Raw genomic sequence first — 72,089 nt, 5'->3', positions numbered from 1 at the left:
TGTCCGTTTAGGGTTTTTGCCTGTGCTCCATGCTCTTCCCTTCTATGGCTTCTCTTTGACAGGTTTCGCATGTAGGTGATCTTGGCGTCTTCAGAGTTGGCTTTCCTCAACTTCAACATGGTATCAGAGCATTCCTGCTGCAACTTCGTTGAAGAAATTTTGAAGCCGTGATTTGAAGTCACAAACCCTATTTTGTTTGTGCATTTTTTCTTCAAATCAGGGGATAAGAAAATTTTTGGAGTACTTTGGGCCCAAACAGACATCACCAATGGATCCGAAAGGCCGTTTGCAGTCAAGATTCATATAAAGTTTTTCGATTTTGGAGACAGAGCTCCGGGAGGCAATCTTTTTTGCTTGCAGGGGTCTGTCATACGGTCGTATGGACGCAGCGACGGATTTTTTTTAAAAAAATAATAGTTTGGGGCGCACCGCCGCCAAGCCATCGCGGGGCCACCGCCGCACCACCTGCACGCAGCCCGCAGCAGGCAGCGCCGCCCGCGCTCCGTCGTGGCCCGGCCGCCGCCCAACTATGGATCTCTACCGACGGCGCATCCTAGTCCGTCGCCCCTGCAGCCACCTCCTCCCGGTTTTGCTGCCTTTGCTCTGCCCAGTCCTTCGCTAGATAGCTGTGCAGCACCGTCAGCCGAATCAGCCACTGCGGGGGTGACACGTGGCATGGGCGCCACATGGCACCTTGCCACGTGGACCTGCCATGTCACCCCTGCCACGTCAGTTTTGCCATGTGGCACACTTTTTTGCAACGACAGGTGACGGGCCGTCAAATTTTTTCCTGTCAAATGCTGACGTCAACATGCATCATCCATCCTTGCATGCACCTCTCCCGATTGCTTTTGGACCTACCTTTGGTTTTTTGGCCATAACTCTTGCATACAGAGGTATTTTTTTGATCCGAAAGAACCGCCAAAAAGTTGGTTCCAAGACGGAGATTTTGGTGTAGGTATTTTTTGGTTTTGATGCTTTTTTATTGCTCATTTTTTCTGTTGAAGTCTGAAGTCCTATTTTTGACTCCGGCATGCATATCTTTTACATCCCATGTCTGTTTTTTGAAAACTTTATATTTCTGGAAAGCTGGTGCTGTGTTCTTTTCAGAAATATAGTTTTTTTTCTTCTTTTTTGGCCTCTACTCTTTCTATCATAGTTTTGGCATTTTAGCTATATGGTGGATATTTTGACTGTTTTAGGCCTGAGGATCGTTTTCCTGGCATGGTTTGCTTTCTTTTCGGCTGTACTTTCTTTTGGTTCAGCTCTTTTTTAGTTTTGATCATTGTAGCTATCATTTTGAAGCACTTATTTGTATCGCACTGAGATAAAGTGTCACTTTTGCATTCTGGGGATCATGAACGTTGTTTTGAGTCAGTTGTACTTGCACTATTTCATAAAGCACCATGGGGGGGATTATTTGTTTGCTGTTTTAGGAATTCTCCCTTTGTCAAGTGAGTGTCCCTTCCACGACATTAGCCCCATGTAGAGTCTGTTAGACCGTGTCTTTATCGGTGTCTGTACCTCTTTCCCTCTCTCCTCGTTCTTGGTTCGTTTGCAGGAGACTTTGGCCCACCTTCTCAGTTGCCTATCATCACACCCCGTCTACATTAAGGGGGGGTTATGCTATGTTCTAATGCATCCTTGGTTTGATGGTTCGATAGTGTGAACTATGTATTCAGTGGTTGATCCTATGTACAAGGCGATTGCAGTGGCTGGCTACCTATGCATTTCGGTGAGATGGATCATCTACCATATAGACATGCTCGGTTCGTGCCTTCTTCTTCCATGGAGGTTCTTCAGATCAGCAGTTTGGTAGATTTTGTGGCTTCTTCCTACTTCAGTGATGCTGCTTCTTCATGATCACTCTTTGTTCCTATTTTAGGGAACAATTTCCCTAGTTGGAGACTTCTTCAGCTCTTCACTAGGTTCTTACCTCTTTTTGGGGGAGGGTTTTTCCCACGTGGTTTTCTCTCTTTCCCCGTTTACAGAGGTTTCATCTTCTTGCATTGTACTTGGGTACCTAACATGGCCTCGTTGCCGGGACCCATTATGCATTCATCTTAGCTTTGTGAGCTTAAGGCATTTCCCTAAGTTGCACTTAAGGGGGGGTGTTAGAGTAAATAATTAATATTTAATTATTTATTCTATTGCTTAAGCTTACTTAGGTCATGCATTTATTTAATATTTTATATTTAATGCATGTAGTGGTTAGTTGTTGACAACACAGGAGTTTGTTCCCTTCTTGTTGTCATCCTTATCTTCTACCTCCTTCCAGCTTGTTCTACAAGCTTCCTGGAGCTCTCTATATTCGGGCTCTCTCTCATTGTAATACAACAACATCACATCATTTCTTATTGTAAATACATTTCTTCTTGTGTTTGCATTATGATGGCTCTCATGTCCGTTTAGGGTTTTTGCCCGTGCTCCATGCTCTTCCCTTCTATGGCTTCTCTTTGACAGGTTTCGCATGCAGGTGATCTTGGCATCTTCGGAGTTGGCTTTCCTCAACTTCAACATTTAAAACATGTAATTGCACCTAAAAGGTGTGATTTGTCTTCAGAAGCATGTTTATGTCTTCAAGAAACCTGATTTTGAAGATTGAAGCGAAATTTTCATGCACTTACCCTCCAAGAACATGTTTTTACTTGAGATCTCCAAATTTATTCATTCCAAATGAAATAAATCTTCTAACTAGGGTCATTTTTGCATTTTAGTTTATTCCCATGCATTTGGCATCCAAATCCATGAAGACATTTTTGTATTTCATGAAGATTTGAAGCCAAATTTTTGGCAAAAATATCTATTCTTGGATGATTTTGATCACATTTTTAGCTAAGGAAGGGACATTTTGGAGTTTCCATGCATGATCTAGCTATTGGAAAACATGTTTTTGCCCTTCATTTACAAAAATGATTCACTTTGGGGTAGATTGGAAAAGTATTTTTTATGAAAAATATCCCAAGAGTTTGCATTTATTAAAAACATTGGTGTCTTAAGGGATTGTAGGGCACATTTTAGGCATTCTTATCCAAAAATGCCTCATTGGATGCTCTTTTTGAATTAATTATTTGAAAGGTTGAAGAGGTCCAAGTTTGTTTGAGAATTTTTTTAAGTTGGAACTTCTTCCCCTTCATTGTTGTTATATTAATCTTTAGGTAAGTATACATTTTCCATTTTGCTAATTAATTCATGTTTATCTTGTTGTTTTGATGGATGTTTCAACTTGATGCACTTGTTGATGTACATGCCATGAAAAGTACATTTTCTCTTTTCAAATGATGAAAAGTCTCATTTTCATGCTTTTGGTTTTTTCCCAAATTCTAAATTTGAGTTTGCATGTTGAAGCATTTTGCTTTTTGACATGTTTGAGTCTAATATTAAAGGTATGTATTTCTTTGATGCTTATTTTCATTGTTTTTTTCCTTTTCTTTTTGTTTTTCTTCATTTAGAAGAACTTGCAAGTTCTTTCCCAAGAAATTGAGTATGTTTCACTTCACTCCACTTTCCATTATCCCTTGCAAGTGAATCATTTCATTTAATTCCAAGGCACATTGCATCCATTCCTTTCATTTGCAATTACACTTCATGATCAATTACATATAATTCCTCTTTTCATGTCATAACACATTGCATCTCATTCTCTACATGCAATTACAAGTAAACTCACCTTCCATCAACATTTACATCAATCTCTCTTTTTGTTCTCAATCCCATGTCACATATACATGTAATTCACTTTCCGTGCATTGACATCTTAAAAACCCTTTTTTGACTTAAAGTCACTCTTTAAAAGTCAAAAAAATTTATTTGCATGCATTCAACTTTCATGCCTTAAAGCATATCCATAAACGCTCACTTTTACCTCATGTTTCCATCTTCTCAAGCCATAATTTAGACCTTACATAAGCATATTATCTCCTTTCAATATCATCACACTAGATCTTTGAAGTGTTTACTCCATACTCCAAAACTTTATTGCTGATTAAGAATCAACGTTTTTATGGAAGCAATATCCTCTAATGATGTGTTCACATTTTGGAATTTTTTCATGTTGCAACACAAGCACAAGAAATGCCCTCACCCACAAAATTGAAAGGGAAAATGAGATATCAATATGATAAAGAATTGGCTCATACAACTCCATCTCAAGTCACATATATTCTTGATAGTGTGTCAGATATAAAGATCGAGCGTGTGGATATAATTGATTTCTTGCAAAGAATAGAAGCTCCTACTAATTATGAAATGAAATACATCAAAATGAGTAAAATATTAATTTGGTGTCTACATTTCCTATCTTCTAGAATCATTGAATCTCATTCTCTACATGCAATTACAAGTAAACTCACCTTCCATTAACATTTACATCAATCTCTCTTTTTGTTCTCAATCCCATGTCACATATACATGTAATTCACTTTTTGTGCATTGACATCTTAAAAACCCTTTTTTGACTTAAAGTCACTCTTTAAAAGTCAAAAAAAATCATTTGCATGCATTCAATTTTCATGCCTTAAAGCATATCCATAAATGCTCACTTTTACCTCATGTTTCCATCTTCTCAAGCCATAATTTAGACCTTACATAAGCATATTATCTCCTTTCAATATCATCACACTAGATCTTTGAAGTGTTTAATCCATACTCCAAAACTTTATTGCTGATTAAGAATCAATGTTTTTATGGAAGCAATATCCTCTAATGATGTGTTCACATTTTGGAATTTTTTCATGTTGCAACACAAGCACAAGAAATGCCCTCATCCATAAAATTGAAAGGAAAAATGAGATATCAATATGATAAAGAAATTGCTCATACAACTCCATCTCACGTCACATATATTCTTGATAGTGTGTCAGATATAAAGATCGAGCGTGTGGATATAATTGATTTCTTGCAAAGAATAGAAGCTCCTACTAATTATGAAATGAAATGCATCAAAATGAGTAAAATATTAATTTGGTGTCTACATTTCTTATCTTCTATAATTGAAACTTGTTCTAGGATGTGCAAAGTGTTTCAATCTAAAGTCTAAAATGATCAAGGATGAAGATGATAATAACATTATTAGTCTTGATCCTAAGGTTATTGAACAAATTATCAAAATATCATAGAGTGTAGAATGTGTGGATTTGAAAAAAGAAGCATCTTTGGAAATATGGAATGAAAACAAGGGAAATTATCAAAAATATAATAATTTATATTAGTTGGATTCCAAGAGAAATAATTTCTCAAGATGGCCTAAAACCATTCATAAATCCAGTTTCAAGCCAGGATACAAATACTTGATTACTCTTCTCAATAGAATATGAGGTCTCAAGAATTCTAGTGATTTTGTACCTTAGATGTACAAGTTCATTTATCAAATCATTTGTAATAAGGAACATATCTTCTTTGGAGAGCTTATCAGTACTACACTTTGTGAGCGGCTACTCAATATAGGAACATCAATACCATTCTACATGAATTCTTATCTTGTTTATATTGCTACTAGTATGGGAACTTTTTTAGGACTTTCAACCAAAGAAGATCATCTTCAAGTTCCATTTTTGGAGTATTATGATCAGATTACTTTGACAAATAGTATCACTATAGGAGAGTTCAAGATGTATTCTTTGGACATTTTTGGTCCTTGTTTGATAAGATTTTTTCTATTAAAAGAGTGTCTAATGAGTATTAAGTTAAGGTTAATCAATATGGTTGCATCTTTATTTAGTTTCCAAATTTTTCCTATTTGAGAGAAGGGTATTTCAAAGGAGAACCATATACCTTACTTAGGTATGCTATTGATTGGATCATTCTAATGGAATTGTTTGAACAACTAATGGAGGTTCAATTTGATCAACATACTATGCATAGACCAGTTTTTGGTATTTCTTCTACAAAACCATTAGTGATTGGTCATTATATGATCATTTTGTGCACAAAGAAAAAGCCATGCAAGAAAAACTTTAGTTGATTACATTGAAGAATTTTAAAGCTCGATATGATTTTGATTACAAAGAGAAAATTTTAAAAATTAAGAGAGCATTTACTCATGTTCATCGAATAGAAGACATTTGGATTGATGTGCAAAAAAAGTTGGATGTTATGAAAATTGACTATTGTAGGTTAACATTACAGCAATTTTTTTATCTTAATATGCTTGAAATTCCATCTTATTTCAAATTGAAGATGATGGTAATATTCTTGATCCAGAATATCATTAGGTTAGTTTTGAAAAATGATGCCCTTTTTCCATTCAATGACAAAAAAATGCAAGTACTTCTATCCTTGATTGATTTCATTCCATTTTGGAAAATACTAATAAATGGTTGAAAATAAAAGGTCTCAAAAGGGTCAATCCAAAGTTAGGTTTGGATTGTGGAAGTTGTGCTCAACCTGGAAGGAAGTTACAATTAGAACTACAGGAAAAGATGGTGCATCTTCCACTAATGTAAATAAATGTCTTAAATTCAAATTGAAATGTGGAAAGGGATTTAAATTATCTCATACACTTAAAAAAATTCAAGAGTCGGAAGGAGAATCAAGTGAAGGACTTGATGAAGAAGATAAGGAGGAAGAAGGAGAATTCGTGATAATAGCTCATCCTTTTTTGGGTACAATAGATGATGATATGGATTCATTCTCCACTATGTTCACACCTTCTATCTCAACTTTAGAAGTAAATACATTGGCTCTTCTAATATCTTTAGCAACTCCTACCATTTTAATAGTTGAACAATGTGAACACTTAGGGAATGTATTTAAGGATTTTCCAATGCTTACAGAAGGTCAAGTTTCTCATCTTGATACATCCTTGAATGGTTTTGAGTTTATCATGATAGAATCTTCATATAATGCACCTATGAATATAGTTTTACAAAAAAATTCATGCTAAGTCACGACATAAATACAATCAAAGATCAATTCCAATGGTCTCCACTATACCTATTTTTGCAAATGAAAGTTTCAATTTTCCTACATAGTTGAGCCAGATTACAATCAAGAGAAGAAAGGTTGTCATACCCCTAGATGACCTTCCTATTAAGAAAACTAAGTCAAAAGCTTTGAAAGATAAGATTGTTTTGAGGATCTTAGTTTATTTTGAAAAGACTAAGTTTGTAGAAATTGTTGAGCCATTGGTAGACAAGCCAGTTGAAGAAACTTATTTTGATTACAAGTTCACTACAATAAAAATTGAAAAGTAGTCATGACTAGATTTCTTACAAGATTCTCAAGATGCATTGGCCAATGTTTCAAAGAGTAATCATGAATTATGGGAGAAGAAAAATATGTTCAAGCATGAGGTTGCTCAAGTAAATGAGGTTATTAGAAAACAATCCTTATAACATGTAGTCGTTACATTTCACACATCGAAAGAGAAAAGGATAATAGAAGCTACAAAGCCTTGGATGGGAGAAGTCATTTCTAAAGGAGTAAAGGCCATTGCAAATATAGCCAAAGTCCTTAGATGTATCAAAAATATAGAAGAAATGGTACATATTTTGATTGCATCTTTGATTCAAGAACCTAATACTTTGAAAGAAATTTTGAATGACTAGGATGAGATCACTAAATCTGATCTAGATGCCATGGTCATGTGTGATGTTCTTCCATCTTGTGAAATGTTCTATAGATATCATGGACTCATGGTTTATAATGAAGATACACTAAGAAAGCTTGTAACAAAGTTACAGGAAAACTTAGAAGATTTTCAAACAATAGAAAATGGAATCATGAGAGACTTGGAACAAATGGGATGTCAAATTATTGATAAACATGGTAACTCGATTATAGTTGAAGGGGTGAGTTAAGAATATACAATTAGGATCAATATTGATTTGGATTCTCAAGATTTTGGTTCCCGTATAATGAATAGGTTTTCTTTCTAAAAATCTTTAGCAAAACACTTATAGGATCCTCTATCGGCAAATTCTAAGATTGTAAAATCAACATATGTTAATGCAGTGAGGATAGAAGCCATTTCAAAGATAATGGAGATTGTGGATCTTCCTATAGTGTGTGATGTCATTGTCAAATTCAAGACACTAAAGAACAATATTTAAGATCATTGTTTTGTTTTCATGTTTGTAGATTGAAGAGGATGTATTGAACGAAATTTCATAATTACATGTAATACGATTTGCATGTGTAGTGACATGAAATCCAATAATTTCTCTTGTTAGTTACACCAAGTCAAAGTTGGTTGAGTTGCTCCCACATTTTCGTCCTCTTCTCAAGTCCTTTGCCTATATAAAGGAGTTCTCTCTCATTGTAAAATTTTCTTTTATTTTTGTATGCAAGAGAGTTCTAGAGAAATTGTGCAATCATAACTTTGATTGTGTAATGTCATTTTGAAAGAAAAGTGAATACAAAGAATCAAATGAAACTAAACTTTGATTAAGTGAAATTGTTACTTGTGCAAGTTAGAAGCTTTAACTATGATTTTCATTTTTTATCTTTGATTTATGTGTTTTTTTATTCTTGATAATTGAGTATAAAAATAATTAGGAAGCAATAAAAAATGAAGCTTTGACTGGGAGTGATTGTAGAGATATATAGACTAAAAGCTTTAATTATAGCTTATATCTCTTTCTTGATTCACAAAATAGTTAGAATCCTTTAATTTTGGAAGTCTTTGCACCCCAATAATAAAGATTATTCTTATAAAATAGATTAAGACCGGACTTAGAGCCAAATTGGTACACTTTTAGCTAGCCTTTGAGTTAGTGTTAATTTATTGATATCACAGTTTAAAAATCTTGGTAGAAGTGGAGTTCAAGGTTTCATCTTGTCCATTACTCACTTCGTAAGTGGATTATTTCTGTTGATATATGATTGAAAAGATCATTTGAGTAGAAAGATTGCTGAAGAAGACTATGTGTTTCAATCATTGTTTTGTCAATGATGTCAAACCTGCTACATACTTGTAAGACAATTGCTTATATGTTTCAAGCACTATCACTTAGTTGATTGATGAGGAAAATTTGATCAACAAGATTTAACAAAAGTACCTAGAGGAAAGGTTGGGTTATGATTATGTATTCAAGTGCAAGAATTAGTTAAGATAGTGATAAAATAATGTATTGATGATCTACTTGAGGTTACAAAATGAATGGCTACACTTAGAAAGTTTAGAAGAATAAAGTTGAACAAAGTTGATTTGCCAAGCTTGACCAAATTTATAGTAGGTGCCAAGAAAAGTTAGTGCAAGCTGAGCAAAAAGTCAATTGGAGCCAAGTGAAAGCAATTTCTAGTGGATGCCGAGTAAGTTAGTAGATGTTGAGCAAGAGTTGATGTCAAGTAATTTTCAATTGATTTTGAGCACCAATAAAATCTAGTTGATGTCGAGTGATTTTATCGTAGATTCTAAGTAACATAGTATGTGCCAAGCATCAGAAGATTTATAATGTCGAGTTGCTACATTATGAAAAAGATCAAAGATTCGCCAAATAAAAGCTGACAAGTTTGTTTTCTTGGAACTTTTGAATCAGAAGGAAGATAATATTGATGATTTGGTGGCTCAAAATCTTATGTAAACTATTTTGAAGGTGAATTCAAATGGATCCTAAGAGAATTTTCTAGAGAAGACAAGATATAGGGTAGATACCTTGTATCCTACCTGTAAGAATTTTTCTAAGGGAAAAATTCACCCAGGAACTAAGAACTCAAACACAAGCACACAGTAGACCAAGGAGAGAGAGAGAGTATGATCAGAATAACAATGTATTCAATAACTAGTTGAGAGTACACTAGGAGTGCCTGAATATAAAAGCCTCTGAGATACATCTAGAATGCCTTGTAATCAGCACAATTATGTGTCATAGAACCAAGCACATGTCCACCAAATATGGGTTATCCTCCATTAAGCATGGAAGTAAGTGCAGTGATGAGAGGATAAGCCTACAAGGGTGTGACATGCAAAATAGTGTTGTAGACACCATGTACTTAAATAGAATTGCGTACTCTTGTGTTGTCAACATGACAACTCAAAAGGTGCGCAAACTCCTAAGTGTCTCACAAATAAAAATAATAAAATAATGCAAACTAATTAAATAATGCATTAACCTAAGTAAACTTAAGTAAGTGTAACAAGTAAATACTTATTTACACCAACACCCCCCCCCCCTTAAGTGCAACTTAGGGGAATGCCCTTAATCTTATGAAACTAGGATGAAGATGCATAATGGGTCCTAGCTACTAGGCCATTTTACGTACCCATGTACATAATGAAGATGCAAATCTCTCATAAAGTGGGGAAAGAGGGAAAACCTCATGGGAAAAACCCTCCCCCAAAAAGAGAGATAAGTGAGGATGCATCAATGGATGGAGTAATCAAGACCCCCCCATTACGACATACATCCAGTATATACATAAGAGAATGAGAGAAGGAAGAGAGATGGAATAGGCTCCCCCCCCAAAAAAGAAGAATGCCAACAAGTGAAAGTCGCTCTGATGAAGAAGTTGGTCCATGAATGCAAAATATTGTTCCTCCCCTTAGGAAGAAAAAATGGCAAAAGTACACTCTTGAAGATGTGTGCTAGCCCTGAAACTTGCTCAAGTATCCTTGTACTGATGTTGAAGTTCACCCCTTCCAACTGTGCTAAAAAGAATAAATGTAGATCTACAAGGATGTCTGTTAAACCTATTCCACTGAACCATTTGTCTCCTCAACTAAAAAAGAGACCTCCACTAATTGTTGTTCATAATGATCCACAATCACACCAACCTCAAAAGATTGATCATGTAGAGAATGGACATGAGGGTCAGAGTGAGCCCTTGCAAAAATTGTAGAAGAATCATCATCAATGAGAAGATGTAAGTCCTCAAGTCTATCTCCCAAGTCATGTGAAGGTAGATCTGGAAGACGAGATGTACCATGCTATGATGGACCTTTCACTGTGGCAATATAAGCATGTGGACTAGACTAATGTGACCTCTCACTGCAACTGTCAATAGAACCCCACGTGTCTGAACCTATTGAAGCACTATCGCTTGTGTCACTATCAATTTCCACTATGTATTATGTGCGGAGAGGAGTAGAGGATAAGCTCGGTGAAATTTCCTCAAAGTGAACATCCTTCTCCATAAAGATCGCATGTGTCTCTAGATCCATTAGTCTGTAAGCCTTCACATTGTCTTCATAACCAATAAAGGTACAAGGCCTAGGTGTCAGTACCTTGCAACTCTTCAAAGATAGGTTAGCCCATGCTAGACAACCAAAGACTCTAAGGTGACTCACAACCAATTTTTTACTGCACCATGCCTGAAAAGGAGTCTTTCCATCTAAGGCTAGATGAGGAGACCTATTAAGTATGTGAGTAGCACTACTAATGGCTTAAACTTCAAGTGTAGGATCATGAGACTTGGCCTTTATCATGCAACTTGGTCTTGAGAGTTCTAATCCTCATTTCCTCAACATATGTCTTGTGCAGATTAAATGCTAGTGAGTTTTGAAGATCAATCCCCTCAATTGTGCAAAAGTTCTTAAGTCTTCTGTCAACATATCTGTTCTCATTGTCCACCCTTAGTACTTTGATGGCTTTCCTTGACTTTTTTTCAACATGAGTCTTGAAGTCCTGAAGCTTATGAACCAATTCATTCTTATGATGAAGGAAGAAGACCCAAGTGAATCTTGAAAAGTCATCAAAAAATAAGAGTATGTAGCGGCCTTGGCTGACTGAAGTCACTGCAAAGGGTCTTGCTAATACCATGTAAACTTGCTGAAGAACAACTGGAGCTCAAGAAGACTTCCTTTTATCATACTTATCCTTGAGATTCATATCCATAGAACAAGATAAACACTCTCCCTTAGAAAAGTTGATATTAGGTAGACCTTTGACCATACATTTTGAGCAAAGTTGCTAAAGAGAGTGGAAGTGAAGGTGACCAAACTGTTCATGCCATAAGTTGATTTATGAAGTAGAGTGAGTTAACAAGGCCTGGGAAGGACTCTTAGGCACAAAATAGGAGAATGAGTAAAGCCTCTTGTCATCGTTGACTTTCCCCACTACTACCAATGAATCATCTTTGAGACTTCGCACCATCACTAAATCTAGAAGGAACTCAACCTTATGACCATCTCCTAGGTGAGTGATTTGGTAAACTAATAGGAGATTGGAGCTTAGATTTAGAATGTAAAGAACATCTTTTAATTCCCCATCTTCCATTTCCACATGTCCTTTCTCTTCAACTTCCATCTTAGCATCATCTCCCACAAAGATGTGTGGCACCTTTGACTGCTTCAATGAAGAAAAGTCTTCCCTTGAAGAACCCATGTGGTAAGAGGCACCTAAGTCAAGTATCCATTTTGAAGAACAATTTGTGTTTGCCATAAGTTCTTGACCTATACCTTTCAAAGAGGTAGGAGTAGAATCCTTGGAAGTACCTAGCACATCAATCTTGTTCTTCTTGAGTAGATTTTCTAACTCATCGATTCTTTTTGTCTTGCAATGGTCTTTGATGACTTGAGAAGTCCAAAATCCACCAAGTGAGATTGTTCAACAATCAACATGTCTACAAATCCATCAAAGGAAGGCTTCTGGTAAGCAAATCCCATGGTTAACCTATGAGTTTAAAACTCGAAACAAATTTGGCATACTCAGAAGGTAGCCACTTTAGGATGTGATGAATCAACATGTCATCCTTCATGGGATTTCCACAATCTTTAAGAGGTGCCCTATACTTATTGACTTTGATGATGTAATCCTGAATTATGTCATAATTTTTAGGATCTAAGAGAAGTAGATCATCTTCAATTTGAAATCCCTTTTCTTCATCCACTTTACCATACAACTGTTCAAGTTTATCCCAAGCTTCCTTATATTCTAAACAATTTTTAATGTGAAAGAGAAGATCCCCATGTACACAACTCCTAATAACACCTAAAGCCTATCGGTCTTGTCTTTGCCAATCAATGAGTTCTTTAGCATGAGTAGGTTTTGTAATTATACCATCAACATAAAGACTATATCCTTTTTCCATTAATCTACTCCATGCAATATCTTTCCATGTAGAATAGTTGTGTGAAGTTAGAGGAGGACATTTAAAACCCATGATGTAGAAAATAAAAAGAGCACAATAGAGAGACACAAAAAACACAGTACACACCCCCCCTTTTCACTCAATCAAAAGACCCCCCCCCCCCCCAAAAAAGATGCTTTTGGCACTTTATAAGTAGTGCATTTACAATAGGCCACTTGTCAAAATGAACAAAGTGGACTTTCTGATTTTGCTTTTACAACTGCCTTATAAGGCTAAAATCTGTCACTTAAGCACTGTAGCTTAGATTTACAATAATTTTTAAAAAGAATCAATGCTTTACAATGCCAAAGTAGGCCTAATTTTGAAAGTGAGAAATTGGTCCACACAACCTTAGAATCTAACTTCAGATCTAGAAAGTAGACTAAAAAATACACACTTTCAAAAAAAAATGGAACTTGAAAAAGTGACCAAATGTGCCCGTACGAAGCTTCTGAAGTTGCAAAACGTAGGATTATTCAGGTATAGTTGCCAAAAAATGGAATTTCAGCAAAATCGGTGCACCAAAATTAGAAAAAAACACCACCACTAGAAAATTCAATAAATTCTACCTGATTTCAAAAAAAAATTACACTTGAATCAGAGTTCGGATGTTCGAGTTATGAGCTCGCAAAGTCAAGCTGCCAAACTGAAAAGCAATCTAGAGAGGGGTCTGGAGGAGAAACTAGGAGTGTAAATTTGATGGTCAAATGGCCATCAATGTAGTTATAAAATTCTTGGAATGATGTCCAGACGACCATCAATTTTAAGACAGCCTCAGGCTGACGTGGCAGATGACGTGTCTGATCTGTACTGTACGAAAATGTTGACATGGAAAAAAATATAGTTTCCACGTGGCAACATGGTAGTACCATGTCTATCTTGCATGTGCTAAGGTGATAGGGCAATGCTGAAGTGGCTTTGGCCAAGTGTAGGGGTTTGCAGTCTTGCGTGGCTGCCCTATCGATGCGGCTTAAGCTATCGTGGGCAAGAACACCACTGTCACCACCGAGAAAAGAAAACTGTTGCTAGGGAACCTTCCCAGGCCATGAAATTCTTTAAGCGGTGCTAGGTTTTCAATTTAAAATCCCTAATTGGTGGGTTCAGTAAACTCTATGCATTTTATATAGCAGAGTCCACAAAACATAAAACAACAAAGAGCTGCCCGCCGGTGGGAGTTTATTCTACGGTCGTCAGAGTTGAAGGTTGGCCACAGAGCGACTGCTGACGTTTATTTGAGTGGTTGCCAAAAATGTTCCTCCGGTCACTATGAATATGAACACAGATTTTCCCATCGATTAATGTGGTCACTAGGAAATTTGTGATGAAGGGCGTCGGGTTATGTAGTACAGCCCTCTTCACCAAATAAATAAAATAACTCCCTGCGATCAAATAAAATACCTTCTAAAAATGGCAGATCCAGGGTGTCACTGCCCAGGTCTGCTAAAAAAATTTCTCTACTATGCATCCGAAGGGCAAAAAAAATTCAAAAAATATGATGAAAATTACAGAGAAATAAAGATTCAAAAAATTGAATTACAGATCTGAAAATAAGATCATACCCATACTGCAAATCGAACCTCCAGGTTCCGATTTGCAAAAAAAATTTGCCTAACAGTCAACCTTGGGCCAAGGTATCCATGTTTATAGTCAATTTTCACCGGTTCAGCATTTTGGATGCAATGGAGAGGTCAAATCTGATGTTGGATGCTCCTAATTTTTGTAGCACTCCAGATTCGGGCTGAGGTGATAAAGAAAGAGAGGTCTCGAATGGCTTGTGATGAGAAAATCTCCAAGTTGCTCTGATACCATGTAAGAATTTTCCTAAGAGAAAAATTCACCCAGGAACTAAGAACTCAAACACAAGCACATAGTAGACCAAGGAGAGAGAGAGTATGATTAGAATAACAATGTATTCAATAACTGGTTCAGAGTACACTAGGAGTGCCTGAATATAAAGGCCTCTGAGATACATCTAGAATGCCTCGTAATTAGAACCATGATGTGTCATAGAACCAAGCACATGTCCACCAGATATGGGTTATCCTCCATTAAGCATGGAAGTAAGTGTGGTGATGAGAGGATAAGCCTACAAGGGTGTGACATGCAAAATAGTGTTGTAGACACCATGTGCTTAAATAGAGTTGCCTACTCCTGTGTTGTCAACATGACAACTCAAAAGGTGTGCAAACTCTTGATTGTCTCACAAATAAAAATAATAAAATAATGCAAAATAATTAAATAATGCATTAACCTAAGTAAGCTTAAGTAAGTGTAATAAGTAAATACTTATTTACACCAACACTACCTAATCCATCAAAAACCTTAATTTTGGTGATGGATAATGAGTAGGAAAATTATACTAATTTTCTATATGTAGGGATGTTTGGTCATGAAGCAGAGAGGTTAGAGAGTTTTGATGAGAAAATATGATAAGGAGAAGGAAAAGGGTTTGCTTCATCAAGTGACCTAAGAGAAGAAGTCTACAATGGCATACTAAGAAAGAAGGTTTAAGAGGATAAATGCTTGAAGGGTGAACAAACTGTCAGAGCTACAAGGATTAAAAGCCTAGCAGAGGTGGGGACTGAATAGTGATCTCTAATCAGCAAGTAAGGTTGTAAGTTGTATCAGATCAAAGCTCTATTGTTACTTTCTAACAATTGTATCAGCCTAGGGTAAATCCTTTGGAGTAAGGTTGACTTAACAATCATTGGAAAATCCTTTAACAGGGTGGCATTCCAAATGAATGGCCTAAAGTCCTCTCATAAGGCTCACTTTTAATAGACTGATTGAAATCCCTTAATCGGATCATATTTAATAGTGTGTATTGTAACCTTTAATAGGGTTGGCCTTTAACAAGGCATCACTTCAAAAGAGTGAAAAGGAGTAGCATGTTATTGGTGGTTTTTCCTAAATTGGGTTTTCATGTTAAATAATTGTGTCAAATGTGTTGATGGATATGTTTTTTTTTATGCTTTACATTTTTGCATGTTGATTTGATAGTAACATATCAGTTTTAGTTAACACACAATTAATGCATGCATAGTTAAGAATGTTTTATGGGTTCACTGAATTGTGAAAAGTTTTATTTGTACATCTAGACAATTGGTATCAAAGCCTTTTTCTTAAGAGGGTTAGTTTTAAGGTACTAGAAGCACAAAGATTAAGATGTCAAAAAGAGAGGTACCCAAGTTCAACAGAGATTACTTTCCTGGATGGAAAAGTTTGATGAAGCTACACCTTAGAGGACTTTGAGATTATGCACAATCTTGCATTTCAGTAGAGCATGTTGATCTAGTAAGAGCCCTAACTATTGAATATTTGAAGAAAAATAAAGAAAATAATTAGGCAATTTTGGAGATTACATCTACCCTAAGCTATGTTGAATTTGATGATATCAAAGGCCTTAAGAATGCAAAGTAGATGTGGGATACCCTAGACACCATCTATGGAGGAGACAAAAATGTTCAAAGAGCCAAGTCAAAGAGCCTCAGAGGTAAGTTTGATGACATGAAAATGGAAGAAGGTGAGAATATTGCTCAATATGTTGCTAGAATAAAAGAAGTGGTTAGTGCAATAAAAGGTGTTACTAGTAAAATAGATGATGATATTGTGCTAAGTAAAGTCTTGAGAACATTATTTCATGTATATGCTATTAGAGTATCTAAAATCCAAGAGTTAAGATGTATACCAGGAAATGATCTAACCCTTGAAGGTCTAGTAGGAAGACTTACTGCTTTTGAGCTATCTAATTTTGACAACTATAGACCAGAGAGTATTGAATCAACTTTCAAAGAAAAGTTGTCACTGAAAGATTCTAAGGAGGTAAAGTAGAAGAAGAAGAAGAAAAGAAAGATAAAGTATGCATCTAGTGACAATAACATAGATGAGGAAGAAATTGAAAAATTGGAAGCATTGTTGGCAACTAGATTTTACAGAGGAAAAGGTAAGTTGCCTATCATTTGTTTCAATTGCAATGAAGTTGGTCATATTGCACCAAGATGTACCCAAAAGAAGAACTTTAGAGAAGGGAACAAGCACAAAAATAGAAGAGAAGATGACTAAAGAGACTACAGAGACAAAGGCAAGAAGTCATGCTACATTGCTGATGAACATGACTTTGATGAAAATTATGATGAAGTGGTATATGTTGCAATGAAGGATGAATCTGATGAGGATGAGGCAACTGCACTTATGACTTGTGTGAGCAAGAAAGAAAAATGGATCATTGATAGTGGATGCTCACATCACATGATTGGAGACAAAATTAAGTTCATTACCTTAACCTGTTATGATGGAAATAGTGTAAGATTTGGTAATGATGCACCATGTTTAATAAAAGGAAAAGGGTCTATCAAACTCATAGACGAGATTTCATGTGATAATGATTATTTTGTTGAAGGATTAAATTATAACTTGTTAAGTGTGTCACAATTGAATAACTTGGGATGCAAAGTTGAGTTTGAAAATAAATCAGCCAAGATATATGATACAAATGGAAACTTGATTGGAAAAGGTGATCAAACTAGGAGTAATCTGTTCTATTTGGATATAGAAGATGCCACTTGTCTTATTACAAAATTTGATGATGTATGGCTTTGGCACAAGAAATTGTGTCATGTCAATTTTGATAATCTAATTAGTATCAGCAACATGAAAAGAGTTAGAGGTTTTCCTAAGTTAATGAAACCAGAAAATATAATGTGCAAACAATGTTAGCTAGGCAAGATAACAAAGTCGAGCTTTAAAAGTAAAGTCTATACCTCTAAGGAAATACTTGAAATTGTTCATACTAACTTGTGTGAACCTATTGAAGTGCAGAACTACAAAGGAGATAAGTATATAATGCTATTTTTTGATGATTACACTAGAATCATGACAGCCATGTTTCTAAAACAAAAATCAAATACTTTTCAAATGTTTAAATGGTACTTAGCAAGAGTGAAAAAAGAAATAGGTAAGAGTAGCAAGAGTGAAAAAAGAAATAGGTAAGAGTCTGAAATGCTTGAGATCAAATAGAGGAGGAGAATTCACTTCAAATGAGTTTGAGATGTTCTTCAATGATAAAGGAATCAAGAGATAGACAACTACACCTAGGACTCCAAAAAAAAAAAAAAAAATTGATGAAAGAAGAAATAGGTCTATAATGGGTTGTGCTAGAACACTCATGATGGAGAAGAATATTGCTCTAAAAGACTGGAGAAAAGTTGTAAGTACTATTGTATACACCTTGAACCATTTGCAAGGCACTCATTCAACACCTTTTGAACTATGGTATGGCCACTCACCCAATGTGAAACATTTCAAAGTATTTGGAAGCAAATGCTATATTCTTAAAGATGTTAGGAGTGGAAAGTTTGATGAAAAAAGTGAAGAAGGTATATTCTTTGGTTACTCCAAAAGTAGTAAAGCTTATAAGTGTTTAAATACTAACACTAAAAAAATTGTGGAAAGTGCAAGTGTGAATTTTGATGAGTTTGCAGAAGCACAAGAGGCTGAACCTACAAAAGAACAAGAAGCATACAAATCATTTGTATACTATTTTGAAGGAATGCCTACTGAAGAATATGCTAAAAATCATGTAGCAAGCCAACAACAAGTTTCAAAAACTATCGAGTCACAGCATTTGAATGCCAAGTTACATTTAGATGCCAAGTTGCAAAATGAGAAAAATGCACAATATAACTTTGAGATTATCACACATGAAAGAGATGTTGAAACACCTGATAGAGATGCACAATGATACTAAAGTTGAGAGATAGAATGCAACCACAAGAACTAAACCTAGATTGTCCAAATATGTCAAAAGACACCACCCTACAAATCAAATCATTGGAGACAAAGATGCAAGGCCAATGACAAGAAATAGGTTGAGAAGTGAATCATATTTGTTAAGCATGAAGGAACCTAAGACAATGAGAGATGCATTGGAAGATGATGACTAGTACAAGGCTATGGAAGAAGAAATTTAGCAGATAGAAAAGAACAAAACTTGGAGTCTAGTTCCTAGACTAAAAGATAAGAATATGATTGGCACAAAATGGGTATTCAGAAACAAGTTAGATGAGAATGGTGAAATAACAAGAAACAAAGAAAGACTAGTTTGCAAAGGGTATGCACAAGAAGGAGGAATTGACTATGGTGAAACATTTTCCCCTATTGCAAGAATGGAAGGAGTAAGAATTCTACTTGCTTATGCTACATATAAAGGTTTCAAAATTTATTAGATGGATGTTAAGTCTACATTTCTGAATGGCATATTAGAAGAAGTCTACATAGAACAACTAGAAGGTTTTGTTGATAAAAATAATAAGAACATGGTATGTCGACTACACAAAGCCCTATATGGATTGAGACAAGCACCAAGAGCATGGTATGAGTGATTTCATACTTATCTTGTTAAGATTGGATTTGAAAGGATAGATGAAAACAACAGTTTGTACATGAAGACAGATAAGGAAAAAGGTATAGTGTTATCTGAAATATTTTTTGATGACATAATATTTGGAGGACAATATGCTTTGTGTAAAGATTTTGTAAACCAGATGAAGCAAGAGTTTGAAATTTCAATGTTTGGTGAGATCAAATTTTTTGTGGGATTACAAGTCCATCAAATGAATTATGGTGTATATATTACTCAGTCAAAATATGTCAAGGAGATATTGAAGACATTTGGACTAGAGGATTCAAAACCAATAAGTACACCTATGGTGACAACACTCAGGCTATCAAAGAATGATGACTCAGACAAGGTAAATCAAATATTATACAAATCCATGATTGAAAAATTGCAATATGTAGTACACAATAGGCCTGATATTGCATTAGCTATGGGGATAGTTGCAAGATTCTCTGCTAACCCTAGAGGGAATCACTTGATGGATGTGAAAAGAATAATGAGATACTTGAAAGGAACATAAGAGTATGGTTTATACTATAAGAAGAATGAAAATTTTGAACTAAAATCCTACACCGATGCTGATTGGGCTAGAAATATTGATGACAAAAAGAGCACCAGTGGAGGAGCATTCTTCTTAGATAGAAGACTTGTTACATGGACTAGCAAGAAGCAAAGTTGTACTTTCCAATCTACTACAAAAGTAGAGTATGTTGTTGCTCCCATTAATTGCACAAACATTCTATGGATCAAACAGCTACTTAAGGGAATGAAGGAAGAAATCAAAGAACTAGTGACACTTTATTGTGACAATACAAGTGCTATAAATATATCAAAGAATCCTATAATGCATAAAAAGACAAAGCACATTGAAATAAAGTATCATTATGTAAGGGAATTGGTTCAAGATAAAGAGGTGAAGATGAAATAAATTAATGCAAAGCAGAAAATTGCTAATATCTTTACAAAAGTATTACCTAAGGATGCTTATGAGTATCTAAGAGCTAAATTATGGGTGATACCCCTATCAAAGGCTATGTAAAAGATAGAGGGAGTACCTTACATCAAACAAGCTAACATTCATTTCATAAAAATTGATGCAATGGATCTTACTTTAGGAACTACCTAAAGTAATCACAGAACTAGAATTACAAATTAGTCATAAGCAAGGTGGCAGAGAGAGGAAATTAAATAGCCTGCAAAAGCCTATGTCTTTATATATCAAAGATGCCAAGTGTTGAGTAAATGTCTTTGGCATTGTTGTCAAAGAGGGAAATATTCATTAAACTGATCAAGTGCAAGAAGCAAGAGGAACAGTGGAGACTACATCATCAGATGATCAGTTTAGTAAGAAAGAAATAGGGAGAAGGTAGAAAGCAATCAAAGAAAGGATCAGAATGAAAATAGGGAGATATTATGATATTTTTCTTATCCATAAAAGAAGAGAATCAAAAGGAACTCAAAGGGAATTATATTTTGTAACCTAATTAGAAGAGGGAATTTATGATAGAGGTAGAAGTTTCAATCACAAGTTTTCTTTTTGGTATTTCCTTACTGTTTTACCTAGTTAGGTTGATGGAACAAGATGTTCATCATTTGTTTGACTGGTTGATCAATTTGGTTTTCCGTCAATGGAAAAGAGGGAGATTGTTGAAGAAGATTGTGTGTTTCAATTATTGTTTTGTCACTAATGTCAAACCTGCTACATATTGGTAAGACAATTTCTTATATGTTTCAAGAACTATCACTTAGTTGATTGATGAGGAGGATTTGATCAACAAGATGTAACAAAGTACCTAGAGTAAAGGTTGAGTTATGATTATGTATTGAAGTGCAAGAAGTTAGGACAGTGATTACATAATGTATTGATGATCTACTTGAGGTTACAAAATGACTGGCTACACTTAGAAAGTTCAGAAGAATAAAGTTGAACAAAGTTCATTTACCAAGCTTGACCAAATTGATAGTAGGTGTCAAGTAAAGTTAGTGCAAGCTGAGAAAAAAGTTAGTTTGAGCTGAGTGAAAGAAATTTCTAGTGGATGTTGAGTAAGTTAGTAGATGTCAAGCAAGATAGTTGATGCCAAGTAATTTTTAGTTGATGCCAAGCATCAGTAAAATCCAATTGATGTTGAGTGATTTTATAGTAGATGTCGAGTAACACAGTATGTGCCAAGCATCAAAAGATTGATAATGTCAAGATGTTGCATTACAAAAAATATCAAAGATTCATCAAATAAAAGCCAACAAGTTTGTTTTCTTGGAACTTGTGAATCAAGAGGAAGATAAGTTGATGAGTTGGTGGCTTAGAATCTTATGTAAACTATTTTCAAGGTGAATTCAAATGGATTCTAAGAGAATTTTCTAGAGAAGACAAGATATGGGGTAGATACATTGTATCTTACCTAATCCATCAAAAACCCTAACTTTGGTGATGGATAATGAGTAGGAAAAGTGTTCTGGTTTCCTATATGTAGGGATTTTTGGTCATGAAGTAGAGAGGTTAGAGAGTTTTGATGCAAAAATCTAATAAGGAGAAGGAAAAGGGTTTGCTTCATCAAGTGATCCAAGAGAAGAAGTTTGCAATGGTGTACTAAGCAAGACGATTTAAGAGGATGAATTCTTGGAGGGTGAACAAGCTGTCAAAGCTACAAAGATTGGAAGCATAGCAGAGGTGAGTACTAAATAGTGATCTGTAATCAGCAAGTAAGGTTGCAAGTTGTATCAAATCAAAGCTCTACTGTTACTTTCTAACAATTTTATTAGCTTAGGGTAAATCCTTTGGAGTAAGGTTGACTTAATAGTCATTGGAAAATCTTTTAACAGGGTGGCATTCCAAGTGAATGGCCTAAAGTCCTCTAACAAGGCTCACTTTTAATAGGGTGATAGAAATCCCTTAACCAGGTCACATTTAACAGTGTGTATTGTAACCTTTAACAAGGTTGGCCTTTAGAGGGGCATTACTTCAGAAGAGTGAAAAAGGAGTAGCATGTTACTCGTAGTTATTCCCAAATTGGGTTTCCACATTAAATCATTATTTTAAATGTGCTAATGGATATGTTGTGTTTTATGCTTTACATTTTTGCATGTTGATTTCATAATAACATATCAATTTTAGTTAACACACAATGAATGCATACATAGTTAAGAATATTGTATGGGTTCACTGAATTGTGAAAAGTTTTATTCATACATCTAGACCTTGAATAATTGATTCACCCCCCCTCTCTGTTATTCTAAAATAATTCCAACATTTTCCTAAAAGCTAAGAGGAAAGAATATCGATAATACCCTTTCAAATTTTTCAACTCCTTGCTTACCTTGAGTTGATCCAAGGAATGGTGAGAAGGGAGAGCCTTCCCTTTAAGGTAGGAGAGACTCTGTCTCACACGTTGTGGCTAGTCTACCTATTTTGTGGTTAGATTTTATCCAAACCTTTTGGTTGCAAAATATCCACCCAACAATCATTACCTCCAAAAATAATGTCATCCACAAATACTACAACAATCAACAAACCATCTTTGTTCTTTCTCACATACAAATTGCTATTAGCATTACCTTTCACAAATCTAGAATTTGTCAAATATTTATCCAATCTTGCATACTAGACTCTAGGTGCTTTCTTTAATCCATACAATGCTTTCTTCATGTTGCAAACTATAAATTTTTCATCTCTCAAAGAAAAACCACCATGTTGTTCAATGTGTACCTCTTCTTCAAGTTCTTCAATTAGAAAAGATGACTTAACACCCATTTGATAAACTTTAAAGTTATTGTCAGTTGCATATCCCAAAAATATTCTTACTACTTCTAATCTAAAAATAGGTGTAAAAGTTTCCTCATAATCAATTATTTCTTGCCATTAATTTCTTTTACAAACCATTCTTTGTTTGTTTCTTACAACTTCACCTTGTTCATTCATCTTGTTTCTAAATACCAATTTAGTTCTAATAACATTATTAGCTTTAGGTCTAGGAACCAATTCTCAAGTCTTGTTCTTTTCAATCTTCTCTAATTCTTTTTTTATAGCTTTTATCCAAAAGTCATCTTTGCAAGCTTCCTTAATACTCTTAGGTTCAACTTGAGATATTAAACACAATTATTCACTAATCTTATTTTTTTCATAACTCATTTGTTCATACGTCCAATGATTTGTTCAACAAGGTGATTCTTTGTAACATTTTTGTTAGGTGCCACGTGCTCAATTCTAGGTTATGATTTTAGTTCTTATCTTTGTCCTCTATGTAACTTGATATACAAATTAGTGTCAGTTTCATAAACTAATTATGCTCGACATTATAATTATTAGTCCTTTGATAAGTCTCTCCATCAGAATAATAATCAAATATCCTTTCTTGAATTTTGAACTTTTCATCAACTCTCGCATTAGCACTTTCAACAATAGTCTTTAATCTATGATTAAAACATTTGTATGTTTTTCTTTTCAATGAATATCCAAAAAAATTCCTTCATCACTTCTAGAATCAAACTTTCCAATCTAATCAACTATCTTCATATAGCATTTACTTCCAAAGATTCTAAAGTATTTCACACTAGGTGTATGTCCAAACCAATGTTCATAAGGTCTCTTACTAGTGCCTTGTCTAATTTGCACTATGTTCATAGTGTATATTATGGTGTTCACTACTCTCCAAAAGATATGTGATACATAATGTTAGCATTAATGTTGATGATATTCCCATGGGGGAGTGTGTTAGCATTATTGGAGATGTGATTCAATGCTTATGAGTTGCATTCATGATAGTGTTTGTCATTGATATCAACATATATCTTATTCTATGAAGATTAATAGAGATTTAGAGGAAGATTCATTTTTTATGGTCAATAGTCAATGAGTTGGGATGTACGTTCAAAGATGCTTATAGATTTGGTGGAATTTAATTTCTAACAACTGATATTAGAGAATTAGGTCCTTGAATGAGAATTTTAACAACTTAAGGAGATCCATGGCTTATTTCAAAAAAGAAAGACCAAAGTCTGATGGAATTAAGTATGACAATTGGAAGGAGAATATGAAGACACGTATACTATGCATGGGCCCATAATTTTGGTTGGTCACAATAAGTAAGAAAGTTGTGATTCGAGAACACAAGATTGACTCTTATGGAAAAATTGAGGAAGATATATTCATGCATTATATGCTTGTTAGATAAGCATTGCTGATAGCTCTTCTTGAAACATAATATGGAGAGATAAAATCTTTGAAACTTGCTAATAAAATTTGGAATACTTTACAAAGAATATTTGAAGGTGATGAACATGCTAAAAAGGCTAGATTGAAAAGTTGGATATGTTTGTTTGAAGATGATAAGGTGTTGGAAGATGAAACTATAAGACCTTATTTTAGTAGAATATCAAAAATTGTTGTTGGAATCAAGAGTTGTAGAGTTGATAACACAAAAGATGAGATTGTATGGAAAAATTTGAAGACCTTAACAATTATTTTTCATCAAAGAGCATAGATGATTGAACAAGTTATTCCCTATGCATCTAAACTTACAAGAGAGATTCTTTTTGTGAGGTCATAAACATCTAAAATGTGGATGAAATGGAATAGAGAATTGCCTAGAGTGGAAATTACTTTTAGAATACAAAGAGATAGACCTATATCAATTGACAAGAAGTGTGGGTACAAGTGGAGATTACACTCGTGGTAGTCAAGCAGAAAAAGATGAAGAAGATAAGAAGATTGATGAAGGACTTGCCCTTCTTATGAAGAGAGAACATAAATGTAACAAAATTCTTGTCTATTGCACATGTAAAGAACTTGATCATTATTCTTCTAAATGTCCTAAGAGAGTGACGAAGCTTAAGCCTAGAAAGCCTTACAAATAAAATGTATCTAAGGATTGCTTTTATGTTGATGAGGATGATGAATTTAACTTTAAGATGATAAATTTTCTAGAAGATCATGATGATGAGATAGGATTTGGTGTTGTTAAAGGAGAAATCCCTAAAAAGAAAAAAAAGAAGTAAAAGAGAAAAGAGCATTAGTATCATAGATTGAGAAGAAAATGTCTCATTGGATTATAGATAGTGGTTATTCCCATCATATGACTGGAGATATGAACAAATTTTTTGAATTCAATAGTTATTATGGTGGAATAGTTAGAGTTAGAAATAATGTAACATGTCACATAAAAGGAAAAAGATCTATTACTCTTGATGGAAAAACTTAACACTGAAGATGCTTGATTTGTGGATGGTTTGAAATAGGATCTTTTTAATGTTGGATAACTTGTTGACAAGGGATAGTAGTTGTAGTGTATAGAGAAGACTTGCACTATCAAGGATAAGAATGGTACATTGATTGCGATGAAGGTTCCTTCCCTTAATACCATAAACACATAACAGAAACAAATAAATAAAAGCAATTAGTGAGAACAAAATATGGGGTTCTTATTATTGCTGAAAATGTGAAATTTAAAAAAAAAAATACAATATGAAAACCCACATGGGTGTCTTCCTTACAGTAATTAACAACAGAAAGCTACAAACTATCACCTAGAGTTGTCCTAGACAATGTACATGCATTTTGTAAATAGGCTTTTATACACCACCTAGGAAGTTTCTAGACATCAAACCCTAACTGTTGAGATTGAATAACTTTAAAATTACATATAGAGTTATCCCAATACACCTTTGACACTTATTCAAAAAATTGGTCGACCCAACTTGGAAAGGCCATAACTTTTGATTTGTTGCTCTAATTGGCTATTATAACCACTTTTTAGAATCCACAACTTCTAATCTATGACAAATGATTGGTGTGAGATCCAATCAATCCCATTTTAGAGCCCATTAGGGGCCTCTAAGGTCTTTAAAGTGAGCCTAAATTTTTTATACCAAAATTACACACCAAAAAATCTATAATAAATCTACGAATATTCATGATATGGCACTGAGCCTTAGTAGGTAGGATGATATATCTAAGATGATCATCCACCTCTCAAATTAGGATATTCTAAGCTCGTATGACTGACTTACTTAGTATCAAGCCTTCACAGACAATAACTCTACATTATGAAAACCCTTATTCAATAAAAAAAAAAGGAAATATTTTTGGGTGAGGCAAGATTGCTCTTACACCTAGGATACTCTTGCATCAGACACCTGGGGTAATTTGGGAAGTGACCCTATCATGTTGCATGTGTTCAGAGGAAAACCAAGATGGTTAACCTCCTCCCTTACTAGCCATGATGAATCTTCTACTCACCTCCCTTTCCATTTGACTAGGTACTCTTCATAAGTTATGTTCCTTAAACTTTTTCCAGCATGACTTGCCAGTATCTACTTAGTCTCCTTTGTAGCCGAACTAGCAACTAGAATACTCCACAGCACTTTTGCAACTTCATCTCCATTACCTCCTTCATAATACTTTATCAAATTTGAAATGTTGTATACAAGTAAAATATTCAATTTAGTAAGAAAATACACTTCATAGGCATTACTAGAATCATTCCTTTTCACTATATTGCATGATCCAAATTTCTTAATTTTCAACTTATTATATGTACCTACTAGAAAATGCTCCTTTCTCAAATGAACCATGACTTCATCTCTTATCTAAACTTCCTTATGCCTCATTTTCACATCTACCTTAATTTTATATTGTATAATCATATTTTTAATGTGCTTCTTCACCTCCTCATGGATGTTCTTCAAATGTTCAACAAAATCTTCTTCTTCAGCACTACTTATTTCTCCTTTATCCAATTGCCTAAATTCATAAGCTATTCTCAGACTACTCCCATATACAATCTGAAATGATGATTTACCAATACTCATGTTGACAAATTTATTATATAAAATTTTTTTATGTACTAAAATCAAATCCCATCCATTTGGCTTATCTCCAACTAAAAATTTTAGTAAATTCCCCAAACTTTGATTCACAAATTTGGTTTGTCCATGATTCTATGGATGATGTGAGGAACTAAACTTCAAGTCTATCTTCAATTTCTTCCACAATATATGCCAGAACTACCTAACAAACTTTGTATCCTAATCTGAAACTATACTCTTTGGAAAACTATATAGTGTCACCACTTTTCTTTAAAAAAACTCTGCTACATGAACAGTGTCACTAGTCTTCTTGCAAGGAATAAAATGTTCCATATTTGAAAATCTATTAACCACCACAAAGATAAAATCATACCTTTGTTGTGTCCTTTTTAAACCAAGAACAAAATCCATGTTGACATTCTCTCATGGCTTCTCTAGTATAGGTAATTGCTAATACAACCCAGTATTTTGCTTTACTTCTTTTTCCATCTGACATATTGAGCAACACTACACAAACTTCTTCACATCTTGTTGCAAATTTAGCCAATAATAATTCTCAACAACTAAAGTAATTGTCTTATCTCTCCCAAACTGTCTAGCCAACCCTCCATAATACTTCTCCTTGATGAGATTCTCTCTCATAGAATTGGGACTGCACAACTAACTTCCTTTAAACAACATACCATCTTGGATTATAAAATCCAACCACTTTGGCTTGTCAAGTGTAATAGGTTCTGTACAAGCCTTCCAAGCTTCACCAAAATCAGAATCCTTTGGATACAAATTTTTGACTTCCTTGAACCTAACCACATCAATCTGCATCTCAATTAGCAAAATTTGTCTTCTACTAAGAGCATATGCAACTGTGTTAGACTTCTTACTTATATTTTTCAAAAAAAATGAATAACTCTGCAAAATACTAACCCACTTCAAATGCCTTTGGTTCAATTTTCCATGACTATTCAAATATTGCAAATTTTGATGATCAATGTACAAAAAAAATTCCTTAGGAAGAAGATAGTGTCCTCACTTCTTCAATGCTTGAACTATAGCATAAAATTCCTCATTCACACTCCTTCGAGTAGGTCATTCAATGATACCCTTCAATTTCTCAAGGTCCATTTTCAAACTTTCTATTGATGCTATGAATCCCAAGTACACCAAATCTTTTTTCAAATTTATTAGCAACTTTTATTTCCTCAACTTATCAAACACCTTAAAAATGTGCATCAAATGCTCCTCCAATGCCTTACTAAAGATCAATATATCACCTAGGTAAACAATGACAAACTTATATAGAAACTCCTTCAGTAGCTCATCCATGACCCTCATGAAAGTTCTTGGTGCATTGGTTATCCCAAAAGGCATGACTAACCACTCATATAATCCTTCCCTTGTCTTGAATTCAGTCTTGCATTCATCTCCCTCTCTAATGTGAATCTAATGTTACCCACTCTTTAGATCTATCTCTGTGAAATGCATAGCTCCACTTAAATAGTCCATAATATCATCTATCCTTGGAAATGAGAATATATACTTGATTTTGATCTTGTTGATAGCCTGTGCATCTATGCACATCATCCATTCTTCATTCTTCTTTAGTGCCAATACTGTTTGTATAGCACATGGACTCAAGCTCTCCCAAATCAACCCCTTCTATAATACCTCATGCACTTGACTATTCAACTTCTCACTTTCTACTAGTGTCATAATGTGCACTACATTATTTGGAAAATTAACTCCTAAAATCAAGTCCTTTTGGTGACTAATCTTCCTCATCGGGGGTAATCCATTAGGTACATTATCTAAAACTGTATCATGAAACTCTCCCAATAAATCTACAACTTCCTCTGGTACCTCCTCTACTTATTTACCATCTCTTGGAATTACAAAAAAACATGTATTCTCACACTCCATGCCTTTGAGAAACTCCTTTCCATCAACCAAACATATTATGTCAGCCCTACATGACTTTTCTTATTTCTCATTCATGGTTCCAATCCTTTGTCAGAGTGTATGTATTTGCTTGTCCATCATGTATAGCATGCTTGTCAACTTGCCATAGCCTACCCAACCACATATGAGATATTTCCATAGGTATAATATCACAAAAAACCTCATCTTGGTAGCTTCCAATCTTGAACTTCAATAGGCACTGCTCATTAACCATGACCTTATGGTCATCCTGCACCTAGACAATATGATATGGACATAGGTGTTTCTTCCTTTTGATATTTAACTGCATGGCCATCTTTTCTAACACCAGATTCTCAATAATTCCACCATCAATGAACACATAATAGCACTTATCTTTACATTTTCACTTGGTGTAAAACAAACTCTATCTTTGACCAAGTTCATTCTCTCCACTCAGCAAGACTCTCCTATTAACTAGGACTTCTCCTATCTCAACATATTAAGAAATAGATGACTTGGAATCTTTGTCAACTTACACAACTCTATCTTGACCTTTGGTTCTCTGATCTATCCTTCATTGGTACTAGAAAAATTCAAATGCTCTATTCCCTTCTTCTCCCTAGTAAAAGAATTTTCCACTAAAACCTCCTCTTCTATGTCCTTTCCCTCTGCCTCTTCCTCTCTAATCTCTATTTTTTTTTTTATGGGGATCATTGGAATTATTTCCCCTCTATTTTTGACTACTACTATTAGCCACATCCTTATTCTTCTGATCATAATTTTAGCTTCCATAAGATCATTCACAAGATCTTCCATTGCAACCTCTACCACTATTTTTCTTATCAAACTTTTTTCTCAACTTCTCCTCAACTCTAAGGGAAAATTGGTATGCTTCCTCAATACTATTCATTCAAACCAGACTTAGCTCTTCCTAAATGCTTAGCCTTAACCCATTAAGATAACAAAAAACTTTCTCCTTACCATCTTCTACATGGTTGATTCTAACAAGAACTCGGTAGAACACTTCATGTATACTCTTGAATAGATCTTCCCACTTGCTTCAACCCTTACATTTTCTTTAGTAGATCAAGCTCATAATTCATGGGAATTAATTGTTGCTTCAATTTAGCTATCATCTAGTCCCATCTGGTGATTTTGTCCTTTCCTCTTCTATTTCACTCCAACTAAATCCCCTTCCACAAAATCTTCACATGTCCCTTCAATTTCAACTTTGCAAACTTGGCCTTATTAGGATCCTCAATATCTCCATACTCAAAGTATTCCTCCAATTCATTGATCCAATCGATCAGCTCCTCTAGGCTTAAATTTTCAAAAAATGTGGGAACCTGAAACTTAGGTCTTTTTCCAATCTTGGAGATGGCCTTAAAAACCCTCTCTTCCTCTAGGTTCAAAATTGCCTCTACTTTAGCATTTTCTTCTTCATCTTCATCCTCATCCTTACTTTCATCTCTTATGGCAAGATTTATTCCTATGCACATTTTTTCTTTTAGTGCTTGCATTTTCCTTTGAAGGGATCTAAAACCCTAAGGTGTAACACCTATGACTCTTCCACAACACTCTCTTCATGGAGGAATTTTTGCACTTCTATTGAAACCCTAAAAACCCTAGTACAAATTGCCTCACAATCAATAATCTATCTACACACTCAGCACAAATCACAGTCCTAGTGCAACTACCTCATAGTCTACAATCTATTTACACACTCAGAAAAAATTGCTCTAATACCACTTAATGAAGGTTGATCCCCTTAATACCAAAAACACATAACAAAAACAAAGAAATAACAACAATTGATGAGAACAAAATATGGGCTTCATATTATTGTCGCAAATGTAGAATTACAAAATTTTGAAATACAATATGTGAACCCACATGGTAACCTTCCTCATTACAATTTGCAACACAGAGCTACAAAATATAATCTAGAGTTGTCTTAGACAATGTATGAGCATTTCTTAAATAAACATGTTTACACTACCTGTGAAGTTTCTAGACATCAAGCCCTAACCCTTGACACAAACTAACTCTAAAATTACTCATAGAGTCTAATTAATACACCTTTGACACTTATTTTGGAAACTTTGGTCACCCAACTTCAGAAGGCCATAACTTTTGAAATGTTACTCTAATTAGTTATTATAAGCACTTTTCAAAATCCATAACTTCTATTCTATAGGTCTTGAATGGCACAAGCTCTAGTCGACCCCATTTCAGAGCCCACCTGAGGCCTCTAACATGTTCAATGATGAGCCTAAATTTTTTATACCAAAATTGCACACCAAAAATATGCAATAAATCCATAAATACTCATGATATGGCATTAAGTGTCAATTGGTTGGCTAATGTATCCAAGATGAACATGCAACTCTATAATTCTAGGACATTTTGAGCTTGTATGACTAACTTACTAAGTAGCAAGCCTTCACAAACAACTTTGCACTATGACAACCCTTATTCAAGATACAAAAAGAAAATATTTTTGGGTGATGCAATATTTTTCATACACCCAGGATGCTACAGTATCAAATGACAACGCTTATTCAAGAAAAAAAATGAACTATTTTTGGGTGATGTAAGATTGCTCTTACACCCATGATGATCCTTCATCATATTTGTAATGGTATAAGAACTCAAGGTAATGTGTTTCAATTGAACCCAACAAAAATAAAATGTTTGGTTGCTAAAGTGGATGATAGTTGGTTATGGCATAAGAGATTTTTTTGTATCAACTTTTATAACATTGTGAAGCTTAGTACTACATTTGTAGTTAGAGATTTGCTTAAGACTATGAAACCTACTAACATGGTGTGCAAAGAATGTGTGTTGGCATAGCAGAAGAAAAGTTCATTTCCAAGAAAAGTGTTTACTACTTCAATGAAGTTGGAGATTGTACATATAGATATGAGTGGTCCTACAAAAATAAGAGTCTTTTTATGGTGAAAGGTATTATGTGCTTCTTATTGATGATTTCATTATAATTGTGTGGGTTTTATTTCTTAAAGGGAAATCTGAAGCTTTTGAGAAATTCAAGATATTAAAGAATAGATTTGAGAATGAAGCAGGTTTGAGATCTAATAGGGGAGAATTTATTTCAAATAAATTTGACAACTTTTCTAAGGATAATGGATAAAGAGACAACTTTGAGTTCCTAAAACTCCATAGCAGAACGGGATAGTAGAAAGAAAAAATAGATTAGTAACAGAGGTAGCTAGAGCAATGATGTTTGAGAATAATGTAGCACATATATTTTGGAGAGAAGCAATGAATGCAATAGTATACACTATGAAAAAGGTACAGATTAGACAAGGTACTGGTAAAACACCCTATGAACTATAGTTTGGATATACACCTATGAAATACTTTAGAATCTTTGGAAGTAAATACTATATTAAGAGAGATGGAAAAATTGGAAAGTTTGATTCTAGAAGTGATGAAGAGATGTTTCCTTGTTATTCATTAAAAAGAAAAGCATATGTATGTTTTAATTAGAGATTGAAGACTAATGTTGAAAGTGCTAATGTTAGAGTTGATGAAAGGTTTAGAATTCAAGAAAGGATACTTGAATATAATTTTGATGAAGAGACTAATAAAAGGAAAATAATTAGAATGTTGAGTAGGAATTATTTTATGAAATTGACACTAATTTGTAGATTGAATTACAAGGAGAAGTACAGAGATAAGAACCTAGAGAAGAAATAAAAATTGAGCAAGTGACACCTAACAAAAATGTGAAAAAGAATCACCCAATTGAATTGATTATTGGAAGTGTGATCAAAGGAGTTATGACAGGAAACAAGGTTAGTGAATAATTGTGTTTAATTTCTCAAGTTCAGCCTAAGAATACTAATGAAGATTATAAATATGACTACTGGAGAAAAGATATGAAGAGGAATTAGAGCAGATTGAAAAGAAAAATACTTGGGAATTAGTTCCTAGACCTAAAGATAAGATTGTTAGTGGAACTCAATGGGTATTTAGAAACAAGATGAATGAACAAGGTGAATTTATGAGAAACATAGCAAGACTTTTTTGTAAAGGATATTCACAGTAAGAAAGAATTGATTTTGAGAAGATTATTGCACTTGTTGCTAGATTAGAGGCAATAAGAATGTTTTTTCATGTACAACTAACAAGAACGTTAAAGTTTATCAAATAGATTTTAATGTTAGAGTGAGGTTTCCATTGCAGCAACAGACCAATCTATCAATGCCCAATACAACCACTCAACTTATAGTACATAGGAGGTAGTTAAGTCATTGTCATGAATCCCAAGGGGAACACTGATCATTCTTTCAACAATCTCCCCATCAAGACTACTGAGGGTTTGAGGATTTGAACCTATGACCAAGCTCTAATACCACTTGTTAGAAATAGGAAATACTGAGAGGGGGGTGAATTGGTATTTCACAAACTTTTTCCCGAAATTGGATATCTTAAATAACTTTATAACTTGAATAAGAAAGTAAACTAACTATGCAAAGTAGTAAACATAACCATAAAAATAAGTAACCCATCACACCACATTTTGTTGGAAGCCAAGCAGAAGGTGATGGACAAGGACATTAGCAGTATCCAAGGAAAGATGTCTAAATTTGAAACTAGGCTGGGTAACATAGATAAACAACTCAGACAATTGGGGGATAACATGACCAGCTTCATAAAAAAGAATGAGGTAGATAAAGGTCAGGTTTCTCCCCCGAGGAAAGACTCTCAAGGTCCTAGCAAGCGTACTCAGGCCAATTCAAAGAAGATGGAGACCATGCATTCGCTACTGCTGAGACTATGCATTCGCTAGTGGACCAGGCTGTGCATCTGATTAATACTCCTTAGCTGGTTGGTTGTTGTTCCTTTGTTGGTCTTTTGCTATCTTTTCTAGCAATGTTGTCTGTGACCTCTTTATGTTTTCTGAGGTTTATTTCATGTTGTTTGTTTGTTCTCTTTTCATGATACTTTCTTAATGCTCTATTGATGTAAGGTTTCAAGTCCTTTAAAACCTATTTTTACTTAATCAAAACACCATATTTTGTTAACAAGGGAAAACCTTTGTGGGGATGGTACCCACAAAATGATCCACTAATCAAAAGTATCTAGTTAAAGATATTGACCCTGTTAGGAGTATGTTGCATTCATATAGTATCTTTGTCCTTGTTAGAGGACTTAGGCCTTGTTAGAACCCTCAACCCTATTAGGAGATGTTATATACAATTTACAAATGTATGCAAGATGATCCCACTGCCCAAACATGCAATATACAATAAACTTCTTCAATACAAAAGATAAATACAAAAACCTTTGCACTACTATTGATATCTTCAATATCTAATATTGCCTTTTTTTTCTCTTTACAAAACTTTATCACAATTCCCACTGCTTGAATCATACATCAAAATTCACATCATTTGCATATCAAACTTACTTCATTTTAAGCACACTTAACATTGCATTTGCAATTTTCCTTTATACCTTGTTATTTCAAAATTATCTACTTTGTCAGCCTTCATACCTTTACACACTTGCCAAAATCTAAAATAAAATCTTGCTAGCTTAGGGTGCCTAATTAATTAAGTAATTATTTTGGTAAACAAAAATATTCCTTAACCCAAAATACTCATATCCTTATCTTTCTCTATTATGCTAGTATAATATTGTAATTGGTAAAATCATTATAACTATGTATGTACTAATTCTACTATCATGTATTCTTGCACACATCACCCTCATAGTCTATGCTACTTGTACCTAACTCTGCACATGTCAATATTTCTTCTATGAGCCATGTTGATCAAAACTCTAACTATTATGTCAGATGAATTTTGTAACACTTAGATAAGTTTTTAAGTATGTAACCCAATTCTTCATCCTTTTGATCTGCTCACTTAACATGAGTTATATGTTGTCATAAATGACAACATTATGTTGTCCAACCTAGCCAAATTGCCAACAATCTCCCCTTTTGGCATTAATGGCAACATATGGGAAAATTGGCTAAGTCCCAAAATAAAACTTCAAAATTTACAAAAACTTATGGCCTTTACAAAATTTCAAAAACTGTGGATCATCATATATACCATTTTTCCTTATTTCTCCTAATTGATATAAATACTCTTTGGATTATAATTAGTCATTCTATTAAAATCTTCTATATACAATTTTCCTCATATTTCTTCCCCTTTGACATCAATGACAAAGGTGTCAAAACTTATATGCATGAAAAAATTGTTTTACCATTTTCTTCATGTTGAGTTTGCTATCCTCGAGATACAATTTCTAAAGTTTAACTCCATGTTCTCAAACTCTTTCTTCCATGTGTCCTTGCCTAGCTTAGATACATTGATCAGGACACATGGTCCATAGGATGCTACCTCTACTACATTAAGGTCTAAATAGATAAAAAAGGTTATATGATTTCTTCACTACGAGAAATTCATCCAATTGCCTCTACACATTACTGACCTTCAATGTCATGTGTTTTCTCAATAATGAGAACCTCTTTATGATTCTTTCTTTCTTCGGCTCAATAAGTTTTATGTCATCATGTATCTATGCAATAGTTATCTCTAAGTCTTCAATCTTTATAGTTGGTTGCTCAAGCTTATTTACTAGGTTTTGTAATTCATTATGCTTCTCACTAAGCTCTTCATTCATATCTTTGACATAGTTATATGACATGGTCTATTGTCTAGACAATTTATTTCCTTCCATCAGGCATCTTCTTAGTTCCTTGATACAAGTATCAAGTGTTATCAAATATTTTATGATATTTGTACACATTGTGTCAAAATTTTGTGCATCATGCTTTGCATGTTCTTATGCTATTACTATTTATGTTAATTAGGTGAACTCATTATCAAAAGCTTTCATCAATTTCTTATCTCTTAGGTGGGGATCTACCTTTTTCACCTTAACTGTGATGGTAGTATGCAACTTCTCTGAAACTTTCTCTAATGATATTTCAAGGTTCTTCACTTTCTTGTTCCTTTCATGAAGTTTTCTCAAAGATGATACCATTCCTATCTGATCATCATTGTCACTAGATAAGTTCTCCAATGCAAATTCCAATGGAGATTTGGACTTCTCAGGAATTTGTAAAAGAATATTTGCCTCATGTTGAAATTTGACTCTATCAACTTTAGTTTCTATATGCTTTAATTGGAGCAAGAATACTAACTCTTCCATTATTATCTTCCAACTATTTCTAGCCTTCTCTTCTTGCTTCCACTCCTCTATTTTCTCCTCTTCTTCCTTCTCTTCTTGCTTCTGCTCCTCTATTTTCTCCTCTTTTGCCTTCTCTTCTTGCTTTTTCTCCTCTATTTTCTCATTTTCTATCTTCTCCTATTCTTCTTTCTTATTCTCCTCTTCTTCCTTTTTCTTCTCCTCTTCTCCTCTTCTTCTTTCCTCTTCTTCTCTACTTGTTTCTCCTTCTTGTTTTCTTCTTTCTTCCTTCTCACTTCTTCTTCCTTCCTCTTCTTTTCTTCTTCTTCTCTTTTCTTTCTTTTTTCTAACCTCTTTTCTTTCTCTCTTCCTCTTCTCTCTTCCTCTTTTCCTCTTCCTCACCCTCAAAATTGGTATAACCTACCAAATTGTCAATAATGGATGTTTTTTATTTCTTGAATGGATCCTTTTTTGTGTCCAAGGTAATTCTTGTACTATCTATTTTCATATAGTCAATAGAAATTGTTATATGAGTGCTCATTGTTGGAGTGGAGTTATAGAATCAACTCCACTCCAACACTCTTTAATCCTTACTTTGTTCATAGACCTAATAGGCCTAATTAGGCATAAATTACAAATAAAGTACCAAGTAATGGGTACATAGAATCAATCAAAAAATTCTAATATTTTATTCCACTCAATGCTTAGGTAGGGAGTCACTTTCATAATCTTTTTCAACCATTCAAATGAATGCAAGAATGTTCTAACTTTTAATAATAATGAATCATACCCTAAATTACCATGCATCAATTTCATAAGTAAATATATTTTCAAGAAATTCTCTTTTACCTTTCTTCTTCTTATGTTTGATACCTCTTTTTAGGTCTTTCTCCTCTTTGCTCTCTTGGCCTAGTCTCTTGGTATCCAAGTTCTCTCTCTTCAACCTATAAAAGAAAAACACACAACCAAAAAATACATGTTTCCTAGACCTTTTAGTGTCTGATACCACTTGATGCAAAGAGCACAGCAACAATGTGCTTTATGGGCCTTCCACAAAATTTCAAATTTATAGAACCAACTCCACTCCAACACTCTTTAATCCTTACTTTGTTCACAGACCTAATAGGCCTAATTAGGCTTGGATTACAAAGAAAGTACCAAGGGATGGGTACATATAACCAATCCAAAACTTCTAATATAATATTCCACTCAATGCTTAGGTAGGGATTCACATTTATAATATCTGTCAACCATTCAAATGAATGCAAGAATTTTACAACTTTTAGGAATAATTTCTCAACGAGGGCAAAATTTAAAACTCTTAATCAGTCACTTATAACTTTCAAAAATGAAATAATTAATCCAATTACTTTTTTAAAATTCAATAATAGTGAATTTAAAAAAATTTCTCCAAGTTATAGCCAAATCCAAGAAAGTAAATAAAAGTTATAGCAATTTCCTCAAAACTATTCATAATATGACGAAATCTGACCAGTCTTCACCAAAATGGTCATAACTTCTTCCAAACATAATTAAGATAATCTAAACCAAAACCAATTAATAGGTAACTCATATATATTTCTAAAAATATAAGTTTCAGGTTCATATCATTCAAAATGAGTTTGCATCAACCAAAACATTAGAGAAATTGCAGGAAAAATAACTAGAAAATTGAAATATACAACATCAAAATAAGTTTTCTTCAATTCCAAATCCCTCTTCCAACTTTTGTAATTTACAATTTCATATTTTGGAGACTAAATATATATTATTTGGAATCATTCTAAACTCTCCAACTAACCTACAACTACCCATTATCATCTTAAAACCAACTTTTAAAAAGTTGTCACCAAGTTGTAAAAGTTGTCATTACAATTTTGGCAACTTTTGAACAACTTTTACAATTATTATCCAAATGACTTCAAACTTTCCATAAACCCTAAAAATTTGATATATATGACCTTAATACTCCAATTAATCTATCTTAATTATATTTTTATACATTTTAGTGGGTTTATCACACTTGACATTTTTCAGGACATTGTAAATCACTATATTTTTAATGGCTTTTATAGCATTACAAAATAATTTGAATGAGCTCTAAATGGTATTTAGGTCCTTACATAAAATTTAAACCATATTAAATACAATGTAAAATATAAATTTATCCATGTGACATCCAATGAATAGGCACTCCTGCACTAATTTCCTCCCATTAGGAGTACTTCTCTTCTCTTGTTCCTTAATAAGGAATCAATACCTTTCATGATGTTTTCAAGATGCTCATCATTCTCAACTTCACATAACTTATGTATCATGTTGTCCCTTATCTTATTGTCCTCTTTATTTACTCTTTTTGTCCTGTTTATCAATCTATCATAGAGATCTTTTAGAATTTTTCTATACATCTTCAAATCTCTTGTTAGACAAAATCATAATACTAACTACTACATTTTCCAACTACAATCTATCCATATTACTATAAAAATTATAAAACTTATTTAACTATACAAAAGTTTCATTTTTATGATTATGTTTTTTAATGTATCTATCTTTGGCTTCCAAGGTTTCCTTTCAATAGGGACATTCACTTCTTCTACCTCTTTTGCCTTTACCTCTGCTACTTTTGATTTATCTAATTTAGACTCAACTATCTAAGTCCTTCTCTAAGTGCCTTGAAGTTTTTTCTTTTCTTTCCGAGCTCTTTATCCATTTACTTGGTGCTCTTGAGTGTAGGAAATTATATTAGCTCCTATTTTACTTCAATTAACCTCATAGACCTTCTAGTACTAGGGTAGGTAACTGTCTGTACTTTAGTAATGTTGACATCTTCTTCATCTTGTTTCTTTTGAACTAGTGATAAAAAATGTGGTTTCTCCTATAATACTATTGTGTATGGCACACTATTTGATGGTCCAACTATAGTCACTCCTTATATTGATCCAGAATCAATTGCTAAAGGCTTAGAAATATTTCAGACTACCCACTTTCTTTTATTTCCAGAGTGATTCACATAGCTTCCTTATATGCTTCTTTTCTCATGCCAATTTCCTTCACAATGGTTTCTATCTTCTTGTCCACTCTTTTCTTGATTTCCTTTTTGTGAAGTTGAGTGTCTATCTCTTTGACCTTTTCCTCATATCAACATAATCCTCGATTTCAAAAAAATGATAAGACTAGCAAAAAGATCAAAAATTCAAAAACATATCCTCATGATCATTCTTCTATATCATCATAGCCATGAAGAAATTTACTGTCAAAATTTGGCACACCTTACCAAATGGCATGACCACCACCTTATGAAGAATCTTTCCCACCATGCCAATCCCCACAATAGTCAATATGAGGCCCCCAACCAGAGCACACCTAAGAAGTTTTGTGTGACCAACCCAAACCAGCATTTGATTCAAACACTGATCCCTGAGCATATTGATCATGAAGCTGTAAATTAGCATTGCTCCCACTCGGCCCCTGAAGATTTGACAAATCAGAAACCCTTTGAAGGTCAATTAGGGCATAAGCCACCTTCCTAATTCTTTCTTCAAACTGAAAACCAGGTGAACAAGAAGCTACTTGTAATGCATTCTTCATGTGGATGGTACTATGATTTTCAATTGATTTCTTGATAGCTTCAAATACAACCAAATATTTGTGCTTATGAAAAAGTTTTGAATGAGAAAATAAGCCTCCCACTAATTCCATATTGTTCCAAAGATCATATTTCTACATAGCCAATGACAGTTTATTATTAGCAAGGAAACTGCTACAAATTACCTTTTGAGCCAAAGCTTGAAGCATCACAAGGGGCTACACGAGATCCATTGCATTTGAGAGGAATATGGAAACAAGATGTGAAGGATAGAAAAATGATGGCACAGTGGAAGATAATAATTTTTCTCCTATGACATGGTGGATGGCTCTCCTTACTATTGGAGACTGAATAATAAACATAATATCGAGCATCGTATCAAATATGTCACTGGGCAATATACCTTCCTCCAGACTCAGTGATATCTAGACATGAAAGTTCTTTGGCATGATACTATAATGTTGCTTATGGCACAAGTCACATGCAGTAGCAATATCCCAACCTCATTGCATATTGAACCACAGAAACATACCAAAGTTATGAAAAGCTATAGAAGAATGTAGGTAGGAGATGAAATAAATATCATTCACAATCCTCTGACTATGAAGTCTAGGTTGCAAGTTCTCATACACCATGTGAGATCACACACATATTATGTCCTATGAAAGACTGGATTTGGTACCTTCAAAACCGCTCCATCATGACATAAAGATTGCCACATGAAGGAAGATCAATTCACAATATGTAGAAAATGTCACAAGTACAAAATGTGACATGTGAAGATCACTTCATATACCCTCAATCTTATCAATTTTATTTTTTGACTATTCCTTATATACAATGTGATCAAAATGATTTATGAGAGCATGATCCAGTATTCTTATCATCCTAAATTAGTATTTTGAGGGCGGCATATTTCTCTATTATGGATAAAGGGTGAAATGATGAAACCAACAACCCATCACAACCCAAATTTGAAAGAAAATCTGCAACTTGATTCCCCTCCCTATAAGTATGTGAAATACAAACATCCATGCACTCATCTAGGAGCCTCCAAATTTGAGTAACAATATATTTTAACTTCTAAGAAAAGATAGTTCTATGAATATAGGCATTTATAATGACAGAAGAATCCCCTCCAATATGTAGGAAATGAAAATTACCTTGTTTTGCTAAAAGGAGACCCACTAACAGAGCTTGTGCCTCTTCCATGTTATTTGTATTAATAGGAAAAGGAGATACAGTAATTGCCACAACATCACCATTTGAATTTCTGATGCACACACCAAAACTAGAAGAGCCTAGATACCTCTTGATGCTCCATCAAAGTTCAATTTCCAATATCCCTCATCTGGTGGCCTCCAACCTGATTTCTTATGGGATAAAGAAGTGGATGAATTACTTATTTTCCAACCATCTGGAATGAATAAATGCTTCCAACTTTGAATAACTTGAGAATCCCAAGCAGTAACAATAGGATTAAATTTTGTCTTTTTCAAACTTGAATTTGTCACCTCTGAAATAGATCTTTCAATTCCCTTCAAAAAAAATTATAAGGTATGACTCTCTTTTATGAAAATGTGTTTGTTACATTCCCACCAAATAGCCCAAACAACCAATACTGGGATACATTTCCAGAGGTTTGTAAATAATGATTTGGGATAGAGAACTTGCTAGGCTCGAAAAAGATCCCAAAGATTGTTGTGGAGAGGAGTATTATAGTGTAGTTTATTCAAAACAAAACTCCAACATTGATAAGAGAATAAGCATGAGAGAAAAAGATGATCCATTGACTCTTCACACTCATCACAAAAACATAGTTGAAAGAGGAGGCAATGCGCAATCTATTAAGTCTATCACTAGTCAAAATCTTGTGTTTTAGTGCAAGCCAAGAGAAAAAACCTACCTTTGGAAGGACAATATGATTCCAACAAAAAGAAAATGCCCTACAAGTAGCTTTATGTGAAAAAAATTTCTACAAAATTTTATAACCCTCTTTTACCGAGTAATTGCCATCCTTGGCTGGGGCCCAAAAAATCTTGTCTTGAGATCCAGATAAGAAGACTTGCAAGGAAGTCAAAATATCTTTTAATTGACTAATTTCATAAGATAGTGTTAAAACTATTGGATCCTTCCAAAATACTTTCCTTGAAAGTTCAAAAACATAAGCCACATACTGATAAAGTTAAGTACCCCAATATTGCTCTGACACTTCAATAATATTCAGAGAAATCAAACTATTAAAAAATAGAATTTGACCATTCCAAGAATCTCTCCAAAAGTTAACTATAGTACCATCATTAACTTCCCAAGAAACATAATTCACCACAATATTCTAAGAAGCTGTAATGAAATCCCATATAATTGAACCTTTGGGAGGATCCAAAATAGAGAGAATTCTAGAAGGGTCATTATTATCGAGATACTTTTGTTGCATAATTTTGCACTAGGTGGATTGAGGTTTATTGTACATTTTCCAAACCAATTTCCCACCAAATGCTTCATTTCTTTTGGCAAGGTCATACACACCTGCCCCTCCTATTGTTGGAATCTGTGACATGTCCTATAATGAAATAAGGTGGATCTTGTGAGAATCATCCATATTACCTATCCATAGGAAGCCCTTAATCATTTTTTGAATTTTCCATGAAACAAATGTTATCTTTGTATTTCTCTACTAGGTATGAAGAGATTCGGTATCTTTTTAGCCAATTATCTTGCTTATCAATTTGACATCAATCTCTTTGATCAATTCCAACTCCATTTTCATGTCTTTTGATTTGGTTTTAAAAGTTGTTTCAACTAGTTTCTTCACATTCTTCTCATTTACAGGATTGCTACCTTCATTACTTAGTCCAATAATTTTATGAATCATGTAATTGTATATCATAACTAGTATGTCACCAATCCAGAACATATCTCTATGAATACTACTCAAAATAGTTCTTGTCCATTCATGGTTGTTAAACTTCGTGTAAAAAATGTGCCTAATGATTTCCAGATCATTTAGGTGTTCAAACACCTTCTTAAGTAATAGGTCATTATTGCAAACTAAGTCTAGGTCTCTATGGATGTCACTATCACATATACTCTCAGACTTGCAACAAATGTATGCCCTAATGTCCTCTATGTGTAAAACATTGTCAAGTACTTCTGAAAATTCTCCTAGAGGGTCATCTTCCAATGAAACATAGGGATACTTCTTGAATTTATACCTAGTCCTTTTTTTGACATCACATATTGTTGGGGTTTCCATTCTTTCAAATTTAAATTCCAATATATGACTGCAAATACCTCAATTGTATGAAACTAGCACTTGCTAAATTTGCTACTCAAATCACTTCAGTTTCACATTTAAATTTGCTCCAAATCTCTCCTTTAACTCTTGCACAATTAAATGGTACTCAACACCTCGATTTCAACCTATAAATTACATCCAATTCACTTATGCATTAATTGCACAAGTATGAAATCACAAAAAAGGTGTTTTTGTATATTAGTAAACTTTTACTTCATGCACTCACATGCAAGCTTTGAATCTAATGCCCTCTTAACCCTAGTTTCTTCTCATCATACTCTAGCTCATACTAACCATGCAAGTATCCAAACTTTTCCTAAGGTTTTAACTAATTTTTTATCGTAAATCTTTGATATTTTTTTTATAGAATAAGTTGCTCAATTAGATAATGATTGGTTACCAACTATCACTAATTTCAGCATGTTATTTGGTGCTTCACTTGACTGACTTTCAAACACAACATATGAACTTGTTGGTTCCTTATCTTTACCAAATGATTCATCAAGGTTTCCTACAAGATCTTTTATGTTTTTTCTTTCACTATTATTATTATTCTCATTCCTTTGGTTTTTGTTCATGTTCCTTCTAGGGTTATGGTTTCTCATGTTATTCCTCATGTTCATCCTACAAAATCTTTTTGTGTGTCCCATGTTACAAATTTGATAGACTATAACATTGTTTCCATATCTAGGTCCTGACTGACAAATCTATTCTCTACAACTCTAGCAATATGTCCAACATTGTTACACTTATAACACACAATGTCATTCCTTATAACATTGGTTCCTCCAATAGGTCTATTTACTACAGGGTTAGTACCTATAAACATTCTGCCATTATTATTGTTATTATTAAATTTAGGCTTTCTACAATTTTTGTCTCTAGAACATAAACCATGACAATTATAACAATGACCAAAGATGGATTTAAATGACTTATCTATATAGTTCTTTTTCATATGACCAAAATTTATTGCATGCATAGCATCTAACTTTGAATTCATTGATTATTTCTTTAGGTGATCCAACTTGCTCAGGTTGCTTAGGTACATCAACTTACTCAACCTAATTCACTTGCTCAACTTGCTAAGGTATAACTTCATATTGACTTACCTCAATCTTGTTCTGATTGTCTTCCTTGTGTTCAGGATGATGAATCACTAGATCTGGTTCCTTTTTATCTTCAAACATCTTGGTTGACTTTTTTCCAAGGTATCCAAGACATGTTTTATCGTAAGAGGGTCTCTATATAAATATTTTCTCTGCTAGAGTACAACTTCTCAAGATGTTGCTTGGATTGAGTTAACTCTCCTTTCACAATAGTATTGTAATTCTCAATTTTTTCATACTCCAATTTTGCAAACTCAAGCTTAGATGTTACTTTGGTAAGATTAAATCTCATATTTGCATTTTCAGCTTTCAAATCTAACTCAACTTTACTATCATCATCCTTCAAGCTCAACTTTAGATTAGTAATCTTCAGTTCATGCTTTAGGATCTCATTTCCTTTATTTGGTCTTGAAACTTCATCATTTTCCTTGATCTAATCTATAGACTTTTTCTTGGACTTAAGATAATCTATCTTATATTTCCACTTAGCAATGTAGTCTTTAGCATCTTCATATTTGTCCTTCAGTGTATCTCTTTCTTCAATAAGATTATCAATCTACTCAAGAGCTTATTCTAGGTTCTTCTATAACTATTCCATATCCATAGGGATCTTACTCAAGTGTCTAAGCCTTCTCTGAGTAATTGTACTCTGATACCAATTGTTAGAGTGGAGTTTCTATTGCACCAAAAGACCAATCTATCAATTCACAATAGAACCACTCAACTTATAGTGCACAAGAGGCAATTAAGCCCTTTTCATGAATCCCAAGGGGAATGATGACCATTTTCCAATAGTTAAGACATATTTTCCAAATGGATATCTTGAGGAAGAGGTATACATTGAACAACCTATTGGTTTCCCTTGACAAATAAAGAAGATATGGTTTAAAGATTAAAGAAGGCATTATATGGACTAAAACAAGAACCTAGAACCTAGTATGGAAGATTGGATAAACATTCAACAAATTTGCAATTTTTAAAAGGTAATGTTCATAGTAATTTGTATCTAAGAAAGACTGAAGATGGTTTGCTAAATATTTTAGTATTTTTGGTTGATATTATATTTTGAGGTAATGGTGAAGGTAGAAAGACATTTTTAGAAGGAATGAAGAAAGAATTTGAGATGAGTATGATTAGAGAGATAAAATACTTCTTGGAATCATAGATTGTGCATAACACAGATGAAATTTTGATATTACAAGCTAAGTATCATAGATATTTTTTGAAGAGATTTGGATTAGAGAATTGTAAACATGTTGGAACACCTATGTTAACTAGATGGAAGTTGCCTAAAAAAGATTAATCCTCTAGTGCTAAACAAACAAAGCACATATCTATGATTGGTGGATTGCAGTTTATGACACATACAAGACCTGATATAGAAAATGCAGTTAGAATTGTGGCTAGATTTCAAGAAGATCCTAAAGAGACACATCTTGCAGCAGTAAAATGAAATTTTAGATATTTGAAAGGAACATCTAATTATGGTTTATGGTATGGTAGATCACATGATTTCACATTATGTGCACACGCTAATGTTGATTGGGTAAGAAGTATGGATGATAGAAAGAGCACTAGTGGTGGAGCATTCTTCTTAGGAGGAAGATTGGTTTCTTGGTTGAGCAAGAAAGAGGGTTGCATTTCATAGAGCACAACACAAGTAGAGTATGTAGCAACACCAAATAATTGTAATCAGGTTATTTGGATGAAGTATATGCTGAAAAATATTGGAATTGAACTTATTGAGCCTATTATCATGCATTATGATTATAAAAGTATAGTGAGTATGTCAAAGAATCAAGCTTTACATTCAAAGACAAAGCACATATGTATTAAGTATCATTTTTTGATAGAGAAGGTTGCAGAAAAATTAAAAAGATTAGAATATATTAGCACAAAGGAGAAGATCACGGACATATTTACAAAACCTTTGGCTAAGGATACATTTGAGTATTTGAGAGGTATGCTTGGGGTTATTCCCCAACCTACTTCAAAGTAATCAATGTAGAGGTTGCATCAATCCAATATGTAGTAGAGCACTATTTCTTTCATCTAGACTAGATTCTTGATGCTTCTCCTTAGGGGGAGTATTTGTATTTGAACTAACATTAAGGAATCTTTGTACTAGTATTTGAATAGTGTCTTTGGACACTTGAGCTTGAACTTAGAAATTGGCATAATGATGCCTTTATCATTAATGTTAATGGGGGAGAGATTAGTATATGAAAAATAATATTTTGATACATTGCTTATGTTGTTGAGGCTATTCCTTATGGGGGCTATGGGGGGGAGTAATGCATTGATTTATTGGCAGATATTAACATCTTCCTTGTGCATATTGGTTAGTGTATGTTTGTATCCATGGGCATCATGAATGGGGGCATAAAAGATAAATGAGCAAGAAATATATTTAGTATTCATGTTACTTAGATATTTTTCATCTAAGTTGTCATCAATGCTAAAGGGGAAGATTGTTAGCATGAGTGTTAATGATATTCCTGTGGAGGATATGTTAGTATTGCTAGAGATATGATCTAGTGCTTATGTGTTGCATTCATGACAATGTATGTCATTGATGTAATCATATTATTGTGAGAAGATTATTTGAGTTTTAGAGGAAGATTCATTTGTTGTGGTTAATAGTCAATGAGTTGGGATGTGAACTCTTAGACATATGTTTAGAGATGCTTATAGATGCTATAGTTAGGTGCATAGAAAGAAATGTGAAGATATGATAGAGTTATACAATGTTTGTTGGATATAGTTTTCCAAGAGATTTTATGAAAAGAAAGTATTGGTGAATCAGTTGTATCTTTTTTCTAAGAAAGAATTTAGTTAAGTGAACTTAGAGGCTAGTCAAAACCATGTCTAGAATACTATGTGTTAGATGGAAAAAATAATTTTTTCTTCTGTAAGATTTGGCAAAGATTGTTCATCATATGATCCTTGGAGGCTGACTACTGATGAAATTATTGTGAAAAGAGTTTCGATTGTAATGTAATGTGTATTGCAATATTTTAATGGTGTCCTACATTATCATTGTAAATTTAGCAAGCCTCAAGGCCAACTCAATACTTGTTTTAGGACATGGTATAAAGGAAAGGTCATTTCCTTATGGTAAATCATTATATGTATTAAGTAACATGGATCATTTATGCAAATGTAATTATATTTTCATTGTTATATATATCTTCCAAATGCAAATTCAAGGATTCATAAATATGAGAGGAGACATATCTCATGAAGAGACATGTCTCTATAGTGAATCATCGTTAGTTAGTATATTAATTATATAAATAACCATATGTATAATATATAAATTATTATATATATTTCTATAATATAATATATGTAATATATGTAATATATGTATATATATATATATATATATACATATATATATATATATATACATATATCTATATATATACATATATGTATATATATATACATATATATATATACATACATGTATATATATATACATACATGTATATATATATATACATACATGTATATATATATACATACATGTATATATATATACATGTATGTATATATATATATACATGTATGTATATATATATACATGTATGTATATATATATACATGTATGTATATATGTATATATATATATATGTATATATATATACATGTATGTATATATATATACATGTATGTATATATATATACATGTATGTATATATGTATATATATACATGTATGTATATATGTATATATATACATGTATGTATATATGTATATATATACATGTATGTATATATGTACATATACATATATATATATATATACATATATACATATATATATATACATATACATATATACATATATATATATACATATACATATATATATACATATATACATATACATATATATACATATATACATATACATATATATATACATATATACATATACATATATATATACATATATACATATATATATATATACATATACATATATATATATACATATACATATATATATACATATATATATATACATATACATATATATATACATATACATATATATATACATATACATATATACATATATATATATATATATATATATATATATATATATATATATATATATATATATATATATATATATATATATATATATATAGATAGATAGATAGATAGATAATGATGCTATATCATCAATAATGAAACTCATGATCATATCAATCTGTCTCTAACTACAAACTCTGAATGTAACTACAAAGTTAACACTCTCTCTTAGTTAGAAAGGATTGATATTATGTTCAGAGTGTATGAAGAGATATCATCTTAGTATGATATTCTTTGAATGACATATTTTAGGACATTAACATAAATCCATCAACACACACATATATTAACATATATTACATATGGAATTGGCTTCGATTCACAATGAGGTAAAATTTCTCAAAACTTTTTCTTTAGCAAAGAAGGAATTGAAGAAAATTCTACAAGTTTAAATTCCACCTTAAGTGTGGTCTATAATAAATTTATGTTATGTTGTTCTTCAAGATCCAACCTGAAGAACCATAACAATTAAATTTCATGGTGTCTAGAAAAATCTAGCTTGAAGAACTATGATGAGTTGGTTATCAAGGTGTCCAAAAAAATTCAGCCCAAAGAACCATGATAACACTTGATCCAACACATTTAGGTGTTAGGAGATAGGTCTACTATTTATAAGATTGTCACCTTTCAATAGTTACCTTATGTTTGTTATCATAATGTCTGACATTCCAAGACAACAACTTAATGTAGTCTATTATGATAACAGGTCCAGTTATTGATAATATTGTCATTTTTCAATAGTTCCCCTCTAAATATATACATCAATGAAATATTGTCACCTTTCCTGACATAATCACAATAGCATCATGTAGTAACTCACATGATATCCACTATGAACCACTTTAGAGGGCAAACACACCATAGCTACTACTAGGGGGTGGAACAAGGGTTTTCACCTTAGATTTATCTCTCATAAAGGAGAGTGCATTAGAAAAAATTTATCTTAGAACTTCTCCTCATAGAGAAGATATCATCCACAAAGGATTGCATATCAAAATTTCTCACTTTGAACATCAATCCTAGGAAATCAAGTCCTTTAGTTACTTCCTCAGAAACTCTCTTCACTTAAGGATTCTATCAAACACACTCTAAATCTTATATCAATCTTTTCATTTCTTAGTGATAAGTTAATACTTCCTCATAATATACGTATGAGTGGGCCCATCAAAATCATGCAATCACACACATGTATATCTAGAGTCCCTCTAAGGATAAATCTTCTAAGCTCATGTATTTATTTTAGAAGAAGTGTCATCCTCCCTCTTAATGTAGAGGAATCTCATAATCTCAATCATCAAGGGTGTTTTCTTTAAGAGCCTCTTTTTATCCATCTAGATCATCAGGGTCTTTGGAGCTAGTATCATTAGATTGAGTCTGCACAATATTAGGCAACATATGTAAAGTACCAACCTTTTTTTCCTATAAGTCCTCAAACATAAAGAAAAGATCATGGTAAATATCCCTTATAGTATGTATAGAATTACAAATAAATGTAAAAGATAAAAATACTTATCTGCACATGAAGATTTAGAATTTGTCTTTTTAGATTATTTGAGAATGAAACATCTCCCCTCTAAATAAGGTTCAAGTGGGAATGGAACATTGACTATTATTCCCCCCACAATGTAAAATTTCCACTCATTCTTATATTGTTGAACAATCTTATATCAAATAAAACAACTCCTCTTTGAATTCCAACATGCTCTATTTATCCATTGAAGCTCCAAACATTCATTTTTCTTAACAATAAAAGTGAACATGTCCTTCCATTTTCTCAAACTCATCCACAATATGAAAATATTTTGATTGAGTATGATTGTGCCATATGAATGACTCAACAAATCATACATCCAATTTCATTTATCAAAGAAAGACTCATAGATGGTTCAAATGAATTCTTACAAACTTCATTAATGTCTCACAACAACTCAATTTCCTTTGTTCATGCAAAGGTATTTGTTAGATCTTTTGATTAATCCTATATTATGCATTACATAAGATTGTCATCATATATCAAGAGGTAGGCCCATTAACATCACATAGTCGCAAGGTATATTCATGAATCACAATCATCTTGACTACTATAATTTATTGATTACTAAAGAATCCATCTCAACATGGTTTACTCCCTCTCAATCAATATGATTGAGATCACTAAAAGTTGACTAAAACATATCCTCTATTTTATTTCTCTTTCAAGGTTGCCTCTAATGAAATGTTGGGCTCCCCCTATATCTTAATCTCCCTCATCCTACAGTAACATTCTCAAAGGAAAGGATCAAGGCAAATAGCTCTTATAATATAAATATAAATAAGAATGTTAACATTAATTAGAATGTTAGTAATTGAACTCATGCTTATTTCTAAAAATAACATAAATAATTTTAACATAGCTCTTTCGTTTATATTTCCAATGAAGGAAATAAGAAAACATAATACTCAATCTTTACCTTTCATACTAACAAAATGAATCTCTTTGAATTTAACAAAATTATAAATTGTCATCATTTCCTTACACTATCAAATATTTATCATAATATGTTAATAATGCAAAGAATTAAAAATATATAATTACCTTGGACTATTTAACATATCATAATTATGTTTAAGTTAAATAAGAAAAAAACATGTATGAATGTACCTCTTGAATTTAAACTAAAGATGCATTGAATATGTTGTTACTCACATCAATGCTCATATGCATGCACTTCATACAACATCTTGACTTTTTAATGGTTTTTCCCATCCTTATATATTTCCTTTACCTTTCTTTATTTCATATTATAGCCTAGTTCATAGTGGGTCACCTTTCCACATGTCATGCTAGGTGATGGAGCCTATATTTTAGGCTCCTTTTTTGTGCAAAAATTGTTAAAAAACCATGCCAAAGATCTGAAGATGTTTCATTTGCACTCTTCACAATGAGTGGATATAATATGTTCTTTTAAGGAAAGTCCAAGAAGATGGTTTTTTTTATAACTAATGATGGTATTTACAGAACTAAGATTAGGGAGAGTAGAGTTTCTTATGAGGAACTTCTTCGTACTATACAATAGCAAATTAGTAAGCAACCATTGGACATCTTGTGAGGTGTTGTTGATGAAGTATTATTTTTTCTAAAGAAATGACATTATGAAGGGTGATCATTGATACCTACCAACAAAGTAATTTCTCCATATGGTTTTCAAACATAATTTTACAATACTACCTGAGGCAATCATTATCTATGGATGTTCATGACAAAGAGCAGCAATGGTTGTCAAACATTATTGAAGAAGATATGAGCCTCCATATAAAGATATAGCATTCAAAACTAAAAAACATCAATTCTATGTGAAGAAAAAATTGGTTTTACAAAAGACCATTTTATACATAGGGATCTAATGTAATCTATTGTTGATGTATATATTAGTGTCCAGGCACTTTTGCAATATGTTGTTTCTCTCTCAATAATTTCACCCAAACAACTTCCCAAACTAAACTAGTACACAATGCATTAGTAACAAATTCAGTAACGAAACTTGGATCTCCTTTCTGAGAGTTTCATGGATGCTTGTGTTGCTCTAAGTAGAGCTAGAAAAACATTTTTGAATGCATATCTACAGTTACACATTTTGTTCCTCTTCAATCGCAAATAACTACTGCCAAGTCAAGTAGTGAGCAAAGCTATGAATGGATATCCACAAAAGTCCCAATATATAAACTAAAGCACAAGAGCATTGAACCAAGATGAGGTTATGAAGATGAATCTAGATTTGGATCAAGGGTAGGAGGTGTATGAATCAAGTAGCATTGTGTAACAATGGAGTCAAGCAATAGAAGACTCATGTTTAGACATGTGTGTCTGTGTGTGTGTGTGTGTGTGTGTGTGTGTGTGTGTGTGTGTGTGTGTGTGTGTGTGTGTGTGTGTGTGTGAACATGTGTTCAAGCTAGAGACTTGTATGTAATGTTGAATTTAAAGAAGTCTTCAGGAAGTTGTTCTTCATCTAGAGGGGTGCCTAGGTTTAAAAACAAGTATTGAGTCAATGAATCTATGCATTTAAACATCTCCTATATCCTCAGGACTAAAAGACTTCAATTTCAATGATGTGATAATGATATATATGTAATCAAATGCCATTATGATGCAGGAGCATCCAGAGGTATAAGGGCAATCCTGTGTCACCCAAAAAAATGTACTTAGACTTAGTTTCTATTTTATGTCTTTACATTTTTGGATACCCATTTGGCTCAAATAAAGGTTCCAACTCTCATAGTTCAACTATCAGTGCATTTGAAAATCTCGAAAAAATAGGAGCATGCAATTTGACCATCATTTTGGTGACCTAGAAGGTGCAACTTGGCCAGATGAATGTAATCAAGATTTAGAGCATTCCAGAAAAAGAATCAGGTCAAAAGGCCCCACGGTTTGAAAGTTATTGCAGTTTTTCAGGTTTTGGAGACCCCCTAAGAATGCTTCAAAGTCAGGTTTGGGGCATTAAATGACCTCAAAAAGGGTCAAAAAATGGGGGACGAGCGAAGCTTGTCCATAGGGCTATAGAGCACTTCGAGAGCTTTCCGAAAATGTAAACGGTTCGTCAATCGGAGTTACGGTTCAAAAGTTATGCCTCCCGGAAGTTCGGCTACCGTTTCTGGATTCTTCTAGAATTGCACCGACTTCTAACGCAGCTTCTGGAACCTTCTATTTTGTTGGTGGATGCCTACTAGCACTTTCTAGAATGTACTCCTAGTCCTTAACCCCCCGGGGTCTATTTAAAGAGATTTCTGGCATTGTAAAAGGCAGTTCGGATTGGAGCTTGAGAGGAGGTGCTAAAAGGAGAAATATTCTCCAGATTTATGCTATTGTAAGCCCGCAGGGCATGTTTTGAGTTTATTTTCTCTGCACTGTTTGTACCAGCTTATTTTCTCAGTTAATATAATTTCCCCTTTCTATTGTGTCTATTTTGGTTGTTGGGTTGTGTCCCCATCACATTATAAGTTTAAATTAATCGCTCACCAATCATTCCATATAAAAATAACACATTCAACTATCACTGCATAATTTCTAATATAGTTGTTGCCTCTCTTTATGAAATGCATTAACTTTCTTCTCCATCACTTGCTTTATATTTGCAACCTTGCTCTAATACCATATTAAGTAACATGGATCATTTCTACAAATGTAATTATATTGACATTGTTATAGATATTTTCCAAATGTAAATTTGAGGACCCATAAATATGAGAGGAGGAGACATGTCTCATGAAGAGACATGTCTCTATAGTTAATCATCATTAGTTAGTATATTAATAATATAAATAACCATATGTATAATAGATAAATTATTATTATATTATAATATAATATATGTAATATATATTATAATATAATATATGTAATATATATTATATAATAATATTTATCTAATGATGATTTACCATCAATAATGAAACTCATGATCATATCAATCTAATTGTAACTACAAACTTAACAATATGCAGTCATATGCATTGTGATGTTTGGTTATACAAGCTTAGATGTGACTTATTATTTGATTAGAGAATATATTGATGATGATGATGTACTACAAGCTTCAAAGGAACTATATTAGAAAATGGGTTGTTGTTTAGTCAGTTCAAATCTTGGATCTAGTGAAGACCGTTTGAAGGTTATTTGGACAATGAATTCAATTATCTTTCAACTCCTAATAAGGTTGAAAAAATTCCCAGCATAGTTGGAATCTTCTAACAAGGATTCAAAGTCTTCTAACAAGGACTATATGTACTAATCATATTTCATTGACTCCCAACAAGGTCTATCCTTTCACAAGGAACTTTTATATTAGTGCATCATCTTGTGGGTACGATCCCCACCGAGGTTTTCCCTCTTATCAAGGGTTTCCCTAGTTAACATATTTGGTATTTTTGTGCATGGTTATCTTTCAATGGTTGTTTCATATGTTGTTTACATGTTTGAGAATTAATAAAGATAATAAGAATTTTTTTAAGTGTAGATAAATCCCTCAAAATTCAATTGTAGGATCAACTTGAAGATCTCAAGTATATGGACTTAAAAATAATGAACGAAATTATTTTAAAATTTGATGCTCTCAAAAGTCAGTTGATTGAATTAGGTATTTTATATTACTTCTTAGGCATACAAATTTGGCAAATTCCTAAGGGTATTTTTCTTTTCCAAAGCAAGTATGCTCATGATCTTTCGGAAAAAATTAAGATGAATGATTCTAACCATGTTTCCATTCCATGTGAATTAGGAACTAAGTTAGTGGTTGATATGAATACTCCTTTTTTTGATGAAACTTTTGCATAGACAACAAGTAGGAAGTTTGAATTATTTAACTCTTACTAGTGTAAAACCACTTTGTTCTAGGTGTTAACTAAAAACTAACATATAAAGAAATATAGTTATTACTTCATTTTCATAGGAAGACAGTTGTATCAATTACATTCAAGTGATTGAGATTAATAGTTATAGTAAGTTAAATAGAAATTTTATAACTAACACTTAAAAATACCATCAATGAATTTACTATAGAAATTAAAATCTACATACCATAGAATTCAAAATTGAAATCAATCCAGGGATGCTTCTGCAAACACCCATGTTAGTCCACAAATACCACTTAGGATCGAATGACGATTACCATCAAATTCCACTATATCAATATTAATTGAAAATTACCATCAAATACCACAATATCAATTAGGGTGTTAGTTACCATTAGATCATTTAGGGCATCATATACCACTATGTCAATTAGGGCATCAATTACCATTGGAGCATATAGGGCATCAGATACAACTATATCATTTAGGGCATTTGATACCAATGTATCACTTAGAGAATTAGATACCATTGTATCATTTAGGACATCAGATGCTACTTTATCATTTGGGGCATCAGACACTACTATATCATTTAGGGCATCAAATACCATTGTATCATCTAGGATATCAAATACCACTATATCATTTGGAGTGTCAAATACCTTTGTTTCATTCCTTTTCTTCCTATTGCTAACTATGGAAATAACATAAGATTAGATATGCTCATAATCATTATTCTTATTAATAAAAGACTAAAAAAACAATCCTATAGATATATTTCATATTCAGTTCGAAGGTCAACCATTCTAAATGGTTACCAATTACATTAACGAGAAAGGTTGCTTTTATTCAAGGAAATAACTAAATTCAATGATATAAATTAATCCATCATGTCTTCTACTTGTATAAATATCATAAAAGTAAAAATACATGTTACCAATAAATTTTTGAATGCTCAACTTATCTTTGTCTTATGCATGTCCTAACATCTCGTGGAGAGGTGAAACATTATCAAGGGCTTAACCTCCCAACCATGGACCTTAAACTTATTCCCACACTTTCTTTAACTAAAAAGTTCCTCCCTACCCAGAATAGAGATAGAACATCTTGTCAACCACTGAGCATCCTGGTATTTAATCACACTACTCAACTTGACAATAGAGAATGAATTGGACACACATGAGCTATTAAATGATTCCTTTTAAATAATAAATAATTGTTATATCACATCCGATTATGTTTTCCATGCTATTTTAGATTCATCTCACCCTTTTCCTTGGCCATACAGGTGGGTGAGTTGTAGGTGTTTGAAACTTAGAGAAACCAACTCTTTCTTTTGATCCTCAACTGATATAAGAATATTACATGTTTTCAGCATATCACATTTCTGTGACCCAAGAAATATAATCTTAAGACTTGCAAAATAAATGTCATTTGATTATGACTTTCAACGGTAGAATAAAGATATTATATTGTGGCATGAATATTTGGTCTTGACTCATCATAAGAATTTCTAACCTAAGGAGGAACAATTCGATGATATTAAAACAAGGATGATATATAGCAAATCCTAGAACTGTATCTTACTAGTGTAATTACAAATGCAGTAGTATCTAATAAAACACATTATAATAATTTGGATATGGGGAGAGAACCACATAACCTAGTAAATTTAGAAGTTAATTAAATCTTGGTTGGATGCTATCAACTAGCTCCCTCATGGAAAGAACTCTGAATGCAATCTTAGTGTGATTACCAATCACGTATTTCAAAAAAAGTATAAATGAAATGAGAATATCAAGGCAAGAAAATATGCAGAGGGAAAGAACGTAAGGAAATTTTTAGAGAGATATATATTGTGAGGAATGAGACTCAATGGTTTTATATCATCTTGGTTTCTCATGACTTCCATAATAAAAGGCTTCCCAAAAAGTAATCTATATGCAATATCAGAATGAGTCTAATTTCTACCTTCAACAAGGGTGTAGAAACAAGGAGTACAACTATGGAAAGAAAATGTAGGAGTAAAATCATGTGGAGGATAAAATACATATCTGACTTCTCTTAGCTTCCAAATATACGTAAAGGTATTTTGATTTCTTCAAGCTTCCAAGAAGCCATAACTCTTAAAGAAATGTTTTGCCTTCTTGGACGTCGATATAATATGCCAAGTGTGCATTTCAATTTCTAAAAAAGAATTGAATAAAAATATGGAAAAGATCTTAAAGGTTATAAATCAAGGATAATTTATAATATATTTATCTACTTGTACATAGATGTATTTATAAGATGACATCATAGTATATATTTTATCCAAGGTTATATCTTTTATTATGTATATTTAAATACATGCTTTACTTGGAATATTATTTTATCTTGGAGAACACACCCAATGCAAAGATTTACATTGGTAAATCAGGGCGAGAAAGTGGCTTTTAAAAATATAGCAAAAAATTTGAGAAAACCACAAGAAAGAGAAAACCAAGAGAAGCAAATGGTTCAGGCTCAATAGTGAACTCGATGAACAGTGGAAAAAGTGGTGCTAGATAGTATTTTGATAAAGGGGAGAAGTGACTTCTTGGAGGAAAAATGCTTTATTTCTAAAATAGGGAGGGCCAAAGTTTACAATAAAGAAGGTCAAAAAGTGGTGTGATGAGAAATGAGGGGAAGTGAAAGATTTTAAAACTCTTGAAAATGGTTTGTGTATGGTGACAGTCCATATAGCACAAGATAGGGATTGGATCTTGAATAGTGGTCCTTATTTTATGGATGGATATGGGTTTTATTTTAAGAAATGGATCATAAATTTTGATCCAACAAAGGAGGTAATAATGGAACTCCCTATATGGATAGGGATGAGAAATTTACCTCAGGAATATTATCAAGAGTAGTGTTACAGAGTGATTGGAAACAAATTAGGAACATTTATAAAGGAAGTAGAAATGGTGGACAAAGAAAATTTACAATGTTCCTAAGAATATGCATAATGTGAAATGACTATCATCCAATCCTGAAAATGATTAAGATGTAATGCCCCGCCAAGGGATCCAAAGAATTAACCTAGACTTTAACTAAGTTTAGTAACATTTTTTTTTTACATGAAAGTAAATACCATACATAACTTATTCACAATAACAGAAGCAATAGTAATGTCCATCTGAAAGTAAACATAACATACATAACAGATTATATTCTTTAAAGATCCCTTAACATTGAATCACATACAAGAATCCATCTAGTACAACATCCACGTGAAATAATAATGATAAGTCAAATGTTTAAACATTACATTTAAAAATGCTCAATCATCCTCTGTACATGTCACAGGGTATGACAAGCTCAAAGAATATACATATGTAGAATAAGGTACATCATCCTATTCCAATCCATGATACATCAAAGTAGAGATAATCACATGATACATCATCATAGAAGACATATACATCCATCATAAAGATCAAACAAAATTAACTAAGTGCACGGTTCCTACCAACCATTAATAGCATCATTAGACCATCATGGATCTTAGCCATCCCTCCGTGCGTAACATCCCAAGTCACTAAAGAGATCATCGGTATTAACATAGTAGGAATGTCACTCCTAACATATACAACATCATATGTAGAAAGTAATCTAACATGCAAATATAAGCATAAGATAACATCATCTAACATATGCTAATCATCAATGAAAGGATACATATCCACCATCACGAAGGATGCATCAGCCACGATGTCTCAATGAGTCTCAAATGATAAGAGTGGAAAATACACTACCACCCGACCATGTGGTACCTAAGTGGTCCACTCCCACCGTGCTAAGAAGATAATCTCAAGTCCCAAACAGGCTATCAAAATCACATAGCACATATCTCTATAAGTCCAGGAATCCTAAAAGTATACTAACTCAAAGGTTCCAATCACAAAACTGACATCTACTTCCCAGAGGCACACAATGACATGTAGGAACCTACTATGCAAGTGGGAAAGTGTCATCGCATTTATCATGTACAAGTTACCCTGGCAGTTAGCTAAACTCCACATGTCCATACTGATCTCATGCGGCCACTAGTATCCTCTCATAATGACAAGGCATACTATGGAATGCAAGGTCGCAACCATGCATCTCACTACTCCCATCCTAGCCTGTACAAGCACTCAAGCCATGGGCGAGAACAAAACACTTATCTTTTTAGATTCATTTAGTTAGTATTAGGTGTGAATGTTATCACTTATTAATCCAACTTACAATGAGTTACCCTGGCAACCTCTTAGGACCCCGGCCCCCATTGCAAGCCACTTCCCGTCACTACATGTAGATATCCTACCCTAATGCTCATGGACTCATAAATCTCAAAATAACAAAAGATAATCCATAAAATCATCAAATATGCATAAAAGCATCAAATATCCATGAGCAAACATCCATAGAAAATCATGAACACAACAGCTCTCTATTGGCAACTGAAGTATCACTGATAATCAAAAGTATCCAATGGTTCTCAATAACCAAAATATATCTCAATCATACTAATCGAAGACTCCAAAAATGGTTGAGTCAAACATGTCACAACATGACATCATCAAAATAAATGAACATTACAGTCCCATCATGGCGACTAGAAAATAATCAAGGATAATTGATCGATGACCAAAATTAATGGTTAAGTCAAGTGTCTCATAAATAAAAAATCTCAACTATAAAAATCAGTATTCACATCCAATACATAGAGCATTCCATCACATAACTATGGTTGGATTTATAAAGATCGAGATTAAAACATCATCATGACATCACAATCACAAAACCCCCAAGCCTCTGGTAGACGTCCTATAACTGGTCAACACTAGTCAACCCAAAACCCAAAACAATAGCATAAAGAATACACAATGTAAACACATGTTTTGGTTTTGCTAAGTTTTCAATTTTGAATTCAAATGCAAAAGTCTCAATTTACGTTTCCCAAACTATATCAAGTGGAGAAATTTCACGTTTTACCTAACCCATGTATTTGTTTGATAGATAAAAAGTTTCTCCATTAGACTCAATTTTCTAATTGATCTAATAATATTTTATTCATATAAACTTTGTTTGAAAAAAAAGACATTTCCATTGAACAAAATTTGCATATATCAAAACTTATATCATGTTCTAATAATTAACCTTAATTAACTAAATTAAGTTAATTATTATTATCTCTTCATTATAATTATTAATCATATTCTTTTAATCTTTTATCTTTACAAAATGATCCATCTATATAAATCATTTTAATTAAAATAATTATTTATAACTATTATAGATATACTTTTATATATATATATATATATATATATATATATATACATAAATATATATTTATATATTATTATCAATTGATAATAACTTTTTTTAAAATTATATAAAAATTGATTACAATTTATAACCAAAGCCGAAAGAAATTGATATATTTAAATCGCCACCGATGACGTGTGATCATATAGTTCTTTTGTCGCGGGTATATTGCGTTGCAGGTACCCTGCGACCCACCAATATAAATATCAGTGGACAGATAAAGGTGGGGGGGGGGGGGGGGGGGTACATACCCGCTCAGACATATTTATTTATTATTTTTTTTTAAACAGTGCTTTTTTTAAAACACTTTTCAGAGAGATAAATCGCGATGCGAATTCTTAATAAAATATAATGTTTTTAATAAAACGTTTCCCCATTGATGCAGTTTGAAATTGAATAATAAAATGCCCTTGTTCAATATATATATATATATATACATACATACATACATATATATATATATATATATATATATATATATATATATATATATATATATATATATATATATATATATGTATCTATATATATATATATATATATATATATATATATATATATATATATGTATCTATATATATATATGTATGTATGTATATATATATATGTATGTATATATATATATATATATGTATGTATATATATATATATATGTATGTATATATATATATATGTATGTATATATATATATATATCTATATATATATATGTATGTATATATATATGTATGTATATATATATGTATGTATATATATATATATATATATATATATATGTATGTATTTGTATATATGCATTCGCAGACTTTAATGAAGTTTTATAGCATATATATATATATATATATATATATATATATATATATGTTTTATGTATGCAGATTTGATCAATATAAACATGCATATACACAGTTTATTAAAAACCTCTAATTTTCAGAATTCCCCCATAGACCTTTGATCTCCAAAATTTCTAATAATTAATTCTAATGGGTTTGACTATGAATTTCAACCCTAGCCCCATTTTCCTTTTTGATCTATGCATATAAAATTCTCAAATAAATTTATATGCCCAAATTGAAAATGCATACAATAAAAATATGAAATTTCTCAGAACACATATGGAAGACACAAAGAAGACAGGGAAAGCAAGATGTGGAAATAGCATAAGTAAAATCACAAGAATCTACCCGGATTCTAATGCTAAATTGTTCTTCCTCGAAAAACCTGCAGAGCAAGCTCCCTTCTTCAGAACTCTCAAATCCTCCAATGCTCCAATTGCACTCCAAACGCTATGTCTAAGCTTCTAGGGATGCCTGAATATAAAGAGCTCTCAGGAAACCTCTAGAATGCTTCTAGAAACAGCTAGAAGGTGTCACCAACTAAGCATGGGTCTTTTCCAACCTTTTTGATGAGCCATAGGGTTGTAGACACCATGTTCTTAATTGATGCACTAACCCCCGTGTTGTTGACACATGAGAAATAGAAAAGTGTGTTAATTCCCATGCAAGCTTATAACTCCAATTTACTTTTTATATAATTTCCATTTAAATATTTATAACTTTCATTTTGATTTTTATAACTTTTATTATTATTATTTTATTTATTACTTTATTATTATTTTATAATTATTATTAATTTTAATTTACTAATTTTCTTTTATTTAATTCTTTTTCCTCAATTAATTCTCTTTTAATTAATTATAATCAAAATATCAAAGATCCTGATATTTAATATTAATTTTCTCAAATAAATAATTTATTAATTAAGTCTATTTATTAAGACTTAATTAATAAACAATTCACCATAGACCTCCAAGATAAAATATGAAAACCCATCATAGAACAAATCATACAAAATCAGTCTAAAGGGTTAAAAATCATGAAATATGTCATCCGACACATTCGGTGGGTATTCAACTCAGATACTTGTCCTAATTCACTAGGACAAATGGTTTTAGGGTTTGGGATTTGGACTTGAGAATTTATCTCCCTTCTCTTATCATTGAGATAGTGTAATAGGGTACGCTCATCCTGGCAATTTAGGGAAGTTGATACCCGATACCTGCAACCTACAGAAAAACCATGCATGTACATACAATATATATATATATATATATATATATATAATGCTAAGCTAAACAGACAATGGCGGGAAGTGGTGCATCATGTAGATCTCGACTAAGCAGGTGACTACGACTCCCTTCCTTAACCACATCAAAAATGTCATACAATAAGAAAACACGCACACCATACACATGCAAGTATGGGGTAAGTATCCATAATAAAACACATGAGATAATAAACAATCTAACTGATCATCATTAATAACTGAAAACAATATAATGATCATCATGTATGAATGAAATGTAAAGTCTAAATGATCACATCATATAACCACTGAATCCATAACATAATGTCTGATAGTCTCAAAACAATACCGCTAATCCATCAACATAATACTAGTCCATCAAAGTTTGATAGTAATAGCAACAATGAGTCTAGAAAAGATGTGAACGAGGGTAGGCACTACATCCACCCCCCCTTGGATTAGGCTTACTCCTGGAAGCCTACAAACAAGTAGGGATATAACTCCCGTAATCTAGCTGCATCCTCCCAAGTAGCTAAAGAATCATCAGTAGGGTCCCATTGGGCCCTTACCTACTTGATGGTTTGACCCTTGAGGGTCAACCCCCACTACTCCAAAATACGAACCGGCTCCAAAGCCAGCTGCCCGTCCTCTACCTGCAATGCATTCCAATCAAGAACATGCACAATATCAGGAATATACTGCCTAAGCACTGAAACATGGAAAACATCATGAATGCGAGCTAGGTTGGGTGGTAAAGCAAGACGGTAAGAAATCGGGCCAATCCTCTCCAAAATATTGAATGGTCCCACAAAGTGAGGTGCTAGCTTAGAACCCTTTCCGTACTGGATTGGACTCTTTTGCGATCGCACTCTCAAGAAAACCTTATCACCCACAGCAAACTACTTATCTGTCCTATGAGCATTGGCATACTTCTTCTGCCTATCCTGTGCCATAGTCAAATGCTCACGGATACGCACTACCTATTGCTCCATATCACGAAGCATCTCATGACTCAATAGAATGTGATCTTCGAGGTTGTCCCAACTTAATGGTGTATGACAAGGGCGTCCATATAATGCCTGAAAAGGTGCCATGCCAATAGAACTATGATACCCATTGTTGTAAGCAAACTCCACTAGGTAGAGATAGTCCTCCCAATGTGTCTGCCTATCCATCACATACATCCGTAACATATCCTCCAAAACATGGTTCACCCTCTCTATCTAACCATCAATCTCTGGATGATATGCCAAACTGAAGTTTAGCTATGCTCCAAGATCATGCTGCAACGATGTCCAGAATGCGAATGTGAATACAGGATCCCTATCAGAAATGATATTTCTAGGAATACCATGTAATCTCACAATGTCACGCATGAAGACATTTGCTACAGAAGCTGCTATGTAGGAAGACCTGATCGGTGAGAAATGCACCACCTTAGTCAACCGATCAATGGTAACCATGATAGCATCATGACGTCAAACTTTCATAGGTAATCCTACTATAAAATCCATGGAGATGATATCCCACTTCCAAGAAAGAATGAGATTTGGCTACAATAGTCCTGCTGGGTGCTGGTGTTCTGCCTTGACTCTCTAACACTCAAGACACCTAGCCACAAAATCAGCAATCTCTCACTTCATCCCATACCAAAAGAACAAATGTCTCAAATCAGCATGCATCTTCTTGACACCTAGATGTGCTGAGTAAGGTGTACGATGGGCTTCTGCCAGAATCAAGGTACGAAGCTCATCCAGTAATGGCACATAAATCCTCCCCAAATGTCTCAAAAGACCATCTGATTCTCGAACGTAACCTACAAACTTACCTTCCAAGGGTCTTCCTAAATCTATCTCTCTGCACACTTCCTGATACCAAGAATCTGTAGGAAGTGCTTGAAGAATCTAACTCCTTAAATCCACACTAAGAGTCACAGATGATACCACGTTTCTCCTACGACTCAAAGCATCCACCACCACATTCTCCTTACCCTGAATGTACTTAACCTCAAAATCATACTCACATAGAAATTCCATCCATCGTCTCTGGTGAGCATTCAAATTAGGCTGAGTAAAAATATATTGAAGACTACGATGATCGCTATGTAGCTCAAACCTGTGCCCCAACAAGAAATGTCTCCATCTTGTCACAGCATGAACTATTGTTGCTAACTCAAGATCATGCGTAAGATAATTTAACTCATGATCCTTGATCTTGCGTGATTCATATGCAATCACCCGTCCATTCTGCATCAACACTACCCCAATTCCTTCAAGAGAAGCATTTGTACACACCATGAAATCACCTTCTGGATCAAGTATAGCTAAAATCGGTGCACTAGTCAAAAGCTCCTTGAGCCTCTGAAAAGCTTCCTCACATTTCTCTGTCCACACAAACTTCTTACCTTTCCTCTGAAGAGAAGTGATAGGATGTGCTATCCTAGAGAAGTTCTGGACAAATCTATGATAATAACTAGCTAGGCCCATGAAACTATGAATCTCTGACACATTAGTCGGTATAGGCCACTCTATTATCGCCTGAATCTTTACAGGATCCACTGAAATACCGTCACCTGAGATGACATGCCCTAAATACTGAATCTCCGATTTAAAGAATTCACACTTAGCTATATTGGCATAAAGCTGATTGTCCCTCTTTGGAGGCATGCTTGGAATCTCGCTTGGAAAAAAATCTGCGTACTCCTGCAAAATCAGGAGATCTAAAGTCTTCCTCATAGGATCTTTCTCATCAATATCATTTACCATAACAGCAAATATCTAACATCCCTTATGGAAACTTTGCTTCATTTGCATAGCAGAAATCATCCCTAGAGATATAGGCCTTGGTATCCCAACTATCTTCACATCATTCCCTTGGTCATCTTGGCACAAAATAATCTTCTTCCTGCAATCTATACTAGCTCTATGAGATCCAAGCTAGTCTATGCCTAAAACCACATCATAGGAACCAAGGGGTATGACTCGAAGATCCACTGTAGTATTAAAGCTTCCTAATCTAAGCCCACACTTATGAACTATAGAATCTGTGTAGACCTTAATCCCTAAGGCTAGTCCCACTTGCCAACCATGATCTTGCTTCACCGCATCCAGCTTACACTTAGAAACTATAGATGGTGAAATAAATAAATCTGTAGCTCCTGAATCAAACAATACTGAAAGAGATATACCTCAAATAGCACCTGTGGTCTCAACCACTGTTCCTTGATGATCTGCCTGACGCTAATCAACTACTGCAAAAACTCTATGAGCTCTACCTGCATCACCAACTATGGGTTCTGAAGTTGTAGGCCTAGGTATTGAAAATTGAGGTGCTCGCTATGGACACTGAGCTGCATAATGTCCAATTTGTCCACATGAAAAACATTTTGTATTCCTGCCAGATCCTCTACCCATAGGTGGTAGATTAGATTGCTGGTGACTGTTCCTGCTAACAAAAGACTGGCTACTTTGAGCTAGCTGATTGGGTTGATTCTGTTTATTGTGTTGAGCATTGTGGTTGTTCTTAAAGTTAGAACCTTTTCCACCACCTTGAGCCTGAGAATTTGATCCTTTCTGCTGCTGCGTCTGCTGAGACTGCTACTGATACTATTTTCCCTTAGAAAAGAAAGGCTTCTTGCTACCACATGAATTGAAGTTGCCTTTAGATCCTGATGCTGCTAGTGCTCCTACAAAACCACCTTGACCAAGGTTGACACTTTTCTCAACGAGGATTGCTCGATGTACCACATCCTTGAGAGTTTTTGGCTCAAATACCTGGACACCCCCAATTATACGATTATTCAAACCCCTAATAAATTTTTGTGTCAACTGAGCTAAATTTTCATTGAACCCTAAAAAAGACATGAGCTCATAAAACTTACACTCATACTCAGTCACTGACATAGTGTACTGCTTGAGATTATGAAACTCATCTGCCCTTTGCTGCTTCCATTCCTTTGGTAGGAATCGTTCACAAAAACTCTCTAAGAATAGTTCCCATGTGACACTGCTCATATTGATTCCCAACTTCTTCTCCTCAATCATCCACCAAGTGGCCCCAAAATTCTCCAAATTAGTGATCGCAAATCTTGCCTTAACATTGTTATCAAACTCCTGCATAGCAAAAATCTTGTCGAGGGAAATAATCCACTGCTCGGCCACATAACCAGAACATTGCCCATTGAAAGGCTTGACCTTGGATCTTGAAAGATCTTTCATCTGAGTGGACACAATGGACCTATGAAGATCCTTTCGAGGACTCCTAGACCTGGGTCTATGCTCTTGTTCTGTCTGATGCACTTTAGGCTGTTCTTGAACAGGAGGTAAACATTCTAGAATAGTCTGCATCATCTATCTCAGACTAACCTCATTAGACTCAACTTGGTCCTCTCTACGGCTCTCTTCCTACTGCCTACTAGAGTGTTCTTCCCTGCTCTCTACATGAGTTGATCCCTCATGGGCAGACTCATGGGCACTGACAGCTCTGCCATGACCACAACCTCTTCCACGGCCTCTACCATGGCCTCTAACAGAAGACCTAGTCCTAGATACCATCCTACAATAGTACAAAGTACCATTAAAATCAAAAGATGCATGTTTGAAATAGACTAAGTTCAATTCTATGTTTAAGTAAAATTTCCAGTCTTGAAAACTAAGTGTTGAAGTATGAAAAATATTCAAGTAACAGTTCAGGTTTTGTTTCAGTTCACCTAGTTTCAAGTTGAAGAGATACACTTTATAGTTCAAAGTTCTAGTTGTTCCAAAATACCCAGAGCTCCCAATGTAGAAACTCGGGCTCTAATACCAAATATAATGCCCCGCCAAGGGATCCAAAGAATTAACCTAGAGTTTCACTAAGTTTGGTAACATTTTTTTTTACATGAAAGTAAATACCATACATAACTTATTCACAATAACAGAAGCAATAGTAATGTCCATCTAAAAGTAAACATAACATACATAACAGATTACATTATTTAAAGATCCCTTAACGTTGAATCACATACAAGAATCCATCTAGTACAACATCCACATGAAATAATATTGATAAGTCTAATGTTTAAACATTACATTTCCAAATCCTCAATCATCCTCTGTAAATGTCACAAGGTATGACAAGCTCAAAGAATATACATATGTAGAATAAGGTACATCATCCTATTCCAATCCATGATACATCAAAGTAGAGATAATCACATGATACATCATCATAGAAGACATATACATCCATCATAAAGATCAAACAAAATTAACTAAGTGCACGGTTCCTCCCAACCATTAATAGCATCATTAGACCATCATGGATCCTAGCCATCCCTCTGTGCGTAACATCCCAAGTCACTGAAGAGATCATTAGTATTAACATAGTAGGAATGCCACTCCTAACATATACAACATCATATGTAGAAAGTAATATAACATACAAATATAAGCACAAGATAACATCATCTAACATATGCTAATAATCAATGAAAGGATACATATCCACCATCACAAAGGACGCATCAGCCACGATGTCTCAATGAGTCTCAAATGATAAGAGTGGAAAATACACTACCACCTGACCGCATGGTACCTAAGTGGTCCACTCCCACCATGCTAAGGAGATAATATCAAGTCCCAAACAGGCTATCAAAATCACATAGCACATATCTCTATAAGTCTAGGAATCCTAAAAGTATACTAACTCAAAGGTTCCAATCACAAAACTGACATCTACTTCCCAGAGGCACACAATGACATGTAAGAACCTACTATGCAAGTGGGAAAGTGTCATCACATTTATCATGTACAAGTTACCCTGGCAGTTAGCTAAACTCCACGGGCCCATACTGATCTCATGCGGCCACTAGTATCCTCTCATACTGACAAGGCATACTATGGAATACAAGGTCACAACCATGCATCTCACTACTCCCATCCTAGCCTGTACAAGCACTCAAGGCATGGGCGAGAGAAAAACACTTATCTTTTTAGATTCATTTAGTTAGTATTAGGTGTGAATGTTATCACTTATTAATCCAACTTACAATGAGTTACCCTGGCAACCTCTTAGGACCCCGGCCCCCATTGCAAGCCACTTCCCGTCACTACATGCAGATATCCTACCCTAATGCTCATGGACTCATAAATCTCAAAATTACAAAAGATAATCCATAAAATCATCAAATATGCATAAAAGCATCAAATCTCCATGAGCAAACATCCATAGAAAATCATGAACACAATAGCTCTCTATTGGCAACTGAAGTATCACTGATAATCAAAAGTATCCAATGGTTCTCAATAACCAAAATATATCTCAATCATACTGATCGAAGACTCCAAAAATGGTTGAGTCAAACATGTCACAACATAAAATCATCAAAATAAATCCACATTATAGTCCCATCATGGCGACTAGAAAATAACCAAGGATAACTGATCGATGACCAAAATTAATGGTTAAGTCAAGTGTCTCATAAATAAAAAATCTCAACTATAACAATCAGTATTCACATCCAATACATAGAGCATTCCATCACATAACCATGGTTGGGTTTATAAAGATCAAGATTAAAACATCATCATGACATCATAATCACAAAACCCCCAAGCCTCTGGTAGACGTCCTATAACTGGTCAACACTAGTCAACCCAAAACCCAAAACAATAGCATAAAGAATACACAATGTAAACACATGTTTTGGTTTGGCTAAGTTTTCAATTTTGAATTCAAATGCAAAAGTCTCGGTTTACGTTTCCCAAACTATATCAAGTGGAGAAATTTCACGTTTTACCTAACCCATGTATTTGTTTGATAGATAAAAAGTTTCTCCATTAGACTCAATTTTCTAATTGATCTAATAATATTTTATTCATATAAACTTTGTTTGAAAAAAAGACATTTCCATTGAACAAAATTTGCATATATCAAAACTTATATCATGTTCTAATAATTAACCTTAATTAACTAAATTAAGTTAATTATTATTATCTCTTCATTATAATTATTATCTCTTCATTATAATTAGTAATCATATTCTTTTAATCTTTTATCTTTACAAAATGATCCATCTATATAAATCATTTTAATTAAAATAATTATTTATAACTATTATACATATACTTATATACATATATATATACATACATAAATATATATTTATATATTATTATCAATTGATAATAACTTTTTTTTAAATTATATAAAAATCGATCACAATTTATAACCAAAGCCGAAAGCAATTGATATATTTGAATCACCGCCGATGATGTTCGATCATACCCGTCGCGGGTACCCTGCGACCACTGCCGTATGGCAGTTCTTTTGTCGCGGGTATACTGCATTGCAGGTACCCTGCGACCCGCCAATATAAATATCGGTGGACAGATAAAGGTGGGGGGGTACATACCCGCCCAGACTTCTTTTTTTTTTTTTTTAAACAGCGTTTTTTTTAAAACGCTTTTCACAGAGATAAATCGCGATGCGAATTCTTAATAAAATATAACGTTTTTAATAAAACGTTTCCCCATTGATGCGGTTCGAAATTGAATAATAAAATGCCCTTGTTCAGTATATATATATATATATATATATATATATATATGTATGTATGTATTTGTATATATGCATTTGCAGACTTTAATCAAGTTTTACAACATATATATATATATATATATATAAATGTTTTTTGTATGAAGATCTGACCAATATAAACATGCATATACACAGTTTATTAAAAACCTCTAATTTTCAGAATTCCCCCATAGACCTTTGATCTCCAAAATTTCTAATAATTAATTCTAATGGGTTTGACTATGAATTTCAACCCTAGCCCCATTTTCCTTTTTGATCTATGCATATAAAATTCTCAAATAAATTTATATGCCCAAATTGAAAATGCATACAATAAAAATATGAAATTCCTCATAAGACATATGGAAGACACGATGAAGACAGGGAAAGCAAGATGCGGAAATAGCATAAGTAAAATCACAAGAATCTACCTGGATTCTAATGCAAAATTGCTCTTCCTCAGAAAACCCGCAAAGCAAGCTCCCTTCTTCAGAACTCTTGAATCCTCCAATGCTCCAATTGCACTCCAAATGCTATGTCTAAGCTTCTAGGGATGCCTGAATATAAAGAGCTCTTAGGAAACCTCTAGAATGCTTCTAGAAATAGCTAGAAGGTGTCACCAACTAAGCATGGGTCTTTTCCAACCTTTTTGATGAGCCATAGGGTTGTAGACACCATGTGCTTAATTGATGCACTAACCCCTGTGTTGTTGACACATGAGAAATAGAAAAGTGTGTTAATTCCCATGCAAGCTTATAACTCCAATTTAATTTTTATATAATTTCCATTTAAATATTTATAACTTTCATTTTGATTTTTATAACTTTTATTATTATTATTTTATTTATTACTTTATTATTATTTTATAATAATTATTGATTTTAATTTACTAATTTTCTTTTATTTAATTTTTTTTCCTCAATTAATTCTCTTTTAATTAATTATAATCAAAATATCAAAGATCCTGATATTTAATATTAATTTTCTCAAATAAATAATTTATTAACTAAATCTATTTATTAAGACTTAATTAATAAACAATTCACCATAGACCTCCAAGATAAAATATGAAAACCCATCATAGAACAAATCATACAAAATCAGTCTAAAGGGTTAAAAATCATGAAATATGTCATCCAACACATTCGGTGGGTATTCAACTCAGATACTTGTCCTAACTCACTAGGACAAATGGTTTTAGGGTTTGGAATTTGGACTTGAGAATTTATCTCCTTTCTCTTATCATTGAGATAGTGTAATAGGGTACGCTCATCCTAGCAATTTAGGGAAGTCGATACCGAGTACCTGCAACCTGCAAAAAAACCATGCATGTACATACAATATATATATAATGCTAAGCTAAATAGACAGTGGAAGGAAGTGGTGCATCATGTAGATCTCGACTAAGTAGGTGACTACGACTCCCTTCCTTAACCACATCAGAAACGCCATACAATAAAAAAACACGCACACCATACACATGCAAGTATGGGGTAAGTATCCATAATAAAAACACATGAGATAATAAACCATCTAACTGATCATCATTAATAGCTTAAACCAATATAATGATCATCATGTATGCATGAAATGTAAAGTCTAAATGATCACATCATATAACCACTGAATCCATAACATAATGTCTGATAGTTTCAAAACAATATTGCTAATCCATCAACATAATACTAGTCCATCAAAATCTGATAATAATAGCAACAATGATTCTAGAAAAGATGTGAACGAGGGTAGGCACTACATGAGATCTTTATTAATGGTGTTGCGTAGAGACAGCCAATATCTTTGAAGGAAGGGTTAAATGTTTGTGAGTTATGTCTATGTGAGGAACATGACTATGAAGATTGCAAACAAGAAGGACATAATAAAGAAAAAGAAGAGGAAAGGTTTCTCTAAAGGGTGACAGAGATAGCTAGTATAAAATAATTTGAGAAAATGAGAGTGAAAAATATTGGAAAAGGGATAATGCAAAAATAGAGAATGTTATGATGGCAAAAACTAGAGCAAACAACTATTAAGAAAGAGGACAGAGAGAAAGTGAGTTTGTGGAAGCGAGCCAGGTTTTAGTTATTTATATGGAAAGTGATGAAAGACAGCATAATAAAAAAAAGGTAGATGCAAACAAGTAATAGATGAAAGGAGCGGAGACTTGTGAAATAGGGATGGGCTCAAGGACAAGGGAAGAGGAAGAAGAAAGGATGATAGACAAAAATGTGGAAGAAATTGAAATAAGGGTTAGCAATGAAGGAGAGAGAACTCAAGAACTTTAAGGGGGGTGATTACAAGTTAGAATTAGTGTTAGAAAGACTAGAAGGAGCACATTGAGAATGGAAGGAGAATGAAGGGTATAAAATTGGGCAAGATGGAGATAT

Source organism: Cupressus sempervirens, chromosome 6 (genome assembly GCF_028749045.1).
Source record: "Cupressus sempervirens isolate cs-2001-9-10 chromosome 6, ASM2874904v1, whole genome shotgun sequence".
NCBI lineage: Eukaryota > Viridiplantae > Streptophyta > Pinopsida > Cupressales > Cupressaceae > Cupressus > Cupressus sempervirens.
Note: the sequence above shows the minus strand (reverse complement) of the source record.